This window comes from Citrus clementina, unplaced genomic scaffold (assembly GCF_000493195.1).
Source record: "Citrus clementina cultivar Clemenules unplaced genomic scaffold, Citrus_clementina_v1.0 scaffold_1, whole genome shotgun sequence".
Taxonomy (NCBI): domain Eukaryota; kingdom Viridiplantae; phylum Streptophyta; class Magnoliopsida; order Sapindales; family Rutaceae; genus Citrus; species Citrus x clementina.
Window position 1 is genome coordinate 28,363,345 of NW_006263303.1, and position 51,866 is coordinate 28,415,210.

Here is a 51,866-nt window from a genome sequence, read left to right on the forward strand (position 1 = left end):
AATTTTCTGGAACCCCACATGCACTGACAAGAAGATGGGAGTTAATAATTTCTTCAAAATTCAACAGCAACTCTACCAGTCAAAACCTAATTATGCTATTGTTGCTTGCATTTGTAAACTATTTCGGTCTTCATTATTTATTGTAATTAGATTAGATCTCATCTCCCCATGATTTCCGAGATTTTCTTCGCCAGATTTTTCCGCTAATTCTTTCCATGCATAAACGAAACCCCGTGTGCATCCCCATGCAAGCGTGCAATTTAGATTAGATCAACTCCTATCCGCTAACTATATAAAGAATAAATAAAATATCAAATCTAAATTAAGTTTTTCTTCAGTTCTATAGAAGATTTGATCAGCTGCAAGTATCTTCTATCATTTTTAAAGGATTTTATTAAAATAGTAGTACGTGACAATTATATATATAAAAGATAACAAGTACTTTTTGTCTTTAAAAGAAAAAAATTAAATTAATTAAATCAGATAGTAACAGTAGTAATGTTAATGCTAATGCAGCTCATGATGGAAGCTTCTCCTCCTTGTGTGAACTCTGAAGCCTAATTCCAACCGCCGTAAGGAGCATTAAATATTTCACATTTTCATGCGTGCCGCCATCCTTATTTATAGCTACTACCATATATGGGTTGGTCAAAGATCAGTATCCATATCCTATATATATATATTATCATCCAATTTCATAAGATCGATTATTGGTATTCATGCTAGCTAGAATAATATTGTTGAAGATTTCCGGTTTATCAATCAATTTGCTTCCTTCTCATAAACGTGATGATGATAGAAGAAATATTCTAAGTTATAACAAGTTTGAGGTTCAAGTTACCCCCATTTACTTGAAGATCGCAAAGGGATCACTTTTCAGAATTTATATAACATTTACTTAAAAAGAAAATTGCACTGCATATTTTGAAACAGAATTAATTAAAGATATCCTCCGTTAATCAATAATTTCATTAATTTAAAAGCTTGAGCCCGACTGATGTTATATTATTTGTCTCGTGTGATTTGACTGCTAAATCCAGTACGTATCATCGCAGTTGTTAGAACAAAACAAACTAAGTATTGTGAGTAGAAAATTTAGTATATTACTATTAATTAATTTAATGTACGCACGTATGATTGGTTTGGTTATGAGATATTAATATGAAAATTACAGAAAAGCATGCATATAAATTATCCTAACGGCTACGGCACCGCCGCAGCTGACTTTGAGCGTACATTTTTTTATTTTGCCTAACTTATATTCATAAGATTCTTCAGGGCTAAGGTTGTCTATTAATTTTTATTTTAAGATTCGATTATATTAGAGTTTATTTACGGTAAAACACAAATCTCCATCACATACATAAAATAATAAATAATAATTTTTTTATTATTTATTACTTTATATATATGATTAAAATTTATGTTCCACCGTTTATGAATTTCAAGATAATCATAGCCTTTATTTTATTTGTTTATTTTGTATTTCTCTCTCTTTCTGGTCATTCATGAAGCTACCAGAAAAAACAAAAAAAGTTAGGATCGAAGAATGAAGAAAATGCTTGCATTTCTTGTCAATATAAGCAGGTGGGCAGTTAGCTTGTCATTATTAATTCTCTTCAATGATAGGAATTATAATATGTGCTCGTGTCTCAAGAAAAATTATATAATTTTTTTCTCTGTCTCTCTTTTTTGCCTCTCTCTTTTCGGCTAGTGTGGGTATATTTGAAATATTTTTATTACTATGTCATATTTTCAATGCAAACGTCCATAAAATTTGGATTAAATGTATATATGGCGTATGTGTGTTTAATGTAAATTATAGCTAAAGAACATTGTATATCATCAAAATTCTTATTTAATTTTTAATTTCACAGTTGAGGGAGATGTAAAATATGGGATCAGCACGAAAAAATTATGAAAATTACAAATTTTTTAAATATAAATTGAGGTGGGAGCACTGATACCGAAAACACATGTATGCATGGCAATGTTTGTTTGTACATTTAGTAAATGTAATTTATTTTAATACTTTAATTAAGAGTTTGATTATATTGAAACATAAAGCACGAATTCATAATTATAATTATAATTATAATATATTTTTTATTATTTATTATTTTACGTGCGTAACTGTTGCCTTTATTTAATCATGCTCTCTTGGAGGTTCGGTCAACAGAGATCTTTGAACGGGCAACAATTAATCGAAGAAAACCTAACAATTAAATAGGATTTGACAGCTTTTTAAAACAAACAAAAGTGGTACTGTAATACTGTATTTGGTTGAATAGACCTCTCAGGAAAATTCCAATGCTATGGCTGTGCCGGATGTGTTTGAACAATGACTTTTGGCCGCTGCAGTTAGGGTTTTGAGACAGACTTGATTGACGTTTCTTTCACTGGCTAGAATTTGTTGCTATCACTTTGTAAACAGATCCCACCCACGGAGGTGTTTTTTTCGGCATTGTGGCAAGCAATTAATTAAAACATTGAATCTGGCTTACATGGGTCTTTTTAATTTTTCTGTTCGGTGCCATGCCTTCTGTTTTCTACATTTTGCTTTTGTTAAAAACAAAAAAAATTGGTGTACTTGGCAGTACATATGACAATGTAAAAAGTGTTTGATAACAAAAATATTTACATTTGGTGGGGGTCGAAGTTCTCTACTCCCATTGTAATGCTCATTGGCCATTGCCGAGACATATTCTCTCACCAAATTTTGTAGAAAATACCGAAATCCAAATTGCACGCTTATGTTGAAACAACGATAGATCTGTTGGGCTAATATGGTCCTGCCCTATAAGCAAATTTCATGGACTGACCATGTGAAAGCGAACCCAGGCCCATCTTTCACATTTAAACGATTTTGATTTTGGATCAAGTGTATCAACATTTCCAAAGTAAAAAGAATTCAGCATTCATATTCTAGTGTTAAACCTTTAACTTTGATTATACATAAACCTTTCATATTTGAAGCTCTGCTTCACATATTATGTATACGTTTCTTCGCAAAAATTCAATATATCTGTTGTTGGGAAATGGGAATTCGTGATGGGGATCATCAATTCTGCAATGCCGGCGACAGATTATGACCCAACAATAAATCTCAAATCGCCTCAAAGAGTGTGATGACATTAACTGGATGGACCATGGGGCCTCGCAACTCTACGATTACTTGTTTGCATAAAATTAGACAATCATGCAAATGTTCGCTCAAATGAATCTGTGAATGACCAATTGGATATAGCGACATTGATAATACACAGCACGAATAATTGTTTCTTGCTTTTGAAAACCAGTTTTGAGAAATGAAAATGAGGACTCTTGGTCTTTTTATTCTGTATAAAGGACTCTTGCGCCGACCTTTGTGATGATAATTTACTTTCAGCAATGTATCAGAGTGGAGGAACCCATGCACAAATTTTCCAGCAAACATCAACCGAACAATATAAAAAACAATTCGGTGAAGCACTTTACGGAGCTGGATCGGATCTTATCAAAAGTGAATTAAGTGCTTATGGCGACAAGCTCCTGGGATCAGGCTCAGCTTTTGTGCATAGATAGCAACGTATGTCACAATTGCACATAAAGTTTCAGCTTCTAATGAATTAAGTGCTTTTCCAACTTCCAAGAATGTTCTAATGGTTTTGAAAAGGTTCTACAGATTGGCAGATATTTCTCCAACCCACGATATTATTTTCAAGTGAACGATCAGTATGTGCAAAATAAGCTGAAAGTGATTCTGTTTCCATTTTGACACAGGGTAGGTGATTACCAATTTCTAATTGATCATTCTACTATTTCTATGGGCTTAGCTATCATCTGCACTGATTGATTCTTTGAAACTTTTGCAGGGGCATTGGATGAGAGCAACTGAGACAGTTAAAGGGAAGTTTTGTTACAAACCGCCAATTGATGATATAAATGCTCCCAATCTGTACATTCCATTGATGGCATTTGGTACTTTTGTTGTTCTCGCTGGTTTCTTCCTCGGTATAAATGGAAAGTAAGTTCTTATATATATTCATATATTTTATTTTTCGACATTCTATGTATTGCTAGACTAAACAGAATTTCACAGACTTTTTACACGTTCTAAAATACAATATTGAGGCCAATGAATACCATATAACTGTAGTTTAATATTTAATTGCTATTAGACACTAATGTAAATTTTAATTAACCTTAAATCCGTATTATAAAATATGGAACCCTGCCCTAGAGGACTCATATATGCATTACTTGGTGTAAAAATTTTGTCAAACGGTTCAAAGCAGCTAACTAAACATTACAGAATATATAGTTTCACCTAAATTTGAATATTCTTGAACGTCTATGTTACCTCTTTCAGATTTAGCCCTGAGGCTTTGGGTGTACAATTTACAAACGGATTACTTTGCTGGTTATTCCAAGTCCTACTCATGGAGGCGACGTTGCACATGTTAGGCGATGGAGAGATACTGTTACTCGACGTCGTTGCCTACAGCGGATACACCTTTGTCGCGGTTTCAATTGCCCTAGTGGCTAAAGTTATTACTTGCGGCTATTGTTATTATGTCGTTAGTGTGTGGAAAAGCTTTTGCATGGGAACGTTGTTTGTGAAAATCCTGAAGAGGATTTTAGTTGCTGAGGTGAGAATCTGTGAGAAGCATTCAAGCAAGAGGCATCATCTCTTGCTTTTGGTTGCCATTGCTCAGCTTCCATTGCTGTTTTGGCTTGGAAATGTTGGTGTTTGATTATTGTAATTAATTTGAATTCGTGAGTGCTTGGTGTGGCTTTTGGAAATGCCATTAGTGATTTTTTTTTTTTTTAATTCTAAAAGCCCTTATCAAAGTTTTTTCGTCGTGTTTCATTAATTTTGGAAAAGAGATTTTGGGCTCTTTAGAAGCTATTTTGTCTTTACTCCTAAAAGGCTATCTAATATCATAAATGCACTAATATAATTTTATTAATTTGAAAATACCCATATATAGATATATAGTTATTGACCAACCATAACCGTTTTTACTCTTTTAGATAGAGAAACATTAGTTTTTGAAAAGTTTAAAATTTTATTAATGAAAGTTTAGATAATAAAACGTTTCAAAAAAAAAAAAAGATAATAAAACTAGTGTTTTGATCTTGTATACTAAAATAGGTAAACTCAAAATATTATTACATAATAAAATTCCCTTAACTAAAAAAAAAAGAAAAAAAAAAGGACAAATGGCACTGGAGAAAAATAATAAAACCTCCATGTTATCCAGTTAATCTTACTCCCTTGATGTTTTGAAACACATTCATATCTCCATGGGTGTCAAATTTTTTGCTGATCTTATTAGTTTGTCTTCCATGGTTGTTAGATATTAACCATATAAATACACTTAATTATTTAATTAATTGAAGATTTTTAATCATATTTAATTGAAAACTAAATTTAGAGTTATCCAAGAAGGCAATGGAATTGTCATAATTTTTTAATTAATTCTGAATTTTTTTAGAATTTGATAAAAATTAAATGCGCGAACATGCACACACATACATTATTTTTATTGTTTCAAATACCCTCGTCTTATTATTTTCCAAAAAAATAGTATATGTATGTTTATTTTGTATTCAATTTTTTAATTAATTCTAGAAAAATTTTCAGAACTAATTAGAAAATTATGACAATTCCCTTACTTTTTCAAATAATTTTGCGTTTAATTTTTCAATTAATTATAACTAAACAATTATTAAATTAATTAAATAATTAAAGGTATTTATATTTCCAACATCAAAACAACCACAGGATTTGGCTGTATTTTAAAATATTAAGAGATTTGAAAAATTATGACAACATGGCAGCCTTGCTCTTTTGTGTGAACCATTTCTTACCAAAGCAAAATCGAATCTTCTTGACAAATCTTTACAGAAGAACTAGTTTTATATGCCGTCTTTACGAAAGAACTAGTTTTACATTGAAACACTCTGTTCGTAAACCAAGTGTTATTGAATATTGAATTCAAAAACAAAGGAAAAATTTTTAGTTTCCTCCAATATTTTCATTTTATAACCATGTAATATATATTGATTGAACAAAGAACTGAGAATTATTAAGTCAAGATGGTGGATTGAAATTGTAAATTTAGTGGATGAAGAGGAAAATTGCAGCCTAAAACTAATAGTTACAAAAATTGTGAATGATAAAATACAAGCATGAAAAAGAATTTTATTATTTGGGACAATGACAATTATGTGAAGGATCGGAAGTCTTCAAATTGTTGTGAATATAAAAAGTTGCAATATATGATTCCAGTCTTGTGAATAAACGAAGATTAATTAATTAAACAGGTTTAATTAATTAAATAAGTTGACCTTGACCTTAAGATTGCCTAGTTTAGGATTGTGGTTAGGGATGGCAAATTGTGGGCTTGGGCCGGGCTTTTCGAAGCCCAGGCCCAAGCACACATCATCCAAATAAAGTTCAGATCCTTCAAAAGTTTGTCCAAAATCGGAGGGTCGGGCTTGGGCCGTTGAAATTAATTATAAAATATTTTTTAAATTAAGAAAAAAAATTTAAATTAAAGATAATCATCTAATATATAATAGAATAATAGTCCAATACATAAAATATTAGTAATACAACCTAATAAAATAACAATTATTAATATAAAAATTAAACTAATTTAATATTTTGAGTTTTTTTCTTTTTTATTTAAATTGAATTTATTTTTTATTCATAAATTTAAAAAGCCTAGGCCAAGTCCAGCCTTTTTTGCTAAGCCCTTGTCCATGCCCAACATATGTGGGTTTTACAATTTTTGGGCCCATATACAGGCCCACCCAGAGTGAGCCGGGCTTTAGGCCCGGACTTTTTTGCCACTCCTAATTGTGGTTTCTAATTAAATAAGCTATTTTTACTGTGTGAATACAACAAGCAATTGATTGAAAAAGCGGATTGGTGTTTAATAATCTATGGTGTTGTGATTGCTGTGAGTTTGAAAAACAGTTTATATGCGTTTGGTAAATTTTATTACAAATGTATTATTCATTATATGGCCAAAACTACTTTACATCATGGGTTTGGTACCCCACTCGTTTGTCATTTACCAATGTCAGCGTTGGATTTTATCTAACAGCTACAAAAGATACACATAGAGAATTTGAGCAACCTGAGAAACCGGTTAGGAGCCGGTCACCTGGTGGAAAACAACTGATTGGAAAAGAGCACATGTAATCGATTAGAAGTTTTTAAGTTTTTTGACAGCTTACCCATTTAAACAAATAACAAACCGAGATATGCAGCTAATGGTTGCAAACAACTTTTTGCAAGGGTGCTAGTATTGGTTGGACTAAGATTGATACAAATTTCTCATAATTATGTCTTAAATATTTGCAAATGATCAGGTTATGTATTGCCAAACATAATATATTCTCATTTTCTACGTCTTCATGCCATTCTCTATTTTACAACCAAGCCTAACATCTTATGCCCATTTATGCTTCTTCATGCCTACCCAGCTCCCACCAACTCTGCAACCTTCTAGAGCTGGTCGAGTAAAGCACGTTGTTGCCGAGAAATCTCTTCACTTCCGGACCTAAAACCTTTTGTTTTGCTGCTTCCATCAAATTTTTTTGTTGAAGATACTGAGGAAGAAAATGCACATTTTGAAGAAAAACCCATTTGTTGTTGATGGTTTCTGAATAAGAACTCATGGCGTGGATCAGAGAATGGTAGTTTAGGGATGTAAGGAGAGGAAAAGTCTAAACTTCCTGATGAGTTGTGGCGCTTTGGTTGTGGCTGAAGCAAGTGGCTGTGGTGGTGATGGTGTTCCTGGTGCAGAGGATAAGCACTCAAAGGCAAAAGAAAGTTTGGATTTTGACGATGCTAAGACTGCACTTGTTGGTGATTCATAAATATCTGAGGATCAAAAAAGCATCTTCAGCCTGTTATCCATTTTCTAAATATTAAATCTCAGCCGTTAAATATCTTTCTTCACAATCTAAAGGGTCATTGGCTATAAGACAAATGATAGGGGTACCAAACCCATGATGCAAGGTAGCTGGACCCTCATTATATAAGACAAAATAGACATAAGTTTAAATTACCTTTTATTTTGTTTAGTATATTTAATGATATTTAAACATGCATTTTTCTTTTTAAAATACGTAAAAATATATAAAGTGAAAAAAAGAACTCAATAAATTTATTATATATAATATGATAAAAATTCATACTTGTACATACTTAAGATAAAATAAAAAAGTAATTTGCATTATATTCATATTAAATTTGATGCAATAAACACCATAACTATAGAAAAAAATATAAATATATTGGATATTAAAAACCATGGTTATGACATTAATTTCATAAGTTATGATTAATTTTCATGTGAAATTGTTAAAAGTTCAAAAAAATTTACATAATTATATACAAACCTATTTTTATCTTATAATAGAAAATAAAAGTAAGATATAAAAAAAATATGAACTTACTAGATCAAAACTTTGATACTAGAGAGAATATATAGTAGTTGTCGCAGTAATTTAATTGTGGTGGTAATATAATATCTAATGGTCTAATATTATGGTGTATAGGAAAATAAGACATAAGTATATTATAGTGTATGGGAAAACAAGACATAATTATTTTTTTAAAATATTAAGATTATAATATGAACTTTAAAAAAGTATAACAACTTAATTTATAAGCTACTTATGAAAAAATGACTATCTACTTGTTTTTAAAAGTTACTGTAAAAAAAAAAAAGTTACGGTCAAGATAGAAAAAATACTATGCATGCGTTTAAAGTTATGGGTTAGACACTATTTCATATGTATAACTGTATTATTAATAAAAAATAAATTTAACATAATTAATATAAATAAATGTACAATCAATAAATAAGTTTTAAAATTATCATAAATCATTAAATATAAAATTAATTTCTTTAAAAACTTAGGAAATTTACAAAGTAAATAGATGATATTTTTCTTAAAATTTGACTAAATTTTAATTTAAAAATGTATTAAAATTAGGTACATATAATTTTATAATGTAATTGTTTATATATATATATATATATATATATATATATATATATATTTAAAATAAGTATCAAATAAACTTTTATTATTTTTATTTTTCTAGATAAGCTACTAAACGTATTTTTACAATTCTCATTTTTAGACATCAATCTAAAAGTAAACTGTGAAATATATTTTTATTTTTATCAAAAACTAATCATTCTTGTTCTATAAACAAAATCAAAAACACGATATGAAAAAATTACCAAATGCATCCTAAGCTTTCAATAAAGGAACCCAAGACTTTTATTGACTATAATGTCCCCTGACTCTATAAACCTAAAAGTTGGCCTCAAAATTTTATATTAAATAGAAAATGATATTAACATAAATGTAATAATATATATATTTAAAATAATTTTAATATTTAAAAAATATTTTAATATTTTACAATCTATTAGACCTATTTTATTATATTAAAGTAATATTTAATAATAAATAGAAACATAATTTTAAAATAAATAAAAATAAAAATTATTTTGAATATTATGCAAAAAATAATTTTAATATTGTTAATAAGGAGATATTTTATTAATTTTAGAATTTATTTAACCTAAAGATTTATTTAAAATCTGTATAATAAATACGAGTATATTATTTAAATAAATGTAATAGCTTTAAATTTTAATATTATTTTAAATGTTAAAAATAATTTAATATTATTAGTCCACTATATAGATTATATTTTATATTAAGTTTTTATTGGTTAAAAAATTTAAAGTTAATTTTTAACTATTATATTTAAATATTATTATGATTAAAAAAATTCTATTAACTATTTTTTAAAAATTTAATAACATATATAATTATTTTTTCGTATTTTGAGAATATAGATGTCCTTTTTCTCCAAAATATATAAATATCAATTTGCAAAGGAATGTTGTCGGAAGCATAGCTGCCCGATGGCGGCGTGGGCTTTACTAGTTACTATTCACCGTCCAAACAAAAAAAAAATAAAAATGAAAATCCTAATATTATAAATAGCACATTATTTTCAACTTTCCCTTTTAATTTCTCTCACTGACTCTCCAATTTCTCCTTTGATTTTTTTTTTAATTTTTCATTTTTTTGGTAGAATAAAGCAGACAGGTAATTAACTGACTCCTCGAGTCTGACGAATCCAAACTCCTTATTCCTTTTAATGTCCTTTTGTCTTTTAATTCCTCGAAAAGGTATGTAAATCTAATGATCTTTAATTTCAAGATTTTGTTTTGATTGCTTTTGGTTAGAGACATGTAATTAAATGTTTAATCGGGGGAACGATCGTTAGAATCGAATCAAAAAATTGTCAAATCTGATTTGTTGATCGACTGTGCTGGGATTTTATTATTTTTTTGGTTTTTTTATAGGCGAACTTTTAAAATTTCAGTTTGTAGATATATATATATATTTTTCAATTCAATATTGAAATCGTAGGAATTTGTAAGTTTCTTCTAACCTAGACCTGTCAAATGGTAGTTTTGGTGTTAGAGCCTGATTTTTGCTGCATCTGATTGGTTATTTGTTGTTTAGGTTTCATATTTTTGCTGTATCTGATTAGGTATTGAAGCTTTGGTTGTTGCGGCATCTGGTTGTGCTTTTGGTGTGAAATTTTATATTTTTGCTGCAATTGATTATGGCTTTGGTGTTAAATTTGATGTCCTTTTCTTTTCTTTTTGTTTTTTCCCCACCTTCTCTTTGCAGGTATTTTGTGAAACTCCATAATGTTAGAGCAGTTACTGATCTTTACTAGAGGAGGGTTAATCCTCTGGACATGTAAGGAGCTAGGCAATGCTCTGAAAGGATCGCCGATTGACACGTTGATTCGGTCATGTCTTTTGGAGGAACGATCTGGTTTAGCATCGTTCAATTACGATTCTGCAGGTGCAGCATACACTCTCAAATGGACCTTTCATAATGAGCTCGGCCTGGTGTTTGTTGCCGTGTATCAGCGTATACTCCATCTGCTCTATGTGGATGATCTGCTGGCCATGATGAAGCAATCCTTTTCAGAGATTTATGATCCAAAACGAACTGACTATTCAGATTTTGATGAAATGTTTAGACAACTTAGGAAGGAGGCAGAAGCTAGGGCGGAGGAGTTAAAGAAATCAAAGCAAGTTACTAAGCCTATGAATAACCTTAAGAAGCAGGGAGGACAGCTGCAAAAGGGTGGATTTGAAAGGGGAAGTAACAGGAGTGGAGGTGGCTCGGCAAATGATGACGGGGATAGTGATAATATGAGAGGCCGTAAATTGGAGAATGGACACTCCAATGTCGGCAATGTTGAGATTGAAGAATCTAGGGTAACAGGTGTTGCTAACGGTAAAGAAAATACTAGTTCTAATATTGGGGCTTTTGATGTAAGTAAGTTACAGAAGTTAAGAAATAAAGGTGGTAAGAAAACTGATACTGTTGTTAGCAAGGGTTCAAATCCAGACCCAAAGAAAAAGATAACAAAGAAGAACAGAGTTTGGGACGATTCGCCTCCAGAGTCCAAATTGGACTTCACGGATCCTGCAGGTGGAAATGGCAGTAATATCGAGGTTGAGGCAGCAGATCATGGTGAAAGTATGATGGACAAGGAAGAGGTTTTCAGCAGTGATAGTGAATCCGAAGAAGATGAAGAAGTGGGTAAGCACAACAAGCCTGATGCTAAGAAGACGGGCTGGTTTTCATCTATGTTCCAGAGGTATTTTTCCTTGATGACTCAATTTGGTTGATTAATCTCTTAATAAATCTGTTTGTTAAAAATATGTTCTATTTATTAAATTGTCTTTATTTTTAACCCAGTATTGCTGGAAAGGCAAACTTGGATAAGGCAGACCTTGAACCCGCTCTGAAAGCTCTCAAGGATAGGCTCATGACCAAGAATGTTGTATGTATCTGAATCTTTTACCTTTTTCCTCTGATGTTTATTAGTTTTTCTTTCATTTGCTATTCTGATCATTCTTAAGAAGTTGTTAATGGACTTGAGCACTGACATTTTAGGCTGAGGAGATAGCTGAGAAACTTTGTGAATCAGTTGCAGCAAGTCTTGAAGGCAAAAAGCTGGCCTCATTTACAAGGATTTCTTCAATTGTGCAGGTATTTGATTTTTAGTTTCCTCTAATATTTGAATTCTCCGATTTGTCTTCTTGCTTTTTGTTTTTGTTTTTGTTTTGTTTTTTTTGTTTTTTATATTTTATTTTATAAGAGCAAATGAGCAATATCATACTAAAATTACCACTGCAGGCTGCAATGGAAGAGGCTCTTGTTCGCATTTTAACTCCTAGGCGTTCCATTGATATATTAAGAGATGTTCACGCTGCCAAGGAACAACGGAAGCCATATGTAGTTGTTTTCGTTGGTGTTAATGGAGTTGGGAAATCTACCAACCTAGCTAAGGTTAAGCTGATCATCTTGATAGATTTTGGGTAATTTAGGGCATATTTTCTGATCAAGCTTGCTAATTTCAAACTTGTCTATGCAGGTAGCTTACTGGCTTCTTCAGCACAAGGTCAGTGTTATGATGGCTGCATGTGATACATTCCGCTCTGGCGCTGTCGAACAGTTGCGAACTCACGCACGCAGGCTCCAGGTATGACTATGACATTAGTTATTCTTTCATGGTTATTAGCGTCTTCATTGGTTTGAAAATAGGGTAAACTTCAATATACCACATTCTTAGAATGACAATCTTCAATTTACCCCCCCAAAAGTGCGACAACGTCAATTTATACCTATTTACTATTAAGAAGAAATTAAAAAAAAAAAGGTCATCAATGCACCCCCCATTTGTCATCATCTTCTAAATGAAAATGGGGGTAAATTGAAGTTTTCAAACTTCTGGATAAATTGAAGATTGTCATTGGAATTGAAGTTTACCCTTGAAAACATACATAATCACTTGTTTCTAATGGTGCTTGCCAGGTCCCTATATTTGAAAAGGGCTATGAAAAAGATCCTGCAATTGTTGCAAAGGAAGCTATCCAGGAGGCCACACGCAATGGCTCTGATGTTGTTCTTGTTGATACAGCTGGTCGGATGCAAGTAATCATCGAATATTATCTGTTTTTATTGCATATATATTTGCATACTGTCTGTGAGCATTTTGTGAATATTATCACTTTTCGAGGTATGTGGAGCTTTGATTGTTTGAAACGAAAAGAAGCAAAGTGAGCAAGCAATAAAAAGACCCACTTATACTGGTGTTATTGGGATTTGCTTTAGTGATATCTAAGTTGGATATTGATTTGAAACCTATGGTTTGCGTGCACATTTCTTACTCCTCTTCTGTTAATATATCTATATTAATATTATTAGGATAATGAGCCGCTGATGAGGGCACTGTCAAAGCTTATCTACCTCAACAATCCAGACCTTGTCCTGTTTGTCGGAGAGGCTCTAGTGGGGAATGATGCTGTTGATCAACTGTCTAAGTTCAATCAGGTTGGTTTCGTATTCAGGATTTTATATGTTGCTTTTACTGTGCCTATCTGTTAACGTTATTGTTCTAAAATCTCCAAATATTTTATGATCACGATCATCCATTTTTCTTCTTGCAGAAATTAGCTGACCTGTCGTCTTCTCCTAATCCACAATTGATTGATGGGATATTGCTCACTAAATTCGATACAATTGATGATAAGGTAGGCAATTAACTCTGCCTATTCACATCCATGCATGTGTACACAAGAACACACAAACCAACACTTAGGCCAAACTGTTGGCTTGTTCGATTGGTTTTGAGTATCTGTGAGTTGTTTTCGCTTGCATATAATTGTAGTTCATGCTGCAGGTTGGAGCAGCATTATCAATGGTCTATGTGTCGGGAGCTCCTGTGATGTTCGTTGGATGCGGACAATCGTATACAGATTTGAAGAAACTGAATGTCAAGTCAATTGTTAAAACCCTTCTGAAATAAGTGATGTCTCAACCCAGTTATGTGCTATGTTGTTCTTGAACTATGTGTTGCCATGACCCTGTTACTTTTGTTGGAGGGGAAATCAGTCCCTTGCGGTTGTAATTTTATGTTAAATGTTTTGTACTGTATTTGTGCCTTCTCTTGATGCCTTGCGTGCATGTGTCATTAATCAAAATTTAGTGTCTTGAAAGCATTTCTATATGTCAATCATCAAGAAGCTCGGAGTCAATTATGTGGAAATACAATTGTTTGTTTACTAGGTCATGGGCTACATTATTTGGTTCTGCTGAGCTATAATGCCTATGATAGACAAATCATTATGACTTTTACCAGTAAAAATCACTTGGACCAACAGCCAAGCAGAACCGAGGAAGAAACCTGTATAAGCAAATGTCCCCGGAGAAGCAAAAGGAAATGCCAAATCAGCCCCACCAGCTAAAGGAAATGCCGTCGCTGGAAAACCTTGAAGATCTCGATTGATGTCCCCGGAGAAGAAGAGATGCCACGCCGGCCCCATTGGGTATCTCGACAACAGTCCTCCCTTCAGGGAGTTGTTCTATCTCTTTACGAAGTGTTTGATACTCGCTTGGGACTAGCCAAGTTAGTGTAGCGCCAGAATTGACAAAAACTCCGTCGTCAGACCTGGTATCGTTTTTCTTGAAAAAATTTGGATCAATATCAAGCATTTTCTCCCCAAGGCCAATTCCTTCAAGGGTAACATAATAAGATCCATCCATGACATTGATTGGAGTTGAATCATCTTCAGGTATTGCTCCTTCACCTAATACTAACATGTTATATTCATACTCAAAATAATTTAATCTACCAATGCAATATGAAAATTTTGAGCCATCTACAAGTGATGGTGTGCTGGAAGTTGGTAGGCCAAGTCCAAATCACAGCCAATGGTTCCTTGTGAGTCACGACCCCGTGTGTATCGAATTTTGTACGAGCATTCATCAGAAAATGCACTGCAATCATTTGTGCAGTAACTGGAGTCGCAAGGCAAAGTGGCGTATGTGAGTGATTTAGAAGGACCAAAAGTTGTTGCACGACATTGTTCACAAGGCTGACATTTAACCATATGAGGCTACTTCCGGTGTCCAACACGGCGAGCTGTGAACAGGTGGCTGACCGATGGGGAAGTTTACTTAAAATATAGGAATAGTAGAGATTCCGGGATGAAGATGGGCTCGAGTGTCATGAGTGCTTTGAGATGATTTTTGGGACAAATGAATGGAACAAGCCACTGACGTTTTTATAACGCATTCAATATTTGTGCTTCAATGGCGAGATTAGGGTTGTATAAGAGAGATTCTCGGTGAAGAAGCTTGGTGACTAAGCGTTTTGGTTTCGGCGCAGCGCTTGAAGTGAAATTGGTGTTTGCGAAGGGTAAGAGTACGAGGGAAAGAAGTAACACAGCATGTGAACCTGGCACGGCAGCTAAAAAGAGGATTTCTTTCTTTTTAATCTTTTTCTTCCCCCTTTTTGTTGAATTCTGCAAAAGGAAATTTTTATGAACTTCGTGGCATGAAATTTTAGCCTGTTGATAGGGCATGTTTGTGTTTAAATACATAGATAGAAGGCAATAAAAGATATAAGAGAGAGGGTGAAGCATAAAGATTATGAAGATAGATGGATATTTTTTAAACTGACCCTGTGGGAGTGAAGAGAAAGATTGTGAATAAGGGAGAAGATTAGGTTCCTCTTGTGGTTATTATATCACAGATAATGGAAGTTAATATATATTCTTCTCAACAAAGGAATCCTGTGCTTGATGATTATTAGACCAAATATATATATCAAGTAAAATTTTAATGTTACGATATCATAGATGCGCATGTTATAAGATGGTCAGAAATAATTTGGCAAATTAATTGGTTGATTTACGGTAAATTATAAGTAATTTACTGGATGCCTTCAACTTCAAATAACATTTTATTGAAATATATAAAAGAAATCGTTTCTCGCTTATTTAGTTAAAATTCCTATTTTAGTAAATCTTAATAAATCAATAAGAAAATATATCAATCAGATTTTGTATGGTTGGAATTAATAGGCACCTCGTCATGAAGCCAGTACAGAATTGTATCAACTCTAAAATAAAATTTAGGATAAAAGTAATAATTTTAGGTGGATTCAATAAATAAATAAGAGACTCAAAAATCAAGCAATTAAGAAATTTGTCAAAGAGTACTATATTTGTGAATTCAAAAAATCTCACCCAATAATTCTATCATGTAGCGCTCTTCCTCTATCTTGATTCCCCCAGTAACACATATTAAAAACAATTATTACCCAAAAAGAAAAATATAATAAATCAAAGCATATTTTAGTCATTCAGTCAAGAATTGTAAAATGATTTCCTTCAACGAAACAAAAAGATTACGCGCATTTGATGATGAGGTATTCAATCAACTATGCTTATGCGAAGACACAATATTTTGAATATTGCAAAATTTTCGTGCGTCTTGATCACACAAACACACACACACACACAAATAATGACACAATAACACACACAATGTTAATTTTAGGTAAAGGAGCAATACTTGCTTTAGAGGGTCGACTTTAATTAATCAAAATATTTCCTTGAAAGACATTTTTAAAGGGCTATGGCGTGTTTGTGGGTGCGTGTGTGTGTATCAATCATCAGCAAGAAGCTCGCAGTCAATTCTTTGGAAATACAATTGTTTGCTTACAAGGTCATAAGCTACATTATAATTCTGTTGAGCTATCATCCCTATAATAGACAAATCTTTAAACCTTTCACCATTAATATCACTTGGACCAACAGCCAAGCAAAACACAGAGGAAGACTCCTGGTAAAATACACTTTCAGCATCAAGAACCAAATCAGCCCCGCCAGCAAAATGAAATGCCATCGCCGGAAAACCTTGAAGATCTCGATTAATGTTCCCGGAATAGCACAAATGCCACGCCGGATCCATTGGGTAACTTGGCAATAGCCCTTGAAACAGATCTTCGACCTCTTTGCGTAGTGTTTGATACGCGCTTGGGACTAGCCAAGTTAGTGTAGTACCAGAATCGATGAAAACTCCAGCATCAGACCAAGTATCATTTTTCTTGAATAAATTTGGATCAATATCAAGCATTTTCTCCCCAAGACTTATTCCTTCAAGTGTAACATAATAAGATCCATCAATGACAGACATTGGGGTTGAATCACCTTCAAGTATTGCTCCTTCGCCTAATATTAACATGTTATATGCATACTCAAAATAATTTAAGTTACCAATGCAATATGAAAATTTAGAGCCAACTTTTTCTACAAGTGAGTGTGTGCTGGAAGTTGCTGGGCCAAGTCCAAATACTCCTGTAAATTGTTCATCGCTAAAATGTGCATTGTTATGGCTACACCCAAATCCTACATCATATAAAAATGTCTTGCCTTCGTCTGATGTCTCAAAGTTGAATTGCTCACTGCCAATGGTTCCTTGTGAATCAGGACCGTTTGTGTATCGAATATTGTACCAGCATTCATCAGGATATCCGCCGCAATCATTTGTGCAGTAACTGGAGTCGCAAGGCAAAGTGGCGTACGTGAGTGATTTAGAAGGATCAAAAGTTGTTGCACCACATTGTTCACAGGGCTGGCATTTAACCCATATGAGGCTACTGCCGGTGTCCAAGACGGCGAGCTGCGGAACGGGTGGCTGACCGATGGAGAAGTTCACGTAAAATACAGGAACAGTAGAGATTCCAGGATGAAGATGAGCTCGAGTGTCATGAGCTTTCTGAGATGATTTTTGGGACAAATAAATGAAACGAGCCATTGACATGTTTAGAGTGCGTTGAGCTTGTGCGTCAACGGTGTCATTAGGGTTGTATAAGAGAGAGTCCCGGTGAAGAAGCTTGGTGACTAAGCGTTTAGGTTTCCCGGCGGCGGGTGCGGCGGTTGTTGAAGTGAAAATACGGGTGCTTGTGAAAGGTAAGGTAATGAGTGAAAGAAGTAATATTGCGTGTGAAGATGGCATGATAAATGGAAATTAATTTGAATTTCTTGGTATGAAAGTTTAGTTGTTGATAGGAGGGAGATAGATACATGGTTGTGTGCATATATACAAATATAGAAGGTAAAAGAGAAAAAGGAAAGAACGAAGCATAAAGATGATGAAGATATAGAAAGAGAGATCTATAAATAGATGATGAAAGAAAAAAGTGTAACAAAGAGAAAGAATGTGAATATGGGACAAGGTCGGGTTCCTCTTGCGTGCATAATTAATCTAAGAGAAAGGAGGTTTATGAATTAAAATTCGCTCATAATATCTGTTTCTCCTAAATAAAACAAAATCTTGTAATTTGATGATAATTATTAGACAAAAATACAAAAGTAATTAAATTTCAAAGATTACATTATCATAAATGCATACGTAGCGCAATTAAGTTCTTTAAAAACATATGGCAAATCGAAAGGATTATAGAAGTAAGCTAATTAGTGGCGGGCTGGCTAATGGTTTTTATTTTATTTTTAGGATAAATAATATTCTCGATTAATTATTGATGATTTGTTGGAAATTCTTAAGATGATTGAACTCAAATACTTGATCTATCAAAATTGAAATATTATTTTACTGAAATATACGAAAGAGAGATCATGCATCAACACTTAATTACGTGCTTAATTATGGTTAAAACGCCTATTTAATAATTCTCAGTTATAAGCGAAAAGAAATTTGGCCAATCACAAAGCACATAACCGCGAAGCTAATGGTGCCAACTTTAAAATAGAACTTCAAATAAAAGAAATTAAAAAAAAATTAATGTGAATTTGATAAACATGACATGTGATGTAAATTCGACACTTGTCCAATATTTATTCCTTTGTCCAATATAACGCCATATTGATTTAAATCAATGATCAATTGGCCATACCAAACAAGATTAAGAACAATTATTAAGACCCATTCCTAAGAGACACACTAATGGACAAAATATTGAAGTATCAAATTAATCATCAAAAACGTCCATTGACATTTAGATTAACTTCATTCACTCTCTTTCTTTTATTTTTGCCAAGCCAGCTCTAATTTTGCTGTCACGTTCCATCTTTAGGCATGAAAAACCATATCCTTATCTTTGCAACGCTCATAATCTACCTCGATTATTCCCAAACTAGCCCTAAATTAAAACAATTCTTACCCTGAGAACCTAATAAGACAGACGACAATTAAGTCATTCAATCAAGAATTGTAAATAGTTCTTCACATGAAACAAGAAGATTTACGTTGTTTAATTATATTTCACACTTCAAACCCAATCAGAAAGTAAATGGGTTCGGCCAAGTGTCATACATGAACTGCTTCGAGCAATCCGAACCTCATCACAAAATCATCTTTACAAATGATTGTTTGCCAAGTGTCCCAAACCTTAGTCTAAACCTAAACCCAGCAACTATAAAGGGCACAACCCTAGGCCACTCTCGTTACTTGCATTGTTCTTCTTCTCCTTTCTCCATCATCATTACTGTCTAAGCAATGGCTTCTTCCAGGTTTTTTATCAGCATTTTAGCCCTCACGTGTTTCTTATTTACCTCTGAAGCCAAGGAAATTCTTGTGGGAGGCAAAGAAAATTCATGGTCAATTCCTCCATCTCCTGACTTTCTCAATCTTTGGGCAGAGAAAACCCGGTTCAGAATTGGCGATTCTCTCAGTAATTTCTCTTCAAATTCTTATACTTTGTTAATCTTATATTTATCTCACTTAGTTTGCTATATATAAACTCTAATTTTCCATCACTTTACTAATATCATATTTCTAATAATATCTCTTCTTCTTTTTTTAAATCTTGTTTCAGTTCATTAACATGGCACCAGAGTCATGGTCTCAAAGTATCGTATTAGAACCCTCATGTCTTGGTTAATTTTTTGGATGTACAGATGATAAATCAGTTGTACTCACAATCCCAATTTGAGATTTTCCATTTCATGCATTTGTTTGCATAAAGATTCATAAATTTTCCCTCACCTTTTATCATCGTACACTAATTTTTTTTTTTTTTAATGTTAGTGTTTAAGTTTGATGGCAAGACTGATTCAGTGCTACAAGTGACAAGAGATGATTATAACAGCTGCAACAAATCAAAACCAATCAAAGAATACAAAGATGGGAACACAAAGATCGAACTGAGCCGATCAGGGCCACATTACTTCATCAGCGGCGCCGACGGTAATTGTGAGAAGGGAGAGAAACTTTTTGTGGTGGTCATGTCTAACAAATTCAAGTCTTTCAATGCTCCGGCATCTGCTCCGGCGCCGGCTCCTAATCAGAACAGTGCTGCTGGCGATGAATTCAAGTTAGGGTTTAAGGGTGTAATAACTCTCCTAGCTGGGTTTGCTTTGTTTTAAGATAAAAATAAGATCTCTTGAGATTTGTGAGATCAAAACTGTGTTTTGAAGATAATTTTTGCTTTGAGATACTTTTAGATTACGTTACGACGTTTTGAGGATCTTTACTTAAATTCTTAAGCTCATATATATTAGGTATTGTGATGATAAATCTTCTTCTGATTACTTGCCTTTTCATGATTTATTTTTGCTTGAAGAGGAAGTTTGGTGATTAAAGTACTTACATGTTAAGCAATTTAAATAGCGGGTTGAAAATTAATTCAAATTGTTGTACCAAAATTGGAATAATTCATAAGAGATCTGCTTCTTTAAGTTCATAAATTAGTTTGATGCAATAAATTTTTTTTTTAAAAAAATTGATTTGACCAAAAAATACCTTTTTTTTTTTTTTAAGGATAAAAATGCCTTGTTAATAAGCCTTAGGTTTTTTTTTTAATATTTTTCTGTTCAAAAAATTAAAAATAAGTTAGTAGGGCAGAAACATCATTTTGTAATTAATTTGTAGGAACATAGATGCTACTTTATATAAATTGTAGGGATAGAAAGGTCTTTTTGTAAAATTATAGGGGTAGAAATGTTATTTTATAACTAATTTACTATTTCTATTAAACTTAACAGTAAAAGTTAATTGAATATCACCCATTTAATTATTTTCAAAAATAAATCTTTTTTTTTTTTAATTTGTCAAAACATATGCCATTCAGGGATAATTAACCCAATATATAATTCTATGAAAAGTAATAATTGTAGTTGTTGAAATGGTAGGTATGCTTAGGTGGGGTTGGTTTTGGAAAGTGTTCACGGCGATTAAAAGGGGATTTTATAGGGGATAGAGAGGGGTTAAGGATTTATAGATGATGTTTAGAGTATTTTCGCAGGTAAGGAGAAATTATTAGATGAGATTCTTGCACGTGAGATATAGAAGAAGAAAAGAAATTAAAAGAGAAGTCTTATTTCCTTTGGAATCAATATGCATCAGTAAGACAGTAACTAGTGTGTGTTTTTTTTTTTAAAAAAAAAAAATTGTCAAATACAAAAATTAATAAGTCTTGATCATATTCGTGATAGGGTATCGTAGAAATTAAAGAGAATAAATGCCTTAAAAAGAGGACAAAAATTTGTAGAAATCCAATTGAAGTTATTTATCAGTTTCTCTTGCTTAATTATGGAAGTTATCCCGCATTTTAAAGTGCGCACTTGTCCAATATAGTTGCTGCCTATTTCTTAATAACTCGACATTAAATTTAATTAATCACATATTCTGCTTTTTCCCTCTTTTTTGGATACACAACTACATATTGTGTTATTAACTTATTACAGTCTGTTCTAGTTATGGATGGTCGCACTTTAACTACACCGGGTGTTTCTGATTTGGGCCTCAGTTGGGCCCCTAATTCGCCCCAATCTCAAATTTGATACTCTTTCAGGCCTTGTAGAAGCCCACTAATTTACATGGAAAATCATGAGCACAAAATACGAAATCTAAAATCTTCTTCCTTTCCCTGTTTTCCTCCTAATAATTCAATGGACATAAATGCTCAGATATCACCGCAATATTTCTCTTCATTTTGACACTTGTAAGCTCTTTCTTTCTGTTCACTTCTCTATGAGTATGTCTATTACCCAAAATTTCACATCGTTTATTATTATTAAAAGTGTAGCAACTTTTTAAAAACAAAATTTTTCAGGCAAAATTTTGTTCTGGGTCTGCTAAAAGAAGTCCCATTTTGGTAAATGGATTTATTATCTTGTGGCAAAGTAACAGTTTTCCCTCAACCCAAAGCGGGAACCTCCATTTTTACACGGAATTCACGACTTAACCTTCACTCAGGTCTTAGCTCTCTTCATTCTTTGAAGGTATGCACATTTTGAAGTTCATAGTGCTTCTTTTCCTGTTTGTCTTTTTTTCTCTATATGAAACTTAAATTTGACCTTTTTTAATGTTACTGAAATTTGTTTATCTGCGCTTTTTATTTGTACTTTTGTCTAAGAATTGGTATGTTTTAACTCAGTGGCTATTATTTCAATTTGTCATATTTGAAGAATTAGCTAGAATTGATTGTGCATGTTATGATTAAATTGAGATGTTGTGGCTTTTAATTCGGAGCTGCTGTGGAATGGAATCAATAGTAGTCATGTGCAAGTTGTTAATTTGTTATGCCTTTAAAATTAAGCTAAAGCATGACAGTTTCAAACTGGTCCTTAGTCTCAGTGAGATTGATGTCTGATTCTGAAATTCGTCGATAAAGTATTCAAATTTTGCTGGATAGTTTAGTTCCATTTGGCCTTGCCTAGTTTCTAATCAATTGGAGAGATGATCCATTCACATTGCAAAAGAAACTTTCATGTGGGTTGCCTTGTGTTGTAGAATAAGAGGTAATGGGTTCCCTTGTGTTGTGGAATAAGAGATAAGGTTATTGAGCTAGCATGTCATCTGTTGTATCATAGGCCAACTTTATTCTGTGGCCCTATAAAACCTGACATTAATGCTGCTACAAATTTTGATAACTATCAATTTTTGATGGTTTACTGAATAATTGTAACCTCATGAAGTTTCTGTAAAGTTTCTGAGTTAATATTTCTGCAGCTTAGTAGCGGAAAATATAAACTTCAATTAAAGTCTAGAGTTCCATCGAAAAAGTTGCAGCATCCATATGCTTTGGCTGCTAGACAGGATTATCCGCAAAATGCAGATTTACCTCGGCAGTACTCAAAGAGAGAAAAGAAGCCATTTCCAATTCCTATAGTGGAGCTGAGGCGAGCTGCTAGAGCAAGGGCCAAAAATCGGAGTGGCCAACCCAGAAGACCAGTCCCACCTCCAAAAAGAGGGTTGCTGGTTAAAAACCTTATACCAGTGGCCTATGATGTGTTAAATGCGAGAATTACATTGATTAACAATCTCAAGAAGCTCTGGAAAGTGGTGCCTGTGCATGCTTGCGTGTAAGTTTCCACATCTTTGTCACTAATTTCATCTTTTATATTTCAATAAGTGTTAGTTCAGAAATAATAAATATTAGTTAAATTACTGTTGTGTGTAATCACATTTTATGCCCTTGTATAAGTGGATGGCATAGAATTTATGGCCGGTTTATGGCCATGCCAAAAAATGATCTTGTACAATTTTCACATTTGTTTTTCCTCATTGGCTGTGGTGTCATAAGAAGTAAATGGTGTATCAGAAGATCTAACTGATTCATATGTGGTGAACATTTGATACAGATGATTTAGATCATTTGTGATGTTAGAACTCTATCTTCTACTTCGGTGGAGATTCTTGAACATGTCTATGGTTAATAGTTCCTCCTGTAAGCAATCTAGTAAAGAATGTTGGACATTACGAACTGTTGCAGGCCGCACTTTAATGTACTTTTGTAGAAGTATTTTGATCATTCAGACTATTATAGTGAATATGATGTATGACCCTGCCTAATAATGCATTTGCTGTTCTGCAGATTTTGTAATGAAATTCACGTGGGACCTGTTGGACATCGTTTCAAGTCATGCAAAGGCCCTGATTCTGCCTTTCGCAAGGGTCTTCATGAGTGGACAAATGCAGCCCTTGAAGATATACTTTTGCAAGTTGAAGCATACCATCTTTTTGACCGCCTAGGAAAGCGTATTCGTCATGATGAGAGATTTTCTATTCCTCGAATTCCGGCTGTGACTGAGCTTTGCATCCAAGCTGGTGTGGAAATTCCTGAATTTCCCACGAAAAGGAGACGAAAGCCAATCATCCGCATAGGTAGAAAAGAATTTATTGATGCTGATGAAAGCGATCTGCCAGAACCTGATCCACCTGTTCCATTAAAACCGATTTTAACTGAAATACCGGATTCTGAAATAGTAGCCCCATCCAATGAAGAAGAAACAGTTTTGCTTGCGGAAGAAACACTTCAAGTATGGGAAAAGATGCGGGGAGGAGCTAGGAGGCTAATGATGATGTACCCAGTGAGGGTTTGTGGATATTGCCCAGAGGTGCATGTGGGTCCATCTGGACACAAGGCGCAGAACTGCGGCGCCTTTAAGCACCAACAACGTAATGGCCAACATGGTTGGCAAGCAGCAGTTCTCGATGACTTGATACCGCCGAGATATGTCTGGCATGTTCCTGATGTGAACGGGCCTCCGTTAAGACGGGAGTTCAAAAGCTTTTACGGACAAGCCCCTGCCGTGGTAGAAATATGTGTTCAGGCTGGGGCAGCAGTGCCAGAGCAATACAAGCCAACCATGAGATTAGATGTTGGGATCCCTACAAGTATTCGAGAAGCTGAAATGGTGGTTTGAGTTGCTTTGTACACATATTATTGTTTGTTTAAAACAAAATATAAAGTTGTAGTGGGGTTTATTGAAATGAAATGCAATGAACTTGTAACTATATCTTGCATCGATTTCTTGTTTTATTCAGAACCGAAGATATTAAAGACTTGTAAGTAGAAAAATTAAACTTGAAACCTGTATCATTATCTTGTATGCTACTTGTCTGCTAGACTGCTAGAGCTGACTGATAATTTCTATGCATGGCAGCCATTCCATAGTAGGTAGGACTAGGAGGTGTTGGACCAGCCAGGTCTACAGACTTTTCGAAACTAAATATTATCTAATTATTTCATTTTAAAAATGATTTTTCTTATCAACGTGGCAACCGGGACTAAAGGCCCAGGTTTTCTTAGGCCCACCCCATCCCATAAAGTTTCACGAAAGCAGAAAGACGAAAAAGATTAAGACGCACATTCTGTTCCCAATCAAAAGTCTGGATTTTTACAATCTCTTTAAAAAGAATATAATTGGGAAAAAAAAAAAAAAAGGCAGAAAGATAAGGGCACTAAACGCACTTTCGTTGCTTCTTCCATGGAAGTCGCTGCTGCTTATCCTTCCTTGAGTTTACTTCATCTCCGTAAGCTCTCCCGCTCTCTTTATACGTGAAAGAACGCATCACTCATTTTACACATTTTTTTTAGTGATCTAATTTCTTATTTTCTCTGCTTATCAATTTTCTCCAGGTTCTAGAAAGTCTTCTACGCATTCTTCTTTGTCGCGGGTAAATTTAGATTCCTCTTATTTTCTCTGTTTCTGGTAGGTATGAGTGACAGTGTGAGAGAGAAAGAATTTATGCTTTTCTGGGTATCCAAACATAAATTCTTGACAAAAGAAGACTTTCGTGGATTAATAAAACAATAATACTGTGCTTCCAGAAGCTTGTATTCCAATTGACGTGGCATCGTTATTTTATTATCTCACTGTCATATGGTGAACTGTAAGAGCACCGCCTATGTGTCAAATCAGTTGGGATCAACTTTTTAAGCATTACTCATAACTATATTTGTTTGACGAAACAGCTTGTAAGCTTTGTGGATGTTATTTAGAGAGATATGCTGCAAGTGTTTGGATGATCCGGTTAAATCTTTTGTGCTGTAAAATTCAGTAGTTGATTGGGTGTTTAGCTTGCAAGAGCATAGATTAAATTAAATTGCTATATGCCATTCAATTAAAACTAAATCATATGAATTGTTATATTCATTCATTGCGATAAGAAGAAAAGATGAAAAATGGAAAAAAGCACAATAATCAAAAGTAATTTATTTATTGTACACGAGTTATTTGTAAATGTTTCAAATGATTCCCTATTAGTTGTTTTGGCTTTCTGCCCCTCCTGTGTGGTTGATGCCAGTGTTGACTGGAGATTATAGGATTTGAGAATCTCCTAAGGTTACTTTTTTCACTTCTTGCAGTTGTGCCCTTATAAAGGGCTTGGGTGTTCCGCATATAATCAGGCAGTTTTGAGAAATCCATATAGTTGTAAGTAACATTTTTAGCTTGTATTTTTACTTCATTTACTCACTGACGCTAAAATCTGGCATTTCAATTTTCTTATATTTGCCCGATGTTATTTGTGGCACACCCAACTTATGAAAAATTTCAGAGTTCATTTAATACGTACTTTCATGACATTTTGGGTTAAGAATATTTTGAAGAATTTACCTTCTATTAATTGAAAGGTTAACTGTAACATCTTCTGCTTTTGTTCTCACGTTGGTAACTATGTCTGATAATGGTTGGTTGAAATTACTGTATTCTCAAAGTCTTTTAAATGTTAGCAGCTGTATTGTGGTAAGTTCAACATAAAAGGATTACCAATTTCATAACACACTTGCATTTGTTGTTGCTTTTGATGGTTTGGCAGTTTTCCTTTGTGAAATCTGATATGTAACTATGTAAGAGTGAATTACAGGTGTGGTTGGGATATTCTTGCTGTTACCAGACGTGCCTGATAAACTAGATCTTTCTAATCTTTATGCTTTCTTCTTTCTTTTGCAGCTGCACAAAATGGCTTTCAGTGCATCACAAGGAAGCGTGTTGGTTTCTCATGGCCTAATTTTGATCTAAAGCTTAATAGACGGTGCTATGATATTAAATTTTCCAGAAATGTAGTTGTGAGATCTCAACTTGCTGGAACTGGGACTCCGGATGCTGCCTACCCATTATCAGGTTTCACTGCGAACCATTTTATGTCATTTCCTCTCTTGCCTCCTCCTTCCTGCTTTTATCAAGTTTCAGCTGTCTGCCTAATTATTTCTCACCAAAGTTTTAAAGTGCAGAACTTAAACTGGGGTCCAAAGTTAGAGGAATATGCTTTTATGCTGTTACTGCTGTAGTTGCCATTTTTCTGATTGTGCTGATGCTTGTGGGTCATCCCTTTGTGCTTTTGCTGGACCGATACCGAAGAAAATTTCATCATTTTATTGCCAAACTTTGGGCAACATTGACTGTTTCTCCATTTCTTAAACTTGAGATTGAGGGGCTGGAGAATCTGCCTTCTTCAGATACTCCTGCTGTTTATGTTTCCAACCATCAGAGTTTTCTAGACATATACACTCTTCTCACTCTTGGGAAAAGCTTCAAGTTCATCAGCAAGACGGGAATATTTCTCTTTCCTGTCATTGGGTGGGCAATGTCAATGATGGGTGTCATTCCTTTGAAACGCATGGATAGCCGAAGCCAATTGGTATTTCTTTTCTTTTCCTCCTTCCTATTCTAATTGAAGCATTTGTGGTTATTTATTTTGTTTAGGGTAGCAGGCAAACTTCCAAACTGTGTTTTATCACTTAGTTCGTTCATTTGTTTCCTCCGACAGGCTCAGGTTTCTGCCCTTCACCCCCTTGGATTTGAAATTTTTATTGGTTTTCTGGTATAGGAATGTCTTAAGAGATGCATGGAACTTATCAAGAAGGGGGCCTCCGTATGTTTCTTTCCGGAAGGAACACGGAGTAAAGACGGAAAATTAGGCGCTTTCAAGGTGAGCTGGCAAGGTCGTGTTGGCACTTTATACTGAAAAAGAGACTATGATATTATTGAAGACTTTGGGGTCAATATTAGAATTATATTATGGTTCTATGAATTCATTTATTTATCTTGCTGGTGATATGCAGAAAGGTGCATTCAGTGTTGCAGCAAAAACTGGAGTCCCGGTGGTACCCATAACTCTAGTGGGAACTGGCAAAATCATGCCTTCAGGAATGGAGGGTATGTTGAATGAAGGAACCATTAAAGTTGTTATTCATAAGCCTATTCAAGGACATGATGCAGGAGAACTGTGCAATGAAGCTAGAAACTCAATTGCAGATGCACTCGGTCTTCAAAGCTGAAAATTTTACTGCAAAAAACAATACTTGTCGCTACATCTCAATGCCTGATTTCATGCTATGAATGAAAGAAATACAATCTTAAAGGTACATGTTTTATAACTCCCTTTTGCATTTTTCATACACAATTGAGGTGAATGTTCATGATTTCTAATAATCTGAAAACATCTAACTGGAGAGTGGAGACCTTTAGAGCAAAGCAATTTGCATTCATATCATTTACAGCTCCGTGTGAGAAGATTTTGACAACTTTTAACTGAAGAGGTATTTGAAGGGTTGGAGTTTCTACCAAAGTCTCGCAAAGACTTATCTCTAGGCATTCAAATTATTGTGAACTTAGGCATCAAATTATTGTGCACTTATTGATGTGTAATATAATTGATATGCTGTTATCTAATAATGCATAATGCGCTCATTTTTATCCTACGTTATATTGGTCTAGTTTTAACGTCGTTTTTCCACTTCATATACATGATGTGCTATTGTTCTTGTTCGTTCTTGCAGGTCTGTATATGTTGTTAACGTGAAGTCCATCGGTAACTTTGTTTGCCGCAAAACAGCTCATCTTTGGAACAGCTGGCTGACCCTTTTAATGGCATTTTTATTTTTAATCTCTTTCGACTTTTTTTTTTAATTATAATTTCTTTTTGTGCTGTCACCTGACGCGGATGAAAAAGGATCTGCCCTGACAATTTTTTTCCAAACACGGCTGGCTTAGTTTACACTCTTGTTGGACCATATCAATGTCTTGAGAAGACTTGGGTCCATTTAAGAGGCAATTGGTAGAGAACGATGTGTATAATCGAACTTACAGAAAGAACAGAATTTTACTTTGAATAATGAATAAAAATAACATCTCTTAAAAATAATTATTTTCTTATGTATTTCTTCTCCCCCATGGAGAACGTCATTGTTGTTAGCTTAGCTAATTGACTTGTACTGTCGAGAAAAAATAATTTTCTTTTTGTGCTATCGAGATTAAAACCAAATTAAAAAAAAAAGTCATGACAAATAATTATTAATAGTGACATTTTGTAATTATAATATTAGAGCAGAGGAAATGAAATATATTCTCTCTCCATTTATATTAATCACATTTTTTTATTTTAAAAAAATCAACTTTTTTTTTTTGGTTTGTTACTATATGCTTAACAACAATGATACATTTAATTATTTTAAAGGTAAAATTTACTGACCACTTGTTATTTTTACATTTTATCAAACATATATTAATTTTTTAATAGATATTCTCCTGAAATTTACGAAGTGTATTATTTTTGTCTCTTTTTTACACGGTTAGAGGATTTAATTGAATATAAGTAAAATGACTATTTCTTTCATGAACATAATCCTAACTAAATGTCAAAAAGCAGATTTCATGTTATAACTATTGGGCTAATAATGACTACAAAATTATCTATATAAACTCATAAAGCTAGCTAATTTGTAAACTTCAGGTGGAAAGTAGGAAAAAAAAAGTTTTGGTGTATTTTTTATAAAATATGAAATATCAAGTGGTCAAGAGATATATTTTTTTTTATTTTAATGAATGTATGTATGTATGTATATAATCTTTCTCAGTTGTTGGCTTACTCTCTAAAGAATAACTATATATAGATTTCATTCAAAGATCTCTGACTATATTAAAATTAAGGATAATTTTAAAAATAAAAAATACATATTTTAATGTAGTATATTTTATTTTATAATGTATTGAAACTTATATATTTTTTATCTGTTAATTTATCACTAATTTTAATATAGTTAGAGAAGAACATCCTCACTAAAAAATAAATAAACAAATTTGTAATATATTAGAGACTACACCTTTTATCTATTATATTAAAATTTATAATATTTTAATACATTCTCATCTAATTTCTGGTCACTCTATGATGCTGTTATAAAAATTACAGCATCAATACTAGTATAAATTTTTACCATTAGATTTGATCAACTGTTCATAAAATTAAAAGTTAGTTAGGATAATATTTTAATTTTAATTTACTAATTATCAAATCTGCTGACCATGTTTTCTAAGGATTGAATAATAAAAAGAAATTAGTATAGTCTATCAATGCTTCTATATTTCCTTTTAAAATATATGTTTTTTAATATTAACACAATTGAATCTTAGTTTATTTTCTTATTATTATCTCATTTTCAACAAAAGTTTACTAGACTAATAAATAGTGCAACAATAATTCAACTCAATCTTCCGACAATGAGTAATTTCAAAAAAGAAAAAAGACAATGAATAAAATTAAGAATTTAAAATATATTGTCCCAATTATAAATAAAAAATGTGTCTGAATTAACATGTGTTGTTAAAAATTAAATAATTCATATTTGTTATTTACACATCTAAATTAATTATATATTTACATATTTAATTTTAATTTTGTTGGTGATTTAGAAAATATTTTTAGAATTAAAAAAATAAAATTATATTCCATGAACTTAAATTTTATGTATTAATTATTAAATAATTAATTATTTATCTATTAAATTAAATTAATAATAAAAATTAAAACATTTAAATCTAAGAATTTATAATGACTCTATTATTAATATTGTAAAAATTAATGCCGCAGAGAAATCCGTAATTTCTCATCAAGGAGTGAATATATAGATATATAAAAACCCAATTAATAAAAGCCGCCAATCGAGCAAAACGCGGGGCCAAAATCGTCAAGTTATTATTATTATTATTTTTTTTTTTGGGTGCCGTCTTCGTAAACGATATTTTTAATTTTTGACTTTCTTTTTTCTCTTTCTCGTTTTCTTATGAGAGCATGCAAATCTTTCAAATCTTTCACTTCAAATTTCTGTAAATTATTAACTGATAAATTAAAGCAGAAGCCATTTTTTCACTGTAAGTTTTTCTTTCTTTTGATTTTCTTATTCTTGTCTCCAATTTTATTAAGATCAATACTTATTAGTTATTAATTGTTTGTTGCAGGTTTTAATTTTACTTTAATTTTGTTGCATGATAGCTGAAGTTGTGTTAGATTTTAGTGTAATTTCGGTACTCGAGTTCTAAACGACTGTGCTTGTAATCTATGAAGTGAACTGACTTTGTTATTAGTTTAATTTTATTGAAAAAAGTTTTTTTTTTAAAGTTAGTCTTTTCATTGAAGTTATGAGATTAGGTATTCATAGTGGAGAGGAGTTGAGAAAAAAACACTGTTGTCAATCTTTTGGAAAACAAAAGAATAATCGTAAGATTAGAATCAGGTTATAATTATTTTGGAGATCTAAGATATCGACTGATAAGATGTTCCGAGTGATGGTAAAACATGGGTTTGACTTTTTGAATAATTTTGTATTATTCTTGGGTTTTATGGAAAGCTCATTCTGTAATGCTCTGAGTGAGTACTTGCAGTGTGTGACATCGATGAGGCCATGCTTTGTAGGAAAAGTGTATCTATTTTTGCTGAAATTTCTTTTGTGGCCAAAAGTGTAAGCTATGAACAGCCATATGTAGTGTTATGAATCTCAAATAGTAGTGGCTTGAGCAATCATTTGTGAGACAATTCTCATGTTCTTGCTTTACTGTCTACAACCTGGTCTGTGCAAATATAACCCTGATCTTCATGCTTTGTGAACATTTCTATTTACTGAAACGGGAAGGTTCAAGCCGATATTTGCTTGGTGGGTTAGTGTTTGCATTATTTACATGGCCTGCATGCTGAGCCTTGAAGTTGATGTTGTTTCATGTCAATTTATATTTGCTTTAATAAACTCTTTTGTTGGTTTGCAGGGGTATTTTGTGTTCAACTGTAAAAAATGTTTGATTGTGGTTACAAATCGTATTATATGGATGGCCAGCAAGAGAAGTTTGTCAGGTACCATCTAGGTTTGGACTTGGATGTTCACAAAGGACAAGAGAGTTAAATTTATTCCGATGTCTGATGTTTTGTATTTGGCAGATTTGGCCTTGGATGTTTGTGCAGGACTAGAAAGTTAAATTTTATTCAGTTTTTTGAATTTTGATGTTATTGAATTGATTTGTCCAGGTTTATGCTGAAGAACCATGGATATTAAATGTTAGCTAGATTAGTGAATTGGTGATCACCTCGGATGCTAAACTTCTAAACTACATTTAATTGAGTTTCATGCTTTCTTTAGTTTGGGAGTGGACCAAGACATCTAGTTTCTTAACTCACTTTGTAATACAGTTTTCAGAATTTCAAGGTTTTTCCCCCTAAAGATAGGAGGGTGGACAAAGTCTAAATCAATTTTTTAGTCTCCTTTATATCCCAAGATTTTAACTGGAGTGGTCAGGTAAAGAAAATTGCTCGAAAACCATTCAGTCAAGTCCATAGAGTCAAAAATTGGATATTGAATGTTGCCCTCTATTCTAATTTCATGGATAACGCAAATAAGTTGCCTTTCTAGATTGGACACTGTGTATCATGTTACCATAAACTTGCTTTGATGAATTTTCCTCATCTTTATTTTTTATATCCTAATATGAATTTCAGAATTTAAACATTTAAAGGAATCTAATTTTTTTTTTTTTTTGGGGTTTTGTCTTATCACTTTTCTAGGTTGGATGACTTGGACTCTAGATTATCGTCATCTTCTGATACAGGAGTGAGAAGATGTGGATTCAACGTCGAGGGATTAAGTCGAACTGGTCATGCCAGCAATACAACATCTTTCAAGAGAGGAATTAGGAAGGGATCTGAAGGACTTAAGTCAATTGGTCGATCACTTAGATTTGGGGTTTCTAGGGCTGTATTTCCAGAAGATCTTAAGGTGTCAGAAAAGAAGATATTTGATCCTCAGGACAAACTCCTCTTGTTCTGCAATAAATTATTTGTAATATCATGTATTCTGGCAGTATCTGTGGACCCACTATTCTTTTATCTTCCAGTCATCAATGATTCATCAAAGTGTCTTGGTATAGATCGAAAGTTGGCAATTACAGCTACAACATTGCGTACAATTGTTGATGTTTTCTATCTTTTGCACATGGCTCTACAATTTCGAACTGCATTTATTGCCCCATCATCTCGGGTTTTTGGACGGGGTGAACTTGTAATAGATCCTGCACAAATAGCCAAGCGATACATGAGGCGGTATTTCATCATTGATTTTCTAGCTGTGCTCCCCCTACCACAGGTTTAAAACATCAACCTAATGTTTATTAACTTCAAGTTTGTGTGCTTTGTTATTGTCCCGACGCAATTCACTTCAACTTTTTGCTTTGTATTAGTTTCTTGTATTTGCTGTATGTTTGCCTAACTCATTTTTATTTTTATTTTTATTTTGTAGTCCTAGATCTACAAGCATGCATGAGCAGTATGCTAGTTTTCTTTATATACTGTAGTCAACTCAGTTTTTCTTATTTGCCTCATTTCTTATTTGGCTTATGGGACTTCAGTTGCTGAAATCAACATTGGTACTTGGTAATCTAAAAGTATATGTAAGGGGATTTTTAGTTTCTTTTAGTTTCCTCTGCAGCTATTTACAATATGGACATCTATATTTTGCTGATCTACGCAATCAGTCTTTATTTGTGGAGGAGATGCTTGTCTTTATTATCAATTATTCCACCAAAGTTCATAAATTAATAAATTGATATGCACACTGGATAATAACATTTATAGCTTTTTGTTTCTTCAACCACAAGCAATTAAAAGCATATAATCCATGCATTCTTGGTTATAGCTTAAAATTGATTATTTCCTTTGTTTAAGTGCCATGTTCTCCTCCACTTCCACACCTTCATCTGTTGGTGAATAACCCATGATTGATGTTATGCTTTATCACTTTAGACTTGCATGTAAATTAGGAAGTCACTGTTTTAAGTCTCTAATATGTTGTGTTTAATGTTTTCTTTCCTTCTTTACTGGAATGTGATATAGTTTTAATTTTAACAGAAAATATCTCTGGAAATTCTTCGCTTCATGCTGCATACTTGTTTATTCACATCCAATGTTGCCATGTAACACATATTCATTGTTAAATTCAGAAGTGTGGTGACAAACAGCCCTTTAGCTTAATGGCATTACTGTATCATGATTTTGAATTTTGTAGGATGTCAATAAATGTCTGTTATAGCTTTCTCATTGGCATTCTTTTTCATTGAAAATTGCAGATTGTTGTTTGGAGGTTTCTTCTGAGATCAAATGGTTCAGATGTCCTGGCTACAAAACAGGCTTTATTTTTCATTGTTTTGTTCCAGTATTTCCCCAGATTTTTTCGTATCTTGCCCCTAACATCAGAGCTGAAAAGGACTGCAGGTGTCTTTGCTGAAACTGCTTGGGCTGGTGCTGCATATTACCTGCTGTTATACATGCTTGCCAGTCATGTAAGTCCCTTTTCTTCCAGTTTGGCATCCTTGTCCGATTAGAAAAAGCTTCTTCATTTATTTATCTTTGCTCGCTTTTGTGTTCATTTATTGGATGCTGTTTGATGTGATTTTTCTTGCCACTTCAGTTTCTGATGTATAAATTTTATTATATATTATAATTTCCTTCTATCCTTCTTTTTTGACCTTGGGTTTTAATAACAGACATACAGTTTTGATCTCTGATTAGTGCAGGCGATTCTGCCATCTCTTTAAATCTGTCATCTTTCTGGTTTCCACCGTTTTCTTACATCAAATTGTTTATTTTTAGCAGATGCCAACATGTATTTTTATCTGAGGGGAAAAATTTAATGTAATTTTGGATGATATTTTGCAGGTAGTTGGGGCATTGTGGTACTTATTAGCTCTAGAACGCAATGATACTTGCTGGCGGAAGGCTTGTAGCGTGACTGCAAATTGTACTAAAGATTTTCTGTACTGTGGAAATCAAGATATGACAGGTTATGCTGCCTGGCACGACATCAGCAATACAACACTCGAGTCGAAGTGCTCAGCAGATGAAGATGATCCACCTTTTGATTTTGGTATCTACTCACAGGCATTGTCATCTGGCATAGTTTCATCTAAGAAGTTTTTCTCCAAGTACTGTTACTGTTTGTGGTGGGGCCTGCAGAATTTGAGGTAATAGAACTTTTGTCCATCAAGGTGCTACTTAATTTATATGTATTAATATCAAGTGTCAGGCACTTAATTTATATATGTTAATATTAAGTGTCAAGCATCCTATATTTGGCTTGGAAGATGTAGTTTCACTTTCCTGACATGTTGTGAGGTCCATCTTGGAAGGTCGGGGGCTTGTCCTAGAAATTAAAGCACTAAAATTGCTGTGTAGGAAGCAATATGATTTGGGCACAATGATTGTGGGTAGCGAAAGTATTAGTTCTGCAAGTCTGAGAGAATTAAATTTGCCAGGTCCTGTAAGCTGCTACTGTGGTGAGGGATGCAGATTTCACTTTGGTAATGAAATTTTTACCAGTGAATTAAAAAAAAGAGGTTTTCATTTCTCTTTGTGGAAAGGGACAGAGTTGGTTGAACAGAGCTTCTTTGCAATCCAACATGACCATGGCTTTATTAAGTTTTCAGCTATCAGTCCCAAGTGGCAGATTCATTGTTCCAATCTTTACCTCCAAAACAACTCTTCCAAAAAGCCTCTAGAAGACCTAATTGCTGCTGTCCTATATTGTGCCTGTGTTGTCTTTATCTTATGTGACTGAATTATGATGATTTGTTGTTGTTTGCAAAATATAACAAATGTGGCTTTTCATCTTTATACATAATCTATTGCAAAGTAATGCATTCAACAAACCTAGTAACTGTTGTACAGGGTTGCACTTCTTGCAGTTCATCACAATAGTTGTAGTTCTTTGTTTTGGAAAATTTTAGTTAACTTATTACCTGAGATAACTTGGCAATGTTATGCAAAGTAGAAACACCTACTATTTTGATCTGAAGTCAGAATATATCATGCTGAAATTTAAGTATTAATTGTTCTCCACCCCCCCCCCCCCCTTCCCCGGCGCCGATTTCTCTGCAGTACACTTGGCCAGGGGCTTCAAACTAGCACATTTCCTGGAGAGGTCATATTTTCCATAGCACTAGCCATTTTTGGTCTCATTCTCTTTGCTCTTCTGATTGGCAATATGCAGGTAAATTCTTCACTGACATTTGGATTCATTTTGTCTTCTTTCTCAAGTGTTGTAACTGGCAAAAATTTTGGACATAATTTATTATTGTACATCTGAGACAGCTGAAGCTCTTGTGAATTTTATGCGTGTTTATGAGTTGATTATAGTGGCGTTGAATCTAGTGACTACAATCCCTGGCTACAAATTGATCCCAAGAATTGCACTAAGAAGACTTGATTTCTGAATATCTGGCTATAAGATGAATATATTCTCTTAAGAGTTGTGTAAATGTATAAGCAATTACTTAGTTTAGCTGATGCATGCTTCGATCATATTAACTGATTCAATGTGCATTTAAAGATAAGGTGGGACAAGAAGTTAAACTGGCAGGGATCATGCTTTCTTATGATCTGAGCATGTAGTTTGTTCTTCAATTGAATAATCATTCACGTCTTGTATAGTGTGGGGCTATTTTATTTATAATTAAGGGTTTCTTCTAATCCATTATTGAAATTTATAGGATCAAGCAGGGTAATTGTGCCAAAATTCTTACTTTTCCTATTGTGACAGACCTATCTTCAATCTTTGACTATTCGACTCGAGGAAATGAGGATCAAAAGGCGTGACTCAGAACAATGGATGCATCATCGCTTGCTGCCACCAGATCTCAGGGAACGGGTAAGACGTTATGACCAATATAAGTGGTTAGAAACACGTGGGGTGGATGAAGAGAATTTGGTTCAAAGCTTACCAAAGGATCTGAGGAGAGACATCAAGAGGCACCTCTGCTTGGCTTTGGTTAGGAGGGTAAGTTAATTTGATTTTTTTCACCACTTTTTTCTGTCATTATATTTCTTCTTTTTCGCGTGGTGATAATGATGTTGTTTGTTGGTTGGTTTTATTACTGTTTCACATTGCTCCTTTTGCAAACAATTTGCAGCTAAAAGTTTTCATTAATCGGTTTGCATCATAGTGCTCCTGCTTATTGCTCACTGTAAGTTGTAGAAATCTTGAATGAATCAATGGAAACATGTTATCCCTGAGGGGATAACCTAGTTGGGTTGGCCTTTGCAGTGGAAGCTGGAGGGATCGATTCCCCCTCACGCCAATCTTGGGGTGGGTAGCTTTAATTTGCGTTTGTGCATGGGGTAGGGTGGGGATAGGGTATGTGACAAAGAAAGATAAAAAATTAAAAAATTAAAAGCATGCTCCATCTTTTTTAAAAACACAGTACTGTGTTTACTATTATTATGTAGTTTGGGTAATTTATGCATATCTGAATGATTGAAAGTAGGGAAATATTGTTTATTGATTTCTGTTGATTGGTTTAATTTTCATCAGTTTTCAAATGAAAATCATACCGTATGCCGAAGAGATGCACTGTGTCAAAATGTTTGGTTAGGACATGATTGGACTGTCTTGTGAAAGTATGGATACATTTTGGTCATTGGCTTACTAATTATCCAATTGCTTTGCACTCTGCATGTTCTGCCTTCTCTTCAAAATAGTTTCTTGCCAGTTCTCATGTAGTTGGAAGTTATGAATTGCTTTGTTGGTGTTCTATAGGTACCTTTATTTGAGAATATGGACGAGAGGTTACTTGATGCCATTTGTGAGCGCCTGAAGCCATGTTTATTTACAGATAGCACTTACATAGTTCGAGAAGGAGATCCAGTTGATGAGATGCTTTTTATTATACGCGGCCGCCTTGAAAGTGTAACGACAGATGGTGGAAGGAGTGGCTTCTTCAACCGCGGTTTTCTGAAAGAAGGAGATTTCTGTGGCGAGGAGCTTCTAACTTGGGCACTGGATCCCAAATCTGGTGTTAACCTCCCATCCTCTACCAGGACAGTGCGGGCTTTGAAAGAGGTCGAGGCTTTTGCCCTAATGGCCGAAGAGTTAAAATTCGTCGCTAGTCAGTTCAGGCGTCTTCACAGTAGACAGGTTCAACACACCTTCCGATTTTACTCACAGCAGTGGAGGACTTGGGCAGCTTGCTTCATACAAGCTGCATGGCGTCGTTATTCCAAGAGAAAGAAAATGGAGCAAACACGGAAGGAAGAAGAAGAAGAAGAAGAAGCATCAGAAGGAGTCCAAAGCAGCAGCACAGGTGGAGGTTCTTATAGCATTGGTGCCACCTTCTTAGCTACCAGGTTTGCAGCAAATGCACTTCGAGGGGTACATCGAAACAGGAATGCTAAGAGTGCTAGAGAGTTGGTGAAACTACAGAAACCTCCAGAACCTGATTTCACTGCTGAAGATGCTGATTAAACTGCCTATACCTTGACGAGTCATTTAAACTGCCCATAACTTGCTACTTCTCTGATTTTACTTACAAGCGGAAACTTTGTATCATACACATTTTATCTTGGAATTACAGTTTTTGTTAAGGCTGCTGGGGAAAAAAAAATGTTAAACTGTAAAAGCTTTGCTGCTGCTTTCTTTATCTTGGAATTACATTTTGGATTAAAGTGGGAATCTTGATGAGTGGAAATCATAGGATTAAGAGTGTGGAGTGAGAGTAAGTTGTTTATTTACACTGGAATTGAAGTATTGAAGTATGAAATTGAAATTAGAATTTAATTTATGTGTTTACATTGTTTTGAATCGAGAGTAAATGATTTCAAATTGTAATTTTACTTTTATTTAAAGAATTATAGTTTTAAATTTAAAAATTAATAAAAATATATTTAAAAATAAAATAATTATTTTATTATATTTATCAATTAATAATAATTATTAATATTCTTATTATATAAATCATAATTTTTTATTAATTTTAATTTTAATTATGTAAATAAAAATTTATTAATAAAAGTAACATAAATGAAATATTATTATTAATAATATAGTATAAAATTAATATTTTTATAATAAAATATTTATTATTAATAATATTAAATAAATATAATAATATTATATTTTTAAATAAAAATAGTATATAATATTATTATTAATTCTCTCTGAGTACAATAATATTATTTTAAAGTAATTTTAATTTAGAATTCATGTAAATTATTATTTTTAATAAATATAATTTATAAAATAATATAATAATATTATTTAAATAAATATGATATTATTTATTTTATTTTATTAAATATAAAGATAAAAAAAGAAGATGAGAGCGGGGATTCACATTTTTCCATAAGAGTGAAAATCTCAATCCCCACTTTAAAATTAGGTGAGGTTCTCATAGTGGAATTCACAAACCCCCTTCAAATTTGTAAGTAAACATTAGAGTGTAAGAAATTTACACTCCTCACTCTCACTTAAAAAAAAAAAAACCAACATAAATAACGGCAAATGTTAATTTCTTGGAGACTTCAAAGAAGATGGCACAAAACATTTACATCACAAGAATTCCTCTTTTTCATTTATATAATAAACATTGATGCCACAGAATAGTGGGTAACAATCCTGTCATGTCTCGTACAAAACAGCGAAGAAAGAACAACAATTAACAAGGAGGTAAGACCTAGAACTGCCAATGGAAAAAAGTGTGAATTACCAAGAAAAATGGGAATAATTTCTGTGATTTCAGCTAACCTATACCACGAAAAGTGGGAATAATTTCTCTGTGATTTGAGCTTAAAAATTGAATCCCTGTTACCTGCGGAAGTTCATGGATAAATCAGATTCCACAAATAATTTTTGCATCTGAATTGTAACCGATCAATCAATCTTTACTGACGAGTAGATAAGCCTCGTGAACCAAAAGCAGGCGTAGAAACCAATTGTACCAGTAAGCACAAAGAAAGCATATGAGGCGATCAGCATATACCCGAAGTACAAGATTCCAGACACCGGCTTGCTGATCTCAAGCTTTGTGAAGAAATAAAAAGCAGCATAGAGGAACAGATAGAGTGCTGAGGAACCTGAAGTCAGGTAAGATCTCCACCACCAAAGGTAATCCTCACTGCATAACTGGAAGTAACAGAGCACAATTGTGATCTCAGCACATGTGACAATGAGAATCAGGAAGACAAGCAGGAGGAAGCCAAATAGGTAATAGAACTGATGCAACCATATTGAGGTGAGAATGAAAAAGAGCTCAATGAAGATGGCTCCAAATGGAAGTATGCCCCCAATTAGGATAGAGAAGATGGGATTCATGTACCAGGGCTGCTCTGGAATCTGTCTTGGGATCTTGTTGGTTTTCACAGGATCCTCAATTGCTGGCTTTCTAAAACCAATATAACTACCCACAAAGACAAGTGGGACAGAAATGCCAAACCATAAAAAGACCAGAGCAAACATGGTTCCAAATGGCACTGCACCAGAGGATTTCTCGCCCCAAATTAAAGCATTTAGGACAAAGAAAATGGCAAAGCAAATTCCAGGGAACATGAAAGCTGTTTTGAGAGTGATTTTCTTCCACTCTGTTCCTTTGAACATCTTATAGAGACGAGCAGAAGCATACCCAGCAAGTAAGCCCATAAATATCCAAACCAGGAGCATGGCCGTCATTAACCCACCTCTATTTGAAGGAGAGAGGAAACCAAGAACAGCAAAGATCATGGTAACAAGAAACATTCCAAAAAACTGAACACCTGTCCCAACATAGACACAAAGTAAATCTGAATTTGCCGGAGGCCTGAATACATCCCCATGGACTAGTTTCCACCCAGTCTCTTCCTGAGCTTCTTCTTGAGTTTCCAATTGGTTGTACTTGGAAATATCCCGGTAAAGAGTACGTAACATTATCATAGCAACCATCCCCGAGAGAAAAACAACAATCATCAAAGAATTAACGATTGAAAACCAGTGAATCTGATCATCAGCCATCAGAAGATAGGTATCCCAACGAGATGCCCACTTTACATCACTTTCCTGCAAGGTAAGACAATGGGTAAGAATTATTAAGAAACAACACTGTCATACAACCATACAGGCACCCAATACAGTGTCAAGAGATATAAGACCTTACCTGGAACTCCACATCATATGTAAATATAATTTCCTTCTTATCATCAACTTCTTGAGGAGATTCAGAGTTGGTAACAGCCCTTTTTGCATGAGGATCACAGGTTGTTAGACGCGTCTTCTCACTCCAATCACCTTCATACTCATGTTTAACACTGGATTCACCAAAATGCGTCAGTATCAATACACATGCATAACTGCCACCGACAAGAGAAGTTAGCACACATTCGTACAAGGAGATGATAAAAATGACCTGAATGGTTTGACCTCAAATCCTACGATCCTTGATGTTTCTGCCTGAGGATCTTTGTGATACTTGACGGTGAACGCCAAGTGGTTGTGGATAAAATGCTTTTCTTCTTTGCTCTGAAAACAATTTTAAGTACAGAAAATTATCAAATTGTTCAACAAATTTTTTGATGTTCCAAATAGATACAGATCACATACCCCAGCATACTGTCCTCTGAGACCAACACGAAATCCTTGTTGATAAACTATACCATTTTCCTGATCAGGTCTCCGAATGGGAACAACCAGAGGAAGGTTATCCAAGATCCTTTTGTAAATACATCATAAATCAAAAGATTATTCCATAAACATCATAACATTTTGCTGTGTACACAAGAAAGAAAAAAATTAAATTTTAAAGTCACTGAATAAATGTCTCACATGTTCACCCGATACTCATCGTTTATCTTTTCCTTAAATTCGTCGGCAGTTTTCTTATTAAGCGTTAAACGACATACAACATTGCACATCAGCGGTTCTCTCATTTTAAACTGCAAAAGATAAATTTTGTCAGCCAGTCAACCAAAAACAAAGAAACAATGAGTAAATTACTTGAGAAACATAAACTTACCACATAAGGAGAGTTTTCAATTCGATCGCCACGAAGAACTTCTCCAAGATTTTCTGCACTGTCAACTATACGCTCTGGTTTACAATAAGGGAGGGAATAGTAGGAGTATGGAAGTTGTGTTTTTGTTGAGGTCAGTTTGTTCACTTTAACTTTCAACTCATCCCCCTGCATCAGTGCAAAAGTGTAAAAGCCACAAAATAACTTCATGTCATCAGAAAGTACTCGGTCCAAGGTCAGACAAAAATGATGCACAAAAGAAAAACACATTGGAACAGTTCAACGCTTTTCACATATAGAATATTCACCATTTACAGACACTATTCCAATGTGGATATAAGCCAGTTAACATGAGCAAGCAGCATGGGATGTAATGATATTACACATTACATGTACAAGAGGAGCACAATAGTGCCTTTAAAGTTCTAAGCAATATGGCACAATTGTATTCAAGTGTGAGGACTTATGTTAGTTACCTCTTCAAGTACATATTCAAATAGTATAAGCTTTGATGGTAAGTGTGCTTAATATGCAAGACCTAACCTGGGTTCAATTCCAATTACATCTATAATTCTAAATCGACCATTTACTTTCTAAACTACAAAATTGCCATTAGAACAAGTGGAATCACAAGCAAGTCCAATTCCAACAGAATGAGCCTGCTGCTTTACAATTGATCTACTAGCACCCCACTTAATCAATAGATTCAAAGCAATCGTGGGTATAGTCTACGCAAGATTAAAGTATCTCTCAACTAGATCACCACTAAGACACTTAATGTAACGGATCCAAGAGAGTCGTGGTAATTCGTTCAGAAAGCTCAACTGCAAATTCAAAGTCACAACAGAGCTTCATCTCATGATTGTTTCTGACCACCAAAGTCATTCAAAAAATGACCTTCATATTGCAGAAGTCTAATAAAACATTCAACTAAACACAAACGAACATTAAATATAGAAATTTGAATGAGAAAGTCTGATAGTCATTCCACTTTCAAAGCTAAATAACAGTCAAAACAGTTAAAAAGGTATCCATTTTTTTGATTAATTTTCCTACTTTCAGCTAAACAAAACGATAAAGAAAAAAAAATCACATCTTTTTAACAATAGTTCCTTATACGAGAGATCTAAGCAAAATCCATTACTCATATGAACCCACGACCCAGACGACATGTCGTTTAAGAACTGACCTTCTGAAAATCTTGAGGAGCGACACCTGGAAGATAGAAGCACTGAGAATAATGAACAAGAAGCACAAACACAGAGATGATCAATACGACTTGTTTCGGACCCGCCATGGCTTCAGACGGATCTAGAACGGAACACCCACTTCCCTTTTAACTGGTAATATGCTTTGCTGTTTTGTGATTTGTCGTTGTGTGTTTAGCGTTCTTTTTAATACTAGAGAGAGAGACAGACACAGAGAGCCTCGATGACGGATGGACAAGAAGAAGAAGAAGAAATACAGGAATAACAAATGAGTAGCAGGTGTTAGCTGGCAAAGGTGAAGCCATCGGTGATCGGTGCATCATAGGCCGAAGCATCAATTTCTTTTGGTGATGTTAGGGTTGGCAAAACACTGGGTTCGGACCGGGGTTGGACATGCCCGGATTGAGACAACAAATGCATGAATTCGGGATCATGCCCAATTTTCCCACATGCGGTTCGGGCCCCTCTGGGCCCCGGTTTTTAATCTGAACTTCCCAAATTAGAATTGAATTAAAAAAAAAAAAAAAGTAATGATACAATCACAAATTCTTGTATAAATTTATTTTGTACAAATTGATGTGACATTAATTTATTGGTCGAATGAAAATATAAATTAATAAAAATAAATCATGTGGGTCAAGTGATATTTAATTCAACCAATCTTATCATGTCGTATCAGTTTGTACAAAATAAATTTATACAAGAGTTTGTGACTGTATCATTACTCAAAAAGAAAAATATCAAATGACAAAAATAAAACATTACTAACACCAGCGCATAATTGCCTTCAAGTGTCGTAGCACCACCAGAGTTTATTACGTCTATTGTTGTTGCTGTGACTACAATGTTGTCGACGTGGGAGATCCGCTCTTGCTGAAAATAATTTTTGAACACCATCATCGTTGTCTTGATCAAAATAATTTTGAACTCAATTTATTTCTCTTTTTACATGAGACTGATTCACGAGAGATAATCGGTGGTGTCATAGGCTCGTGGTGACATGGTGCAACTAGATGGTGAGATGTTGAAGCCAAACATTAGATTGCATTAGTTCAATGTTATGTAAGGTCCTAATATGCTATGTACTCAACACACCCTTAGAATTTATGCAGTAGATTTGCCTTCTGATTGATTACGGATTGGCATTCAACACGCTGATCATCTATGAACTATGTACTCATATGTTTATTGCATGTTTATAGTTACAAACTACTGGGAATTTTTTACATTTGAAATATGTATTTTTACTACTGAATTTAAAAAAAAAAAAAAAGTGAGAGTAAACTATTAAATTAACTCTATTTTTTTTTTATCATATTGTCAAAATTTTAAATTAATAAATTGAAGACCTAATCTTATGTGTGCTGTCACACATTTTATGGTGCACAACTAGATGCAGGTCGACATTATGTTGGTGGGACTAATGGGTCAACAACATGATCCTGTCGATAAAAACTTAACACATATCCATCGCACACCATAAAGTGCGTGATGATCATAGTTCAATGAACTAATAACTAGCATAATAGTCAAATATTTGAATCAGTTAATGATTTTCTAAACACAGTTTAAGAGCAATGACCCACATAAAAAATGGAAAATTATGTCTTTATTTGTGATTTGATAAGAAATAGGGATCCAGATATTATTATTCCCTTTTAGTTAGTTTTTGATTATTTAGTGATCTTTTGTTTTTCTTTAACTCTCCTGTTGGCCGTTCATTGAGGGATGTAGTATGTGATGTACGGCGGAGATTGATCAGAAGATTGTGCGCCAAGTGCATGATGGTAATTATTCCCCACTAATTAGAACTACTTGCATTTTGATTTGATTTTGATTTCTCAAATGAGGAATGATCATAATTTACAAATAAACTCTCTTGAGTCAAATGGTATGTGTTATCTCTTCTTGCAGTTTCCTTTCTTAATTGTAATGATTAATTTTAAAAGATGGGTTAAAGTTTTTTAAGCATTTTTTCCCAGTTGTATATAAATGAGTTTATAAATAATATTGTTACATCAAAATGTACGAGAAAAGTTCGAACACATGTATTTTTTTTATTTATAATAATTTTAACATATACAATAACTAATTTAATTGGTAGTGAAATTGTAATTTGTGAAAATAAATAAATAAATAAATAAAGATTCTAGAACTGTAACAATTTATCCCCCTTAATTTTTTGAGAAAGCACTTGCATGTTACACCCAACCAACAACCTAAACGCACTTTTGTCATAGTTTTTGTAATTGAACCATAAAATTAAACAAACTAAAACACAAAAAATAATTGCATGTTAGGTTTGAAGTTGATTAAAGAATACCCAACAAAAGGGGGAGGCATAGCGACATTCTAGCAGACGTGGACCCATTAATTGAGTTTGCTGTTTTAAGCTACAAGATTTGCGTGCTTTAACAAATAATAATTTATTATTCTTTGTATTTGCAGTAGGGTGCATTGATGGACATCTTTGTGAAGAAGATAGTGTTAATTTGAAGCCGTACGCAATGATCTTTAAATCTGCACTTGTGCTATCATAACTTTTAATATCTAGACCACCCACATGCAATTCAAAATCAATCCCAAAATCCTGCTTCCTGATTCTTAGAATTAAAAAAAAAAAAAAACTTCTTTTTATTTATTTATTTATTTATAAGATACATGATTAATCTCAGAGTAAAACTAGATTTACAAGTTACAACCATTGTATGCTGCAATCTCGCGTTTTTATTTTTTCAAGTAGTCTGAGTTCAACGCCTAGAATTGGGCATGCAACGTAAAATTTATGTAGTATCGTAACAAAAAATCCTTTAGAGGTGTAAACTGACCCTTAATCTTGTTCACAACACCAGTTGAAATGTTAAATGGCAGCAGTAAATAACCAGGATACAACATTTTCAGAGAGTATTTTGCGGCTCATGGGAAATTGGCGGTTTTTTTTTTTTTTTAAAATTCTCATTTAAATGCGTTTTTGTTTCTTCTCTTGCTAATGGGTCAAGTTCCTCTAGTATCAACCATCAAGCATAGCCAAGGCTTATTAACTAGCAGGAGTCAGATGCGAAGTCAAAAGCATTGTACTTCACAAAAAGATTTCTAGATAAATGTGTTTTTCCAACTTTCTTGCATAAGTAGCAGAATCCTTTGAAATGAAAATGAAGTAGCAGCATTCTTAAATCGGAAATTTATAAGATTACCAATCATTAAAGTAGAAACAAATCAGGCATTCCCATTATTAATTCTTGAAATAGACACTAGCATGAAGACTTCACAACAAATGAATCATTTCCCTATCCCACATTACTCTTTCTCTTTCACGAGAGTAGCCTATGCGCTCAACTTTTCGATACACCAAAAAGAACTAACTTAACAACAATCATTTTGAAAACACTCCCTTACAATTCCACCAAATTTTTTAAATACCTTCACAATCAATCTCCAAACACCTCTTCACATGTTACAACTTACAAGTCCCCCTTCCTTCCTTTTGCCCCATGGGAAAACCCTCCTCGACAAGTGAAGATCCATATCCATTATCACCACAGAAAGCATTTGTGTACTAAAAGTTAACAATGACAGTTTGGCTTCAAGCTCAACAGTGTAAAAGAGGGGGGAATGAGTGATCCTTGAAATAAATGAGATTTAGTTTTCTTCTTGAGTACTATTTGGTTGTTCAATCACTCTCACAGTACGAGGAAGTATAAATTCAGCAAATATGGGATAGTGAGAGGACGGATAACACCCATCAATGTTATCATTCACAACTTCACACGAACCAGGAATCAGAGATCTACCTCTGAAAAGAATCCAGTCAATGTGTAGATCCTGTGTCTGGCGATCCCAGCAGAGGCAGAGTGCTCTAAAAATCAACTTGAGAAATTCAAGAGCTCCTTGCTTGTTACCTAACAAGCAGCAATATCAAACAATAAAGATAGGCTACGGTGGTTATATCATACTAACAAAGCACCCAAAAAGTTGAGAGTGATAACCTTTGAATCCATGATAGGTGCGTATGAGGGAAACATTTTTCCGCATCCGAGCATTAGGCCATGCATCTCGCATGTCTCCCACTACACCATGTTCCCTGCAGGCAATGCATAGACAGAAGGCAGTGGCAATCCAGTCAGCGCCATATCAGCTGTCAGACTGAACTACATATATTCCCCTCAAACTAAACTCTGGGGAGTTGCATTTGGATTTATCTAAATTTAAGTGCATGTATGGAAAGAAAATGTGTCACACTTAACACTCTATTGTTGGGCAATATAAAATGCTTTAAACTTAGAGAACAATGGAATTTATTTTTTCACTGTGGTGAAATCAATTCCTTCAGCTAAAAGGATATGTTTTAGAAATGTAGAACAGAATCAATGATCCTCAAGTTTGCAATTCTTTAAAAATACTGCTAAAGTTTGCAATTCTTGAAAAAAATGCTGCAACAGCATCTGGATATCATTTCTGCAAATTTCATTTCCTCCAAACCAACAGAATCAGAAGTTCCATCCTAAAGTCCAAGTAAAACTTTTGACTGAAATAGGCATTTTTGGAGATGATTTTTATTTGAATAAATATAGAATCCGAGTATCCAACTTGATTTGACACAATATCTTGTTCCCAAAATCAGAAATCGAAGGAATATCTTTGGGCAAGTTGCCCCAAAAGAAAATAAATAAATAACTAAAAAGGAGAAAGAGAGAAATGAAGTCCCAGGAAAGACTAAATACCAAATCAGCTCTAAGCATCTTCCATGCACAACAGAGCGCAGAAAAACATTATCAATGGTGGATATGCTAAAATAAGGACAAGGGCCATTGAGATAGAAATAAAAAATTAAAATGTTGAGTTCAGGTTGAAACTCCATAGATAATATGGTGGGCATTGTCTAGAAGGATAAAAGAAGACAAAGGGAACAATTATTTTTATTAAAAAGAAAAATAGCTACATTAATATATACCAAAGAATACCTTGATCTCCCAAGAAGAAAACGTCCTGTAGTTGATTCCTTCTGTGTGTTGAATCCACCACAGTATATAACTGGCAAACTAGGAGGTAAGGAGGCAATGTGCTGCCAAGTAAGTAAAGCACTTCGTCTGCGGGCACGTGCAGTAAACTCATCCATGTTCGTATTCACTATTTGAAATGAAAATCCTGGCGGTTCAACTCCTTTCAGTTGGAATGTGTGGGCATCATGTCAAAGAAACAAAACAAGCAATGCTCTTCTGTAATATATAATGTTCAAAACTGTTTATTACAACTAGCATAATGGTAATAAATGCCTTCTCCACCCATGTGAGAAGGGTACCAACCTCGGACCTTATACCAACCCAAGAGATTTTACTAGTTGAACCACTGGCACTCACATATGACGTTAATAATTTATAAGAGCAAAGGATTTCAGAAAAGACAGACAATTTAAGTTGGTGAAGTAAAATAGGAAGGATATAGCCCAAGTAGCAATACATGGAACTTCAGCACCCCATGCTTTACTTCCAGGCACAGAAGGTGACTCTGACAACCAAAAGGTTCCACCTTCTAGCAGCTCTACCTTCATTTAATATAAAAGTGGCGTTAAGGCAGACTGGCAGTACCAATCTTTTGACAAACAAAATTAGAAAACTCAGCCAAATTGGCCCAACAAGTAGATATAGTACCTTTTCCTTGTCATAGAAGATGGTGCAATGTTCGTCTGAAGTGTCTTCAGGTCCTTTTCTTGATACTCCAAATTGATCATAGGCTAGATCATAGTAAAGAAGCATTGAATACAATAAAATTAATCAGGTTTAGGACGCGATGGGAAAGGAGTGTTTGGTCATTTCATACATAAGAAGTCAACGTTTTAAATTCCCAACAAGCTTAAACGCTAAAAGCCCCATTACTTATAATATTACTTCTGCAAAAATAGAAATCATGTGTCGTTAAAGGAATAAAATCTAAGATATGAAAAGTACTAATGTTACTTCGAATTGCTTCTCTTGTGTATGTTTTGCACATTAGCTGAAATTTTTAGCTCCAAATATCTGAAATTCTTGACACTAGTATCTGAACTTTAATAGTACATCCAAATACTTCAACTATCAGTACAAATCTGAAATTCAGAAGTAAATCATCAAAGAAAAAAGTTACCTGGCAAACACTGCTGAAGATAATCCAACTGTGATTTAACACCTGAACCATATAGAAAGTGTTTAATTAATAACAAAAATACCATCACCACCAATAGAAAAAAAATGCTCAAAATATCATCTGAAACAAGCTGAGATCAAGCATTTCAGATAAACAAGTTACCAAAACAAAACTAAAGTTTAAACAATAACCTATTAACTGGCCATACATTCCAGTAGCAAAACTCAACTACATCCTAAAATAACAAAATTCCACCTCCAAAACACAAACCAAGAACAACCCAGATCGCCCATTTCATCAAAAGAACAACCCACAAGCAAGATCCGCAAACACAACTACGTATATCAAAAGATAAAAAGTGGAAACAAAATAGCACCTTGTTGAGTACAAAGAATCATAGGAGAGTAACTAGTGATGACACTTATACATAAATCTCTCCTCTTCACCCATGAATTTGGACTATCTTCTTGTTGATCTTCATGAAGATTAAAAGTCATCAAAGACAATGCAACACTCATTTTCCTTTTTTCTTTCTTCTCAGGATCTTCAAACTAAGCAAGCAACTACATGATCATTGATCAGTTGATTTTCAACTACTTTGATTACCACCAGAAAGTTAAAAACTTAGAAGAGATTTCTATCTTCCAATCTTGACAGCTGAGATCAGTGCTAAAAACGTTGATTACCACAAGAAAGTTAAAAACTTGGAACAGATTTCTATCTTCCAATCTTGACAGCTGAGATAAGTGTTAAAAATGGAGATTCAGAGCTTCAGTGTTTGTTTCAAGGTGGGATTTTTGAACTGTGAAGAAAAATGTAAAGAAATTAGACTGAAAATTGGGTTAATAATATCTGGACCCATGCTTTATAACATAAATACAATTAGTAATATGGTTTTGAACTATTTTCATAAATCCCCAAAAGACTTTTTGTTATATTTTATCAAATAATTGATTACTAATGAAAACTGAGGTCCACAAAATTATGAGCTATTTAAAGTAAATCATATCACCAAAAACCACTAAAAAATGATAAGAAAATTGACTCGTTGATTTTTGCATATTACTTATAAAAACTTCTATATACTATTTTTATAATTTTTTTTTATATAAATCATTATAAAACTTCATCAAGACTCATAATGAACAACTACAAAGAAGAAATTAATATAAAATATAGTTATATGAAAAATAAAAATAATGTAAAAATTAATCTCTCCTCATCAAAACATGAAAACACTAAGACATAAGAAACCTAAAACGATCAAAATTATTGAAAACAAATGTAATATTAGATTTTGAAACTCTATTATTTTGTTTTTTATTTTTTATTAATTTTTAAAAGATAAAGGACTGAACAAAACCTAAACCAATTTTTTAACATTTTATTTTCTCATAATTCAACTTAGGTATTTAACTGATAAAATTACTTAAAAATTACTCAATTAAGTTCTTAAGAGTTAACATCTCTTTATTAAACAAAAATAATTTATTATTATCCATAATAGTTCATTTTATATAAGTTTAATTAGATTTATTATTCAGACTTTTAAAGTATAAGAATCAAATAAGTAATCTTGATTAAAAATTTAATGGAATCTAATGGTAGGAATTTTCAAGAAAGAATTATTTTTTTTAAAAAAAGTAAACCCTACTTGTAATTTAGCCGATATAAGGGACTTGGATGTTTTTATCACCAACTCAATTATGCGTAAGCGGAGTCACTTGAAACATGGGCAAAGAGGATTTGCCACACAGTTGAGTGCAAGTTTCCCCTTCCTTTTTAGTTTTCTTATGTAATCTCCGAAAGTCACTATAAATTTTATTCTTCATTTACTTATCCATATGATAAATAAATAAATAAATAAAAATATTATTTTTTAAAAATCTCTTTAAATATAAATAAATTAATATTATTCTTTAAAAACTTTTTAAATATAAATTAATTAATATTATTTTAATTAAATAATTATTTTTAAATTTTTAAAAATAATTAAAATACATTTTTAACAAAAAATAATAAAATATAAATTAAAAAAAATAACTCTTCAAATTAAAAAAAATCATTTCTTATTTAAAAAATCTTAATTGTAGTATCTTTTAAAATTTTAATGTTGTGTTTACTTGCTGGAGTGAGAGTGAGGAGTGTGGATTCCTCTCACTCCAGCGTTTACTTACTTAAAATGGGAAGGGATTGAGAATCACACTCCGTAGACCCCATCCATTTTTAGAGTGGGAAGTGGGAGTGGGACTCCCATTGGGAGAGGTGGGAGTGGATTCCCACTCCCACCTCTCCCATTTCTACTCTTTTTATTTTATTTTATGTTTTATAATTAATAAAATAAAATAAATAATATTATATTTATTTAAATAATAATATTATATTTAACTAAATAATAATTTACATTGATTCTAAGTTAAAATTATTTTAAAATAATATTATTACATTAATAGAGAATTAATAAATATAATATTATTATATTTATTTTAAAAATAATAGTACTATATTTATTTTAAAAATAATAGTACTATATTTATTTAATAATAATAATAAATACTTTATTCTAAGAAAATATTAATTTTGTACTAAATAATATTATATTATTATTTTATATAATAATAAATTTAATATAATTATATAAAATAAAATAAAATAACATTTCATTTTATATTAAAATTACAATTAATAATTTATTGTTCATAATTAAGAATATTAATAATTATAATAAATTTACAAATATAATAAAATAAATATTATTTATTAAATATATTTTTTTATTAATTTTGTAATTAAAAATTATAATTCT

At 33.2% G+C, this 51,866-nt stretch overlaps 8 protein-coding genes and 1 pseudogene across 12 annotated transcripts; 6 read left to right on the forward strand and 3 right to left on the reverse strand.

Annotated features, from left to right (window-relative positions):
- The first annotated feature begins 3,390 nt into the window (after positions 1-3,390).
- LOC18053819 lies at positions 3,391-4,736 on the forward strand (annotated as a pseudogene).
- Positions 4,737-9,915: 5,179 nt separating this feature from the next.
- On the forward strand, positions 9,916-14,143 carry LOC18053820 (signal recognition particle receptor subunit alpha). 2 transcript variants are annotated; one of them, XM_006453536.2, is made up of 10 exons: positions 9,916-10,223; positions 10,735-11,722; positions 11,824-11,908; positions 12,022-12,117; positions 12,265-12,417; positions 12,503-12,610; positions 12,943-13,062; positions 13,336-13,461; positions 13,578-13,661; positions 13,811-14,143. In XM_006453536.2, exons 2-10 carry the CDS (start codon positions 10,755-10,757, stop codon positions 13,934-13,936), a joined length of 1,866 nt encoding a protein of 621 aa, XP_006453599.1. In that variant the 5' UTR covers positions 9,916-10,223; positions 10,735-10,754; the 3' UTR covers positions 13,937-14,143. The 2 variants fall into 2 exon arrangements, with proteins under 2 accessions (XP_006453599.1, XP_024048207.1); XM_024192439.1 differs by having other exon boundaries at positions 10,060-10,140; positions 13,811-13,936.
- A 2,360-nt stretch (positions 14,144-16,503) lies between these two features.
- On the reverse strand, positions 16,504-18,034 carry LOC18053821 (aspartic proteinase CDR1). Its single transcript, XM_006453538.2, has one exon. It carries the CDS (start codon positions 17,932-17,934, stop codon positions 16,582-16,584), a length of 1,353 nt encoding a protein of 450 aa, XP_006453601.1. The 5' UTR covers positions 17,935-18,034; the 3' UTR covers positions 16,504-16,581.
- Positions 18,035-19,333: 1,299 nt separating this feature from the next.
- LOC18053823 (early nodulin-like protein 3) lies at positions 19,334-20,390 on the forward strand. Its single transcript, XM_006453539.2, has 2 exons — positions 19,334-19,609; positions 19,966-20,390. Exons 1-2 carry the CDS (start codon positions 19,435-19,437, stop codon positions 20,301-20,303), a joined length of 513 nt encoding a protein of 170 aa, XP_006453602.1. The 5' UTR covers positions 19,334-19,434; the 3' UTR covers positions 20,304-20,390.
- Positions 20,391-21,799: 1,409 nt separating this feature from the next.
- On the forward strand, positions 21,800-24,754 carry LOC18053824 (APO protein 2, chloroplastic). Of its 2 annotated transcripts, XM_006453540.2 has the most exons (4): positions 21,800-21,880; positions 21,992-22,160; positions 22,891-23,243; positions 23,756-24,754. In XM_006453540.2, the coding sequence occupies exons 2-4, from the start codon at positions 22,038-22,040 to the stop codon at positions 24,585-24,587; spliced, it is 1,308 nt and encodes a 435-aa protein (XP_006453603.1). In that variant the 5' UTR covers positions 21,800-21,880; positions 21,992-22,037; the 3' UTR covers positions 24,588-24,754. The 2 variants fall into 2 exon arrangements, with proteins under 2 accessions (XP_006453603.1, XP_006453604.1); XM_006453541.2 differs by having other exon boundaries at positions 21,800-22,160.
- A 277-nt stretch (positions 24,755-25,031) lies between these two features.
- Positions 25,032-28,791, forward strand: LOC18053825 (1-acyl-sn-glycerol-3-phosphate acyltransferase 1, chloroplastic). The gene is made up of 8 exons (XM_006453544.2): positions 25,032-25,197; positions 25,304-25,341; positions 26,033-26,099; positions 26,619-26,789; positions 26,900-27,306; positions 27,496-27,597; positions 27,731-28,030; positions 28,448-28,791. Exons 1-7 carry the CDS (start codon positions 25,152-25,154, stop codon positions 27,944-27,946), a joined length of 1,047 nt encoding a protein of 348 aa, XP_006453607.1. The 5' UTR covers positions 25,032-25,151; the 3' UTR covers positions 27,947-28,030; positions 28,448-28,791.
- Positions 28,792-30,691: 1,900 nt separating this feature from the next.
- Positions 30,692-38,543, forward strand: LOC18053826 (probable cyclic nucleotide-gated ion channel 5). 3 transcript variants are annotated; one of them, XM_006453546.2, is made up of 8 exons: positions 30,692-30,818; positions 31,707-31,791; positions 32,497-33,073; positions 34,053-34,265; positions 34,642-34,946; positions 35,860-35,971; positions 36,521-36,757; positions 37,517-38,543. In XM_006453546.2, the coding sequence occupies exons 2-8, from the start codon at positions 31,733-31,735 to the stop codon at positions 38,219-38,221; spliced, it is 2,208 nt and encodes a 735-aa protein (XP_006453609.1). In that variant the 5' UTR covers positions 30,692-30,818; positions 31,707-31,732; the 3' UTR covers positions 38,222-38,543. The 3 variants fall into 3 exon arrangements, with proteins under 3 accessions (XP_006453609.1, XP_024048233.1, XP_024048234.1); XM_024192465.1 differs by lacking the exon at positions 30,692-30,818 and adding an exon at positions 30,947-31,601; XM_024192466.1 differs by lacking the exon at positions 30,692-30,818 and adding an exon at positions 30,947-31,597.
- A 755-nt stretch (positions 38,544-39,298) lies between these two features.
- Positions 39,299-43,377, reverse strand: LOC18053827 (transmembrane 9 superfamily member 8). Its single transcript, XM_006453547.2, has 7 exons — positions 42,922-43,377; positions 41,736-41,900; positions 41,546-41,655; positions 41,324-41,432; positions 41,130-41,242; positions 40,881-41,031; positions 39,299-40,783 (listed from the first exon to the last, which is right to left on the reverse strand). The coding sequence occupies exons 1-7, from the start codon at positions 43,027-43,029 to the stop codon at positions 39,626-39,628; spliced, it is 1,914 nt and encodes a 637-aa protein (XP_006453610.1). The 5' UTR covers positions 43,030-43,377; the 3' UTR covers positions 39,299-39,625.
- Positions 43,378-46,148: 2,771 nt separating this feature from the next.
- Positions 46,149-49,838, reverse strand: LOC18053829. Its single transcript, XM_006453549.2, has 7 exons — positions 49,437-49,838; positions 49,061-49,102; positions 48,589-48,671; positions 48,381-48,482; positions 47,902-48,116; positions 46,927-47,021; positions 46,149-46,839 (listed from the first exon to the last, which is right to left on the reverse strand). Exons 1-7 carry the CDS (start codon positions 49,576-49,578, stop codon positions 46,580-46,582), a joined length of 939 nt encoding a protein of 312 aa, XP_006453612.1. The 5' UTR covers positions 49,579-49,838; the 3' UTR covers positions 46,149-46,579.
- Between the last annotated feature and the right edge of the window lie 2,028 nt (positions 49,839-51,866).

What these genes read in the sequence shown, in the direction of transcription:
- LOC18053820 (XM_006453536.2), top strand. Translation starts at nt 10,755, where the DNA reads ATGTTAGAGCAGTTACTGATCTTTACTAGAGGAGGGTTAATCCTCTGG. An exon ending in AATCTACCAACCTAGCTAAG is followed by an intron (nt 12,418 to 12,502) that starts GTTAAGCTGATC and finishes TTGTCTATGCAG; the next exon opens with GTAGCTTACTGGCTTCTTCA. An exon ending in ATACAGCTGGTCGGATGCAA is followed by an intron (nt 13,063 to 13,335) that starts GTAATCATCGAA and finishes TAATATTATTAG; the next exon opens with GATAATGAGCCGCTGATGAG.
- LOC18053821 (XM_006453538.2), bottom strand. Translation starts at nt 17,934, where the DNA reads ATGCCATCTTCACACGCAATATTACTTCTTTCACTCATTACCTTACCT.
- LOC18053823 (XM_006453539.2), top strand. Translation starts at nt 19,435, where the DNA reads ATGGCTTCTTCCAGGTTTTTTATCAGCATTTTAGCCCTCACGTGTTTC. An exon ending in CAGAATTGGCGATTCTCTCA is followed by an intron (nt 19,610 to 19,965) that starts GTAATTTCTCTT and finishes TTTTAATGTTAG; the next exon opens with TGTTTAAGTTTGATGGCAAG.
- LOC18053824 (XM_006453541.2), top strand. Translation starts at nt 22,038, where the DNA reads ATGGATTTATTATCTTGTGGCAAAGTAACAGTTTTCCCTCAACCCAAA. An exon ending in GCTCTCTTCATTCTTTGAAG is followed by an intron (nt 22,161 to 22,890) that starts GTATGCACATTT and finishes ATATTTCTGCAG; the next exon opens with CTTAGTAGCGGAAAATATAA. An exon ending in GTGCCTGTGCATGCTTGCGT is followed by an intron (nt 23,244 to 23,755) that starts GTAAGTTTCCAC and finishes GCTGTTCTGCAG; the next exon opens with ATTTTGTAATGAAATTCACG.
- LOC18053825 (XM_006453544.2), top strand. Translation starts at nt 25,152, where the DNA reads ATGGAAGTCGCTGCTGCTTATCCTTCCTTGAGTTTACTTCATCTCC. An exon ending in CGCATTCTTCTTTGTCGCGG is followed by an intron (nt 25,342 to 26,032) that starts GTAAATTTAGAT and finishes CACTTCTTGCAG; the next exon opens with TTGTGCCCTTATAAAGGGCT. An exon ending in TGCTGCCTACCCATTATCAG is followed by an intron (nt 26,790 to 26,899) that starts GTTTCACTGCGA and finishes TTTAAAGTGCAG; the next exon opens with AACTTAAACTGGGGTCCAAA.
- LOC18053826 (XM_006453546.2), top strand. Translation starts at nt 31,733, where the DNA reads ATGTTTGATTGTGGTTACAAATCGTATTATATGGATGGCCAGCAAGAG. An exon ending in CTGTGCTCCCCCTACCACAG is followed by an intron (nt 33,074 to 34,052) that starts GTTTAAAACATC and finishes TGAAAATTGCAG; the next exon opens with ATTGTTGTTTGGAGGTTTCT. An exon ending in TATACATGCTTGCCAGTCAT is followed by an intron (nt 34,266 to 34,641) that starts GTAAGTCCCTTT and finishes GATATTTTGCAG; the next exon opens with GTAGTTGGGGCATTGTGGTA.
- LOC18053827 (XM_006453547.2), bottom strand. Translation starts at nt 43,029, where the DNA reads ATGGCGGGTCCGAAACAAGTCGTATTGATCATCTCTGTGTTTGTGCTT. An exon ending in TCAGAGGACAGTATGCTGGG is followed by an intron (nt 41,243 to 41,323) that starts GTATGTGATCTG and finishes AATTGTTTTCAG; the next exon opens with AGCAAAGAAGAAAAGCATTT. An exon ending in CATATGATGTGGAGTTCCAG is followed by an intron (nt 40,784 to 40,880) that starts GTAAGGTCTTAT and finishes CTTACCTTGCAG; the next exon opens with GAAAGTGATGTAAAGTGGGC.
- LOC18053829 (XM_006453549.2), bottom strand. Translation starts at nt 49,578, where the DNA reads ATGAGTGTTGCATTGTCTTTGATGACTTTTAATCTTCATGAAGATCAA. An exon ending in TCTTCTATGACAAGGAAAAG is followed by an intron (nt 48,483 to 48,588) that starts GTACTATATCTA and finishes TATTAAATGAAG; the next exon opens with GTAGAGCTGCTAGAAGGTGG. An exon ending in CACCTATCATGGATTCAAAG is followed by an intron (nt 46,840 to 46,926) that starts GTTATCACTCTC and finishes GCTGCTTGTTAG; the next exon opens with GTAACAAGCAAGGAGCTCTT.